The 72,089-nt window shown below is 38.3% G+C and overlaps 1 protein-coding gene across 2 annotated transcripts; it reads right to left on the bottom strand.

The window, feature by feature from the left end:
• Window positions 1–36,909: 36,909 nt before the first annotated feature.
• Window positions 36,910–66,314, bottom strand: LOC116755174 (dimethylaniline monooxygenase [N-oxide-forming] 5-like). Of its 2 annotated transcripts, XM_032634170.1 has the most exons (8): window positions 65,802–66,314; window positions 55,395–55,583; window positions 53,226–53,388; window positions 51,528–51,670; window positions 48,444–48,643; window positions 44,389–44,741; window positions 38,703–38,775; window positions 36,910–37,567 (listed from the first exon to the last, which is right to left on the bottom strand). In XM_032634170.1, exons 1-8 carry the CDS (start codon window positions 65,934–65,936, stop codon window positions 37,222–37,224), a joined length of 1,602 nt encoding a protein of 533 aa, XP_032490061.1. In that variant the 5' UTR covers window positions 65,937–66,314; the 3' UTR covers window positions 36,910–37,221. The 2 variants fall into 2 exon arrangements, with proteins under 2 accessions (XP_032490061.1, XP_032490070.1); XM_032634179.1 differs by lacking the exons at window positions 36,910–37,567; window positions 44,389–44,741 and having other exon boundaries at window positions 38,620–38,775.
• Window positions 66,315–72,089: the final 5,775 nt, after the last annotated feature.

The following is a 72,089-nucleotide window of genomic DNA, read 5'->3' as shown; positions in this document are numbered from 1 at the left end:
ACTTAATGGGGTTGATAATTTTAATCACATCCTGCAAAACGTTAAATTCAGGCGACGTTTTTCGGCTAGTCAGCGTTTCTCTATGGATGACACAGTGCGTAGACTCACATTCAGAAGCAACCTCTTTGACCCAAGTAGTGAAACCAGAAAGCAGTCCAGTCACGGCAGCCGCTCTGTCCATGCATATTCTGAGACAAAATGACCAATTCAGTTTTCCTGATATGTAATCATTCAAAGACTTGACTAGTTCTGTAGCTGTGGTGTTGGTTGGCAACAAAAGTGCACATAACTTATCCTCATGCCCATCCTCCTGAAAAATATACTGCACAAAACAAACATGGTAATCTTGTCAACATTGGTAGACTCGTCAACCTGGATTGTGTACCATGTGACTCATTTGTCCTCTCTAAAAATTGCGCCTCAATATCCTCTGCTATTTCATCAATTCATCTAGTTATGGTGCTAGCCGAAAGAGGAACATGTGCCACATTTTCTTTTGTTTTTTTAAATGTTTATTGGAGTATATTGCTTTACAATGGTGTGTTAGTTTTTCCTTTATAACAAAGTGAATCAGTTACACATATACATATGTTCCCATATCACTTCCCTCTTGCGTCTCCCTTCCTCCCACCCTCCCTATCCCACCCCTCTAGGTGATCACAAAGCACCGAGCTGATCTCCCTGTGCTATGCGGCTGCTTTCCACTAGCTATCTACCTTACGTTTGGTAGTGTATATATGTCCATGCCTCTCTCTCGCTTTGTCACAGCTCACCCTTCCCACTCCCCATATCCTCAAGTCCATTCTCTAGTAGGTCTGTGTCTTTATTCCTATCTTACCCCTAGGTTCTTCATAACATTTTTTTTCTTAAATTCCATATATATGTGTTAGCATACGGTATTTGTCTTTCTCTTTCTGACTCTTACTTCACTCTGTATGACAGAGTCTAGGTCTATCCACCTCATTACAAATAGCTCAATTTCGTTTCTTTTTATGGCTGAGTAATATTCCATTGTATATATGTGCCACATCTTCTTTATCCATTCATCTGATGGTGGACACCCAGGTTGTTTCCATCTCCTGGCTATTGTAAATAGAGCTGCAATGAACATCTTGGTACATGACTCTTTTTGAATTATGGTTTTCTCAGGGTATATGCCCAGTAGTGGGATTGCTGGGTCATATGGTAGTTCTATTTGTAGTTTCTTAAGGAACCTCCATACTGTTCTCCGTAGTGGCTCTATCAATTCACATTCCCACCAGCAGTGCAAGAGTGTTCCCTTTTCTCCACACCCTCTCCAGCATTTATTGTTTCTAGATTTTTTGATGATGGCCATTCTGACTGGTGTGAGATGATATCTCATTGTAGTTTTGATTTGCATTTCTCTAATGATTAATGATGTTGAGCTTTGTTTCATGTGTTTGTTGGCAATCTGTATATCTTCTTTGGAGAAATGTCTATTTAGGTCTTCTGCCCATTTCTGGATTGGGTTGTCTGTTTTTTTATTATTGAGCTGCATGAGCTGCTTATAAATTTTGGAGATTAATCCTTTGTCAGTTGCTTCATTTGCAAATATTTTCTCCCATTCTGAGGGTTGCCTTTTGGTCTTGTTTATGGTTTCCTTTGCTGTGCAAAAGCTTTGAAGTTTCATTAGGTCCCATTTGTTTATTTTTGTTTTTATTTCCATTTCTCTAGGAGGTGGGTCAAAAAGGATCTTGCTGTGATTTATGTCATAGAGTGTTCTGCCTATGTTTTCCTCTAAGAGTTTGATAGGTTCTGGCCTTACATTTAGGTCTTTGATCCATTTTGAGCTTATTTCTGTGTATGGTGTTAGAGAGTGATCTAATCTCATACTTATACATGTACCTGTCCAGTTTTCCCAGCACCACTTATTGAAGAGGCTGTCCTTTCTCCACTGTACATTCCTGCCTCCTTTATCAAAGATAAGGTGACCATATGTGCGTGGGTTTATCTCTGGGCTTTCTATCCTGTTCCATTGATCTATCTTTCTGTTTTTGTGCCAGTACCATACTGTCTTGATTACTGTAGCTTTGTATTATAGTCTGAAGTCAGGGAGCCTGATTCCTCCAGCTCTGTTTTTCATTCTCAAGATTGCTTTGGCTATTTGGGGTCTTTTGTGTTTCCATACAAATTGTGAAATTTTTTGTTCTAGTTCTGTGAAAAATGCCAGTGGTAGTTTGATAGGGATTGCATTGAATCTGTAGATTGCTTTGGGGAGTAGAGTGATTTTCACAATGTTGATTCTTCCAATCCAAGAACATGGTATATCTCTCCATCTATTTGTATCATCTTTAATTTCTTTCATCAGTGTCTTATAATTTTCTGCATACAGGTCTTTTGTCTCCTTAGGTCGGTTTATTCCTAGATATTTTATTCTTTTTGTTGCAATGGTAAATGAGAGTTTTCTTGATTTCACTTTCAGATATTTCATCATTAGTGTATAGGAATGCCAGAGATTTCTGTGCATTAATTTTGTATCCTGCTACTTTACCAAATTCATTGATTAGCTCTAGTAGTTTTCTGGTAGCATCTTTAGGATTCTCTATGTATAGTATCATGTCATCTGCAAACAGTGATGGCTTTACTTCTTCCTGTTCGATTTGGATTCCTTTTATTTCCTTTTCTTCTTGGATTGCTGTGGCTAAAACTTCCAAAACTATGTTGAATAAGAGTGGTGAGAATGGGCATCCTTGTCTTGTTCCTGATCTTAGTGGAAATGCTTTCAGTTTTTCACTATTGAGGATGATGTTGGCTGTGGGTTTGTCATATATGGCCTTTATTATGTTGAGGAAAGTTCCCTCTATGCCTACTTTCTGCAGGGTTTTTATCATAAATGGGTGTTGAATTTTGTCGAAAGCTTTCTCTGCAGCTATTGAGATGATCATATGGTTTTTCTCCTTCAATTTGTTAATATGGTTTATCACATTGATTTGCGTGTATTGAAGAATCCTTGCATTCCTGGAATAAACCCCACTTGATCATGGTGTATGATCCTTTTAATGTGCTGTTGGATTCTGTTTGGTAGTATTTTGTTGAGGATTTATGCATCTATGTTCATCAGTGATATTGGCCTGTAGTTTTCTTTCTTTGTGACATCCTTGTCTGGTTTTGGTATCAAGGTGATGGTGTTCTCGTAGAATGAGTTTGGGCGTGTTCCTCCCTCTGCTATATTTTGGAAGAGTTTGAGAAGGATAGGTGTTAGCTCTTCTCTAAATGTTTGATAGAATTTGCCTGTGAAGCCATCTGGTCCTGGGCTTTTGTTTGTTGGAAGATTTTTAATCACAGTTTCATTTTCAGTACTTGTGATCTGTCTGTTCATATTTTATATTTCTTCCTGATACAGTCTTGGCAGGTTGTGCCTTTCTAAGAATTTGTCCATTTCTTCCAGGTTGTCCATTTTATTGGCATAGAGTTGCTTGTAGTAATCTCTCATGATCTTTTGTATTTCTGCAGTGTCAGTTATTACTTCTTTTTCATTTCTAATTCTATTGATTTGAGTCTTCTCCCTTTTTTTCTTGATGAGTCTGGCTAATGGTTTATCAATTTTGTTTATCTCAAAGAACCAGCTTTGGGCTTCCCTGGTGGCGCAGTGGTTGAGAGTCCGTCTGCCGATGCAGGCGACACGGGTTCGTGCCCCGGTCCGGGAAGATCCCACATGCCACGGAGCGGCTGGGCCCGTGAGCCATGTCCGCTGAGCCTGCGCGTCTGGAGCCTGTGCTCCGCAACAGGAGAGGCCACAACAGTGAGAGGGCTGCGTACCGCAAAAAAAAAAAAGAACCAGCTTTTAGTTTTATTGATCTTTGCTATCGTTTCCTTCATTTCTTTTTCATTTATTTCTGATCTGATTTTTATGATTTCTTTCTTTCTGCTAACTTTGGGGTTTTTTTGTTCTTCTTTCTCTAATTGCTTTAGGTGCAAGGTTAGGTTGTTTATTCGAGATGTTTCCTGTTTTGTAAGGTAGGATTGTATTGCTATAAACTTCCCTCTTAGAACTGCTTTTGCTGCATCCCATAGGTTTTGGGTCATCATGTCTCCGTTGTCAGTTTTTTCTAGGTATTATTTTATTTCCTCTTTTATTTCTTCAGTGATCACTTCGTTATTAAGTAGTGTATTGTTTAGCCTCCATGTGTTTGTATTTTTTACAGATCTTTTCTTGTAATTGATACCTAGTGTTACAGCATTGTGGTCGGAAAAGATACTTGATACAATTTCAATTTTCTTAAATTTACCAAGGCTTGATTTTTGACCCAAGATATGATCTATCCTGGAGAATGTTCCATTTGTTTTTGCATGTAATGTCTTATAAATATCAGTTAAGTCCATCTTGTTTAATGTATCATTTAAAGCTTGTGTTTCCTTATTTATTTTCATTTTGGATGATCTGTCCATTGGTGAAAGTGGGGTGTTAAATTTCCCTACTATGAATGTGTTACTGTCGATTTCCCCTTTTATGGCTGTTAGTAGTTGCCTTATGTATTGAGGTGCTCCTATGTTGGGTGCATAAATATGTACAATTGTTATATCTTCTTCTTGGATCGATCCCTTGATCATTACATAGTGTCCTTCTTTGTCTCTTGGAATAGTCTTTATTTTAAAGTCTATTTTGTTTGATCTGAGAATTGCTACTCCAGCTTTCTTTTGGTTTACATTTGCATGAAATATCTTTTTCCATCCCCTTACTTTCAGTCTGTGTGTGTCTCTAGGTCTGAAGTGGGTCTCTTGTAGACAGCAAATATATGGGTTTTGTTTTTGTATCCATTCAGCCAATCTGTGTCTTTTGGTGGGAGCTTTTAGTCCATTTACTTTTAAGGTAATTATCAATATGTATGTTCCTATTCCCATTTTCTTAATTGTTTTGGGTTCGTTATTGTAGGTCTTTTCCGTCTCTTGTATTTCTTGCCTAGAGAAGTTCATTTAGCAGTTGTTGTAGAGCTGGTTTGGTGGTGCTGAACTCTCTCAGCTTTTGCTTGTCTGTAAAGGTTTTAATTTCTCCATCAAATCTGAATGAGATCCTTGCTGGGTAGAGTAATCTTGGTTGTAGGTTTTTCTCCTTCATCACTTTAAATATGTCCTGCCAGTCCCTTCTGGCTTGCAGAGTTTCTGCTGAGAGATCAGCTGTTAACCTTATGGGGATTCCCTTGTGTTTTATTTGTTGTTTTTTCCTTGCTGCTTTTAATATGTTTTCTTTGTATTTATCTTTTGATAGTTTGATTAATATGTGTCTTGGCGTATTTCTCCTTGGATTTATCCTGTATGGGACTCTCTGTGCTTCCTGGACTTGATTAACTATTTCCTTTCCTATATTAGGGAAGTTTTCAACTATAATCTCTTCAAATATTTTCTCAGTTCCTTTCTTTTTCTCTTCTTCTTCTGGAACCCCTATAATTTGAATGTTGGTGCATTCAGTGTTGTTCCAGAGGTCTCTGAGACTGTCCTCAGTTCTTTTCATTCTTTTTTCTTTATTCTGCTCTGCAGTAGTTATTTCCACTATTTTATCTTCCAGGTCACTTATCCGTTCTTCTGCCTCAGTTATTCTGCTATTGATCCCATCTAGAGTATTTTTCATTTCATTTATTGTGTTGTTCATCATTGTTTGTTTCATCTTTAGTTCTTGTAGTTCCTTGTTCAATGTTTCTTGCATTTTGTCTATTCTATTTCCAAGATTTTGGATCATCTTTACTATCATTATTCTGAATTCTTTTTCAGGTAGACTGCCTATTTCCTCTTCATTTGTTAGGTCTGGTGGGTTTTTATCTTGCTCCTTCATCTGCTGTGTGTTCTTCTGTCTTCTTATTTTGCTTATCTTACTGTGCTTGGGGTCTCCTTTTTGCAGGCTGCAGGTTCGTAGTTCCCGTTGTTTTTGGTGTCTGTCCCCAGTGGCTAAGGTTGGTTCAGTGGGTTGTGTAGGCTTCTTGGTGGAGGGGACTAGTGCCTGTGTTCTGGTGTATGAGGCTGGATCTTGTGTTTCTGGTGATCAGGTCCAAGTCTGGTGGTGTGTTTTTGGGTGTCTGTGGCCTTACTATGATTCTAGGCAGCCTCTCTGCTAATGGGTGGGGTTGTGTTCCTGTCTTGCTAGTTGTTTGGCATAGGATGTCCAACACTGTAGCTTGCTGGTCGGTGAGTGAAGCTGGGTGCTGGTGTTGAGATGGAGATCTCTGGGAGATTTTTACTGTTTGATATTATGTGGAGCTGGGAGGTCTCTTGTGGACCAGTGTCCTGAAGTTGGCTCTCCCATCTCAGAGGCACAGCACTGACTCCTGGCTGTAGCACCAAGAGCCTTTCATCCACCTGGCTCAGAATAGAAGGGAGAAAAAGTAGAAAGAAAGAAAGAAAGAATGAATGAATGAAAGAAAGGAGGGAGAGAGTGAGGGAGGGAGGGAGGGAGGAAATAAGGAAGGAAGAAAGGAGGGAAGGAAGGAAAAAAAGAAAGAAGATAAAGTAAAATAAAATAAAGTAAGATAAAATATAATAAAGTTATTAAAATAAAAAATAATTAAGAAAAAAAGAAAAAAAATTAAACAATAACAAGCAAACAAACAAAAAAACGGACAGATAGAACCCTAGGAGAAATGGTGGAAGCAAAGCTATACAGACAAAATCTCATACAGAAGCATACACATACACACTCACAAAAAGAGGAAAGGGGGAAAAAATCATAAATCTTGCTCTCAAAGTCCACCTCCTCAATTTGGGATGATTCCTTGTCTATTCATGTATTCCACAGATGCAGGGTACATCAAGTTGACTGTGGAGTTTTAATCTGCTGCTCCTGAGGGTGCTGAGAGAGATTTCCCTTTCTCTTCTTTGTTCTCACAGCTCCCTGGGGCTCAGCTTTGGATTTTGCCCCGCCTCTGTGTGCAGGTCGCTGGAGGGCGTCTGTTCTTCACTCAGACAGGACGGGGTTAAAGGAGCCGCTGATTCGGCAGCTCTGGCTCACTCTGGTGGGGGGGGGCGGGGCACGCAGTGTGGGGCTAGCCTAAGGCAGCAGAGTCAGGCATGACGTTGCACCAGCCTGAGGCGTGCCATGCGTTCTTCCTGGGGAGTTGTCCCTGGATCCCTGGACCCTGGCAGTGGCGGGCTGCACAGGCTCCCTGGAAGGGGGTGTGGATAGTGGCCTGTGCTTGCACACAGACTTCTTGGTGGCGGCAGCAGCAGCCTTAGCGTCCCATGTCCATCTCTGGGGTCCGCACTTTTAGCTGCGGCTCGTGCCCGTCTCTGGAGCTCCTTTAAGCAGCGCTCTTAATCCCCTCTCCTTGCGCACCAGGAAACAAAGAGGGAAGAAAAAGTCTCTTGCCTCTTCGGCAGGTCCAGACTTTTCCCCGGACTCCCTCCCGGCTAGCTGTGGTGCACTAACCCCCTGCAGGCTGTGTTCACGCTGCCAACCCTAGTCCTCTCCCTGTGCTCCCATCTAAGCCGGAGCCTCAGCTCCTAACCCCGCCCGCCCTGACGGGTGAGTAGAGAAGCCTCTCGGCCTGGTGAGTGCTGGTCGGCACTGATCCTCTGTGCGGGAATCTCTCCGCTTTGCCCTCCGCACCCCTGTTGCTGTGCTCTCCTCCGCGGATCCGAAGCTCCCCTCCGCCACCCGCAGTCTTCGCCCTCGAAAGGGCTTCCTAGTGTGTGGAAACCTTTCCTCCTTCACAGCTCCCTCCCACTGGTGCAGGTCCCGTCCCTATCCTTTTGTCTCTGTTTATTCTTTTTTGCCCTATCCAGGTACGTGGGGACTTTCTTGCCTTTTGGGAGGTCTGAGGTTTTCTGCCAGCGTTCAGTAGGTGTTCTGTAGTTGTTCCACTTGTAGACGTATTTCTGGTGTATCTGTGGGGAGGCAGGTGATCTCCGCATCTTACTCTTCCACCATCTTCCCAGAAGCCTCCCTGTGCCACCTTTTGAACTGCAGCCTATCCCAAAGGTTTACAACAAATGTCTTTAGCAGCAGGCAGGATCAACTCTTCACCAACAGTAAAGGGCTTCTTAGCTTTAGCAATGCAGTTAGCCACTAAGAATGATGTTCTTAGTGCAGACACTTTTGATGAAGTGGTGGCCTTCAATAATTGCTTCTGTTCTTCGTGTTCATGGTTTTTTTTCTTTTGAAAAACTCTAAAGGCTTGTCTTTTAATGCAGGGCGCTTGGTCTCCATGTGGTGAAGCAGTTTTGAAGGTTTCATGGTTTCGTTGGATAGCCAGTCACCACATAATTATACAAAGCGGGCTTGGAGAATGTGAATCACCTGTTGCAATGAAACCATAGTTTAAGTAGGACTCGGTATTTTCTTTTAAATGCAGCTTTCTTTTTGTTGGCAGTCTTAGAGTATTCTGCTGTCTCATCATTGGTCTTTCCCCCTTTCAAAGACGCTCTCCAGCAATGTTTGTTTTTTACTCATTTTGGCTAGGGTTAGCTGTGGCTTACCAAAACTGTGACTGAGACAAGTGTGCAGTGCAGGAAAGAGGCGCAAATGGAAGTGGTAAATAAAATAATGTGTGGGCCACATGTGGACTAAAATGTGTCGGATTCTGACTTGAAGCCTGCCACCAGATGCAGCTGTACAATTGAAGTACATCAACTCACTTGCCACTATAAAGCCTGCCTCCAGATGCAGCTTAATTGTCATTTGTCCCTCACTGATAGGGTTTTGATATGAGTGTGCAAGCAGTTGATGTATTATGGTCTCTGTGCAGTCAAACCTGTCTGCTAATGATAATCTGTATTTGCAGCCGCTCCCCAGTGCTAGCATCACCACCCCAGCTCCACCTCAGATCATCAGGCAGTAGATTCTCATAAGGAGCACACAGCCTACATCCCCCACACGTGTAGTTCACAGTAGGGTTCACACTCCTATGAGAACCTAATGCTGCCACTGATCTGACAGGAGGCAGAGCTCAGGTGGTAATGTGAGCAATAGGGAGTGGCTGTAAATACAGATGAAGCTTCATTCGCTCACCCACTGCTCACCTCCTGCTGTGCAGCCCGGTTCCTAACAGGCCACGGACCAGTATCAGTCCCTGGCCCAGGGGTTGGGGACCCCTGCTCTAAGGTACAAAAACAAGCAATGGAAGACCCTGCCCTTCGTGAATTTCAAAGATGATTGGAAATACAGAATATAAACCCATTAAAAATATTTAAAGATACTTAAAAACACCATAAAAAACAAGAGGAAAATCTCCAATGAAGAAATGACTGGGTTCTAAAAAGTTTAATCAATTACTGAAAATCAGAATACATTTTCCCATAGGAAAAATGTCATTTTCCATGGTTAATGCACTGGAAATGTAAAAACCAATTGAAGCACAAAAGAAAATCAGTTAAAATTCTGGATCAGTAGGAATGGAAGTTTTGTGGTAATGGCTCATTCACATTAAGAACAGCACTCATATCTGATGAGTCTCTGGGGGCTCTTGTCCTCCCATTCACTCTTCAGGCACAGGGTCCTTCTTGTGGCCTGCACATCAGAGACAGTTGAGACTTGTCCTAGGGTGAGGACAGGGGAGATCATGAGAAGGAGATGATTCTAGGTATGGTTCAGAGGTAGAATGACTGTAATGATGGATGTGGAGCAGAGGTGTCATACAGAGAGTTTTCTTGTGCACTTTCCCAGCCAATATCCACCTCCAGAGGTAAGCATTGTTTTTATTTCTATCACCATAAATTCCTTTGTTTTTGTTTTTTATTACTGAGATATAATTGACATGTAACATATTAGTTTCAAGTGTATAACGCTTGTATATATGAATATGCTGTTCATATATTGTGAGATGACCACCACAATAAATCTAGTTAACATTTGATGATTTTATTTGTTCTCAAACTTCATATAAATAGAATTATATAGTACGTACTCTATGCTTGGAATCACTATACAATATAGTATTTTTAAGATTTATCCAAGTAGTTACATGATCAGTAGGCTGCTCTTTTTAATTATATGAATATATAATTTGTTTATCCATTCTCCTATTGATGAACATTTGGGTTATTTCCACTTTTTTGTGTTATGAAGAAGATGTTTTATTCTTGAACAAGTCTTTTTCTGGACATCTGCTCTCATTTTTCTTTTGTGCCTAAGAGTAGAATTGCTGGGTCATAGGGTAGGTATATGTTTAACTTTAGTTGAAACTGCCAGAGGTTGTGCCATTTTATAAAATCACCAGTTATATATATAAATTCCTGTAGCTCCATAGCCTCTCAACACTTGGTACTGTTAGCCATTCTTGTAGGTGTGTGGTATTATCTCACGGTGTTTTTAACTTGAATTTCCCTGATGACTAATGATGTTGAACCTCTTTATATTTAATTTCTTGGCCATTTGTACATCTGCTTCGCAAAGTGTTTGTGAAAATGTTTTGCCTGATTTTTAAAAGCTGAGTGGTTTTATTATTAAGTTGTAAGAGTTCTTGTACAGTCTGGTTACAAATCCTTTGCAAATATATGTATTTCAAATATTTTCTCCCAGTGTGTGACTTAACTGATCACTTTCTTAATGGTGTTTTTTGATGAGCAGAAGTTTTAAATTTGGATGAAATCTACTTTATCATTTTTTCCTTTATGGTTAATACCTTTTGCTCTTATTTAAGAAATCGTTGCGTACTCCGAGCTCATATAGTCTTCTGTGTTTCCAGCTAGAAGATTTATATTTTAGATTCCACATGTAGATCTGCAATCCATTTAAAATTATTTTTTTGTGAATGGTATGAGTGTAAGAGTCAAGGTTTTTTTTTTTTCTATTTGAATGCTGTGTTCTTCCAACACCATTTATTCTAAGAGCCTTTCTTTCCCCTAGAATTGCATTGGTGGTCTTTTTTCATTGGTCAAGTAACAATATATTGTGTGAGCTTATATCTGGACTGTATTCTGTTCCACTGATCGATTTGTTTATCCTTATGCCTATACCATAGTGTATTAATTACTTACCTTGAGAGTAAAATTTGAAAATTGGTAGTATAAATCCTCCATCTTTATGCTTATTTTAAAGATGATTTTGATGAGTCTAGGTTTCTTTGCAATTACATTTAAATTTTTAAATTAGCCTATCAATTTCTACAAAAAAAAGCCTGCTGGGGATTTTGATTAGGATTGCATTGAATGTATAGACCAACTGGAAAGAAGTGACATTGTAACAGTTAAATCTTTCCTCTGTGAAATAGGGCTTTTTCTTCTTTCATTAGGTCTTCTTCGATTTCTCCTGTCTTACAATTTTCACTGTAGAACCCTATGCATTTTATTTAGTCCTGTGTACTTTATTATTTTTTAAATCCAATTGCAAATGGTATTATTTTTACATTTTCATATTTCAATTGTTTTGCTGCAAGTATAAAGAAATACAGCTGATATTTGTGTATGACTTTGTATCACATGGCCTTGCTTAATTCACCTATTACTTCTAGTAGTTTTATAGGTTCCTTGGATATTCTATGTATACAATCGTGTCATTTATGGATAAAGATTGTTCTATTTCTTTTGCAATTAAAAAATTTTTTTTTCCTCTTCTTATTGTACTGACAGGAACTCCAATACAATGTTGAATAGAAGTGGTGATAACAGATACCTTTGTCTTGTTAGGGTGAAGCATTCACTATTTCACCATCAAGTGTGATATATTTGTATGTTTTAGGTAAATAATCTTATCAAATTGAGGAAATTTCTCTCTGTTCTTAGCCAACTAATAGTTTTTATTATGAAATAGTTTTTAAATATGGGTTTTGAATTTTATAAAATGTTGTTTCTGTATCTTTTAAGATGATCACATTGTATAAAATTATATTGTATGACTTTTAAGTGTTAAGGCAGCTATGTCTTTTTGGAATAAACTCACAAGACCATGATGTGTATGGTTCTTACATAATACTGTATTTGATTGTTAGTGTTTCATTAGGAATATGTTTTTCCATCTGTATTTTTTAAGGGATATTATTCTGTAATTTTTTTTTCTTGTAATGCCCTTGATGGATTTTGGTATCAAGGTTATGCTGGCCTCTCTGAAAGATTTTGTGTACAATTGTTAATATTTTCCTCTAATAGTTTGGTAGCATTTACCAGGGTAGCCATCTGGATCTGGTGCTTTTGTTGTTGGAATGTTATAAATTATGGATTTAATTTCATTAAAAGATACAGGATTATTCAAAATTTCTGTAAGTTGTGTTTTTATTGACATAAAGTTATTTATGAATCCTCATTTTATTTTTTTAACATGTGTAGCATCTATGGTGATGTTGCCTCTGTCATTCTTGATATTAGGTATATCTGTTTTCTCTCTCACTCTTTTCCTTGAACAATTCTGTCAATTTTATTAATCTTTATAAAGAACCGTCTTTTGGCTTCATTGACTTTCTCTGTTTTTTGTTTTTTAAAAATTATTTATTTATTTATTTGGCTGCACCAGGTCTTAGTTGCAGCACACACGGGATCTAGTTCCCTGACCAAGGATCAAACCCAGGCCCCCTGCATTGGGACCACTGAGTCTTAACTGCTGGACCACCAGGGAAGTCCTGACTTTCTCTGTTTTATATCTGTTTTCTATTTCATTAATTTCTAATTTTATTTCTTTCTACCTTCTCTTTTTTGTAGCTTGTTGATGTAGATACTTAATTCATCAAATTTCCATCTAAGAGCTACTATAAGCTGCATTTCACAAATTTTGATATGCTGTATTTTCATTACTGTTACTTTTAAAACATTTTTAATTTCTATTGTAATTTTGTCTTTGATGAAGGATTATTTAGATAATAAGTTACTTAATTTCCAGATAATTTGGGATTTTCTAGATATGTAACCAAGCAGGCCCCTATGGGTCCTTCCCCTGACAGACCCCTCCCTCCATAACCTCTGCTTTAGCTCCTCTGAAGTACTTAGATGATAGTATCCAACGCACAGTTCCTGAGTTGTTCTACAGATGCTAAATCCCCCACCAAATGGAAGAAATTCAGTACTTGATGACCATGAGCACTAGCCTGCAGACTTACTGGAGCCTAAGGACTGATAATGTTAACCTCTGTGACATCAACCTGTACCTTCACCATCAACCAGAGAATTCTGCAGGAGCTCATCACATACCCTGGGATGCCCTCCCTCATCTTGCCTTTAAAAATGCCTTGCTGAAACCCATTGGGGAGTTCAGGGCTTTTTGAGCACTAGTTGTCCCATGTTCATTATATGGTGCCTTAAAATAAATGCTGCACTTTCCCTTCACCACAACCTGGTGTCAGTAGATTGGCTTTACTGCTCGCAGGTGATGTGAACCCAAGTTTTGGTTCCATGAAAGATCTTATTGCTGTTGATTTCCAGTTTAATTTTTTCTGTGGTTAAAGAACATATTTTGTATAATTGTAATCCTTTGAAATTGATTATTAGTTTTATGGTTCAAGCATATATTTTGTTGAATGTTCCATATGCATTTGAAAAGATGGTGTAACCTACAGTTCTTGAGTATAGTTTTCTATAAGTGTGAATAAGTTGCTTGGTATTGTTGCTCAAATGTTCTATATCCTTACTAATATTTTGTCTGCCTGTTCTATTGATTACTGAGGAGGTATGTTAAAATCTCTAACTCTGATTCTAGATTGGTCTTTCCCATACAGTTCTGTCAATTGGTTTACTTCATAAATTTTGACGTTATTATATTATTAGGTGCATACACATTTAGGATTATGTATTTCTTCTATGGAATTAATCTTCTAATTATTATTAATTTCCTTTTTTTCTCTGTTACTTCTTCCTTAACATATACTTTGACCATTAATAATATAGCCACATTAGTTTTCATATGGTTACTGTTTCACAGACTATCATTTCCCATGTTTTATTTCCAATTGCTTATATTTAAATCAATTATATTTAAGGTGTGTCTCTTGTAGGCAAGACATTGTTGAGTCTTTTTAAAAAAAATGTCTGACAATCTTTTTCTTTTAAAGAGTGATTAGTCAGTTAAATTTATTGTGATTACTGATATGGTTAGCTTTAAGTATACCATATTTGTTTTTTAATTTTTACCATCTGTTACTTGTTTCTTTGTTCCTCCTTTCCAGCTTTCTTTAGCTTATTCAAGCATGTTTTTAGTTCTCCATTTTCCCTCTTTTATTGTCTTTTTACATATATTTCCTATATATTTACTAATTACTCTAATGATTACAATATACATCTTTAATTTATTAGTATCTGTCTTGAATTAGCACTCAATAGCTCCACAAACAACGTAAGAAGCCTTACAACAGTATAATTATAATTTTATTTATTCTTTATGAATTTTTGTTATCATTGTCATATATGTTACCTTAACATGTTATGCACCCCATAATACATTGACAGTTATTATTGTTTTAGACAGCAATAGTGTTTTAAAAAGAATATGAAGTGAAAATTTTAAAAATACCATTTACACCATATCAAAGTATTAAACTCCTGGGAATAAACCTAACAAAAATATACAAGTCCTCTATGCAGAAAGTGGGAAAAAATATTGGAAAAAATTAAGAGACCTAAATTAATGGAGTGAGATACCATGTTTATGAGTTATGAATCAATATTACAAGTATGTCAGGTCACTGCAATTTAGTCTTCAGATTCAATGCAATGCCAATCAAAATCTCAATGTGTAGAAACTGTGTGTTGTGTCTGTGTTTGTGTGTGTCTATATGTGTGTAGCTGATTTTTAAAATCTTAGCCAAGACACCTGAAAAAGAACAAAGCTCACCAAAGAAGATACACAGATGGCAATAAGCATATGAAAAGATGTTCCACATCATATGTCATCAGGCAAATGCAAATTAAAGTGACAATGAGGTAACGCTACACACCTATGAGAATGGCCAGAAACCAAGAACACTGATGGACACCAAATGCTGACAAGGCTATGGTGCTACAGATACTCTTTCATTGCTGGTGGGAATAGCAAAATGGTACAGACACTTTGGAGGTTTCTTACAAACTATACATACTGTTACATGCATCCAACCCTCCAGCAATCGTGAGTCTTGGTATTGACCCAAAAGGAGTCGAAAAACTTATGTGCATACATAAACTTGCACTCAGATTTCCATACCCCTACCACAGCTTAACTGAGGTATAATTGACAAGTAAAATTATATATATTTAAAGTGTACACACGATGATTTGCTACATTTATACATTGTGAAATGATTATCACAATCAAGTTAATTAACAGATCCATCACCTAACACAGTTAGTTACCTTTTGTGTGTGTGTGGTGAGAATGCTTAACATTTACTTCCTTAGCAAATTTCAAGTATCCAATACAGCATTATTAACTATAGTTACCATGCTGTACATTAGATCCTCAGAACTTATTCATCTTATAACTGAAAGTTTATACCCTTTGACCAACATCTTTTCATTTCCCCCTACCTTCTAGCCCCTGGTAACCACCATTCTACTATTTACATGAGCTCAGGTTTTTTTTTTCCAGATTCCACATAAAATAATTCCACATCATACTGTATGTGATAGCATACAGTATTTGTTTTTCCCTTCTGATTTATTTCACCTTGCATAATGGCTTCTAGGTTCATCTATGTTGTCACAAATGACAGGATTTCCTTTTTATGGTTGAGTAATATTCTATTGTATGTATGTATAATGCAGTTTCTTTATCCATGCATCTGTTGGCAGACATTTAGGCTATTTTCATATCTTGACTATCGTGAATAATGCTGTAATGAATATGGAAGTGCACATATCTCTTCCAGATACTGATTTTGCTTCCATCAGATACATACTCAGAAGTGGGATCTCTGGATCTTATCACAGTTCTATTTTTAATTTCTTGAGGAACCTTCATACTGTTTTCCACAATAGCAGTACACATTTACATTCCCACCAACAATGTACAAGAGTTTCCCCTTTTCAACATCGTTGCCAACATTTGTTATTTCTTACATATATTTCTTTTGATAATAGCCATTCTAACAGGTGTGAGGTGATATCTCATTGTGGTTTTGATTTGCATTTCCCTGATGATTATTGATGTTGAGCACCTTTTTATGTACCTGTTGGCCATTTGTATATTTTCTTTGGAAAGATGTCTATTCGGGTCCTTTGCCCATTTTTAAAATCAGATTATTTGTTTTCTTGCTAGTGAGCTGCCTGAGTTTCTCATATATTTTAGATATTAACCCCTTATCAGATATATGATGCAAATATTTTCTCCCATTCTATAGGTTGTCTTTTCATTTTCTTGATTGTTTCCTTTTCTATACAGAAGCTTTTGGGTTGGATGTAGTCCCTCTTGTTTATTTTTGCTTTTGTTGCTTGTGCTTTTGAATCATCTAAAAAACATCATTGCCAATACCAATGTCAAGGAGTTTTCCCTATGTTTTCTCTTCTAAGAGTTTTATGGTTTCAGGTCTTACATTTCAGTCTTGAATCCATTTCAAGTTAGTTCTGTGAGTGGTATAAGATAGGGGCCTAATTTCATTCTTTTGCAATGTGGATATCTAGTTTTCCCAACACCATTTGTTGAAGATACTATCCTTTTCCCATTTTATGTTCTTGGCACCCACGTCAAAGATTAGTTAACTGTATATGTATGGGTTTATTTCTAGCTCTCGACCCTCTTCCTTTGGTCTATGTGTCTGTTTTTAGGCTAATATCATACTGTTTTGATTACTATAGGTTTTTAATGTAGTTTGAAATCAGGATGTGTAATGCCTCCAGCTCTGTTCTTTTTTCTCAAAGTTGTTTTGGGTCTTTGGAGTCTTTTGTGGACACAGACATTTACAGCAGTTTTATTTGTAATTTCCAGAACTTGGAAGCTACTTGGATGTCTTTCAGTAGGCGAATGGTACATCTGGACAGCAAAGTATTATTCAGTGTTAAGAAGAAATCAGCTACCAAGCCATGAAAAGGTATGGAGGAAACTCAAATGCAGCTTACTAAGTGATAGAAACTAAAATGAAAAGGCTACTGTGATGGTTAATTTTATGTGTCAACTTGACTGGAGTAAGGTATGCCCAGATAGTTGAGTGTGTCTGTGAGGGTGTTGCTAGATGAGATTTAGCATTTGAATTGGCAGACTGAGTAAAGAAGATCACCTTCACCAATGTGGGTGGGCATTATCCAATCCATTGAGGTCCTGAATAGAACAAAAAGGTGAAGGAAGGGCAAATTTGGTCTCTACTTGAGCTGGGACATCCATCTTCTCTTGCCCTCACACATGGTTGCTCCTGGTTCTTGGGCTTTTGGACTGGACTATGACTTAAGCCATTGGCTTCCCTTGTTCTCAGGCTTTCAAATTTTGCATTGGAACTATGCCACTGGCCTTCCTGTGCTCCAGCTTGCAGATGGCAGGTCATGGGATTTCTCAGGTTCTGTAATCAGTGAACTAATCCCTCATAATAATTCTCTTAATATATCTATATATCCTATTAGTTCTATTTCTCTGGGGAACCCTGACTAATACAGCGACATATATATGATTCCAGCTATATAACATTCTGGGAAATGCAAAACTATGAAGATAGTAAAATGATCAGTGGTTGCCAGGAGTTTGAGGGGAGGGAGGGATGAATAGGTGAAACACAGAGGATTTTTAGGGCAGTGAAAATACTCTGTATCATACTTTAATGGTGGATTCATGTCATTATATTTGTTCAAGCCCATAGAATATACAACACCAAGAGTGAGCCCTAATGTAAACTATGGACTTTGGGTGATAATGATGTTACAGTGTAGGTTCTTTGATTGTAACAGATGTACCACTCTGGTGGGGAATGTTGATGATTTGGTAGGCTATGCATGTGTAGGGGCTGGAGTACATGGGAAATCTCTGTACCTCTCAATTTAGCTGTGAAGCTAAAACTGCTCTAAAAAAATAAAGTCTAAAAAAATGGAATCTTAAAAAACATTTTTTTCAATAATTCTCTTCATTAAAAAAAACAAGATGGAAGACTAACTGTACTAAGCTACAATTGTGTTGTGTTGGTATAAGAATAATCAAATGGGGACTTTCCTGGTGGTCTAGCAGTTACGACTCTGTGCTCCCAATGCAGGGGGCCTGGGTTAGATCCCTTGTCAGGGAACTAGATCCCACATGCCTCAACGAAGATTCTGTGTGCTGCAACTAAGACTGTGTGCAGCCAAGTAAATAAATAAAAATTTTTTAAGTAATAAAAAAAATAGTCAAATGGATTAATAGGACATCATAGAGAATCCAGAAACTGGAATCTACACAGAAGCTACTAGAACTTACAAGTGATTAGCACGGCCACAGTATAAAAAAGGTCAACATACAAAAATCAACTTCCATTTCTGTATACTTGTAATAAACAATTGGAATCCAAAAGTTAAAAGCAGTACCAATAGCTCATCATAAATGAAACACTAGGTATAATTATAATAGGATATGCAGGATCTTTATTTTTAAAATCAAAAAATGTTGATGAAAGAAATCAGAGAAGACTTAAATGAATGGTGAGATATACCCTTTTCATTGATGGAAAAATTCAATATAGTTAAGATGTCAATTCTCCCTAAGTTGATATAAAGATTTAATGCAATCCCAATTAAAATCCCAGCAGAATTTTTTGCAAATATAGAAAAGATGATTCTAAAATTCATATGGAAATGTGAAGAAGCTAAAGTAGAGAAAACAATTTTGAAGGGCAAGAACCAGTTCGAAGACTCACATTACACATTAAGACATTAAGATATAAAGTGACAGTAAAGAAGACGGTGGTATTGGTGAAAGGATAGACACATAGATCAGTGGAACAGACTCCAGAAATAGACCTTCATAAATTCAGTCTATTGATTTTTAATGAAGGTACAGAGGCAATTCAATGGAGAAAGGACAGTCTTTTGCACAAATACTCCTGGAAAAATTAGACATCCATACGCAAAAAAAAAAAAAAAAGTGAAACTTGACCTACATCTCACACTGTATAGAAAATGAATTCAAAATGGATAATAAACCGAAGTGTGAGATGTAAAACTATAAAACTCTTAGAAGAAAATATAGGAGAAAATCTTCATGACCTTGTGTAAGGCAAAGATTTCTTGGATACAAAACCAAAAGCATAATCCATAGAACAAATTGATAAATCAGACTTTGTTAAAACTTCAAACTTTTCTCCTCAAAAGACATTAAGAGAATGAAAAGACAAGCCATGGACTGGGAGAAAAGTTTACTAATCATACATCTGACAAAGTTTACTAATCATACATGACATACATCATGTTTACCTAGAATATATAAAGAACTCTTAAAACATGAAAAAAATACAATTTAAAAAAAGGGGGCAAAAGATCTGAACAGACACTTCACTTCAGGAGACATATGGATGGCAAAAAACACATGACGAACCCATTAGTCATTATGGAAATGAAAATGAAAACCAAATGGGAAACTCTTGGACACCTATTATAATGGTTAAAATTAAAAGTAATGACAATACCCAGTGCTGGTAAGGATCTAAAGCAACTGGAACTCTCCTACATAGATTGTGAGAATGCAAATGTAATGATCATTCAGGAAAATATTTTGATAGTTTCTAATAAAGTTAAACACATTCCTACAATGTGACCCAGCAATTCTACTTTCTATGTATTTAGCCTAGAGAAATGAAAACACATGTCCACACAAAAACTTGTACACAAATGTTCATAGCAGTACTATTCATAACTGTCAAAAACTGAAGACAACCCAAAATGGTCCTTCAACAGATGGATAAACAACTGTGGTGTATTCATACAATGGAGTGCTACTCCTCAGTAAAAAGGAGTAAACTATTACTACACAAACAACATGGATGAATCTGAAATGCATTATGCTAAGGGAAAGAAGCCAGTCTCAAAAAGGTACATACCATATATTTTCATTTATGTGACATTCTGGAAAATATAAAACTAAAGTGATGGTGAAGAGATCAATGGTTTCTAGGAGTTAGGGGTGGGTTGAGAGACTGATTAAGGAGTATTAAAATTGTTCTTTACCCTGCTTGTGGTGGTAGTTATAGGAATCTGTGCATTATTAAAACTCATAAAACAGTAAACCAAAAAAAAGAGTGAATTTGCTGTATGTAAACTTTAAAATAATTAATAGATAAATAAGTTGAGATATATTAGAAGTTGGACTCATCGTCTTGGGGAAAACTGGAAGTATGCATAGCCTACAATTTTATGGCTGGTAGTGCCAAAAATAAGATGGTTGGTATTTATCCTCTCTGACCCCATATATGCCAGTATCTTTTAATGGTTTTCCACGGTTCTGTTATGCATAACCGACTCATTCTCACTCTGAAAACACATTTATTTTACCTTTTAAACCATATACTAAAGGTCACAGTAACATGCAGTAACATTTTTACAGTTGGAAATTTTAAAAATCTAGAAGAATCAACAGAATAACTATTTGTACTAAAAACAGAGTTCAAAGAAGGGGCAGAATATAAGATCAACACATGCAAATTGATGTTTTTCCCATATACCAATTTAAAAAAGTAATAGAATAAAAGATCCCATTAACAATAGCAGGAAAAGCTAAACAGTTCCTAAGAATAAACAAAACAGTAGTATATAAGACCTATTTGAAGAAAACAATAAAAACTGACTAAAAGACATAAAATATGAATTGGATAAATATCTTGTTCCCAGATAGGGAATCTTAGTATTGTACAAATTATTATTTGCCAGTCTCCCAACATTAATTGGCAATCCAATCAAAATTTCAGTTGAATTTTTTATAGACCTTGATAAGTTGATTGTCAATTTTATATTGAATACTGAAAAAGAAAATGCGTCAAAAAATTAAAAGGAAGACAAAAATTGAAAAGAAAAATTTAAAAACAAACATTATATTGATTGAAACAGTGTGGTATTGTGTAAAATGATAGCCTCATTTATATAAAATAATTCAGTGTGCAATTAAGATGCTGTTTCAAATCATTATAAGAAAGGATGAATTATCAATAAATGATGTCTATTATCTATTTGGGGAAAAAGTTAAAGTTATGTTCTGCCTTTGTACTGCATCAAATTCCAGAGATGGATATAAAAAACAAAACTAGAGAACTACTAGGAGAAAATATAAGAAAATATTTGTATAATCTGTGAGAAAAGGAAGACATTTATAAGTAAGAGACAAATACAAGAACAGTGAAGGAAAAGTTTTACACATGTAAATTCAAAACTTCTGAATATAAATAATACTAAAAAAGGAATTCAACAAAAGATTAAAATTCAAAATATGTGAAGAGCTTCACACAACTATTTTAAAAATACAAGACAATAGAAAAATAAGAAAGGATATGAACAGGCCATTCAAAAAAGAAGGACCTAAAAATGGCCAATTAGTTTATAAAATGATCTTTAGTCAGACATGTAACCAAAGAAATTTTAGGTAATGTGATATCTGTTTTTCTCATCAGATTGGAAACAAAATGAAACAAAAAGATTGGTCATATTCAGAATTGGAAAAGTGATGGAAGTGGGCATGCTCATCTACTGTGGGTGGAAGATGAATTAATTAAGCTTTCATGTGGAACAAGTTTATCAAAACTGTGAGTTCCTTTTACTACCAATTCCCTTTCAGGATTTCCTACAGAAATAGTTACACATGTGTATAAACAAAGATGTTTATTGTAGCATTGTTTGGGGTATAGCTTAGGTGCTGGAGCCGGACTATGTGGACTCTACCACTAACTACTATTCTGACCTCAGGCAACTTAATATTTTTGTGACTCAATTTTCTCATCTGTAAAATGAGGAATAGAATATTACCTACTCTGTGTCATTGTTGTAAGGAACAGAGAAAATAATATACATGTAAAGTGCTCAGCACATGGCCTGGCACAATGAGTTCAAGTTATCAGGTGGCATTAATAGTGAAAAATTTGAAATAACTTCATAAATGTTCATCAAGATGGGGAAGGACTCTATTACAGGACACCATACTATAGACCTATATATGTGTATATATATATATATGTATATACATATATGTATATATATATGTATATTTTTTAAAATTTATTTTCAATGAGGTGAATTTATTGTACTGACATGGAAAGATTAGCAAAGAGTTTAACCAGCACAGCCCCTGTTTGGTTTCTGTAGCTCTCTTGGCAAAGGGTAGGGACAATCTAAGCAAGCACAGTTAAAGCTTTAGCTCACATTGAGTACATCACATCCACTTGCATTCCACTGACCAAAGCAAATCATATGGACCCGGCCTATTGGGAGGCACTGAAGTCATATTAGTTAAGGGCATGGATGTACAATCATCTTACAGGGGACAAAGTGAATAGTTGGGAACAGTAATACCATCTACCAAAACTGGCTATCCACAGCCCCATGACCCCACCATTGAGTAGACATCCCACACTCTATGTGTGAGTGTGTGTTTTCTATTTAGCTTCAGAATCCGTATCTATGACCACACATATGAGAAAAACACTATGGAACATTTGCCTGTGGATTCCCCGAGCAAATGAGGTTACAATGGGACCTCAACAATGAGAGATAATTCCTGATTTCTTGTGTCTCCACTGGAAAGATGTAGATACTTAGGTGATCACCAGGCTCATTCCCAACTTAACTGTTTTGTTCCTTCATAATATCCTGGACTTTCAAATTTGTGTTTTGTTCCTTGTAAAAAACTATTTCATTTAATTTTAACACCACCATTATAGGGTAGCTATTTTATCCTCATTATAAATTATTGTGTATCATAGGCCTTCCAGAAGCACTCTCTTATTGTTAAAACTCTGATTATGAGTATTAATTGTGCATGACAATTCTGAGTAGTTTGGGAGGATGGAGTTGGGAGACCTTCCTTGTATCAATGTTATAACAGTGTCTCAGGAATACATATCTATAACAGGTGTGCTCATTTTTCAAACCTAAGACCCAGCTTTGTGGGGTTAGGGTATGAGATGGCTTTGGGCTCTTGTCAACCACAGCAGAAGGGGGTTCTTGGGATTGTAGCCTCTGGTAACAAGATCACATTGTCTAAATTTATCTCAATGTAGGCTGAGTCATGAGAAATATTTGGCTTCATGATTTTATTATTGAGATGTCCTGTTACTTCTGTGGAAATATGTCATGAAGGTTAAATTCCAGAATTGGAAAACTCAAAAGGCTTTGGGGATTAGCTAGGTGGACTGCATAAACACTATACTACTGCTGGGTGGAGAACAGAAAGAGTGAAATTACATGTGACTAATTTGATGGTAAGGCATGACAGTCAAAAAGCATTTAATTAAGAAGGAAAACAAACACAGTCCTGTCAACAAAAGACCTATGGGCAAATTTTGGTTCATGGGTCAAGTTTACAATCTCTGAAATTATGCCCTTACCTTTGCCAGTAAGGGCTAGTAGCAAATAGTAAAACACATGAGGAAGTCCAATGCCATGATCTTTAATCAGAAGACTCTTCAAAGGAGAGAATTTGCACCCAAAGAAATAGAGAAAAAGAATTCTCTGAAGAGAGTTTAAAATAAATTTATTTAAAGTCCTCAGGACTTCCCTGGTGGTGCAGTGGTTACGACTCCGCACTCCCAATGCAGGGGGCCCAGGTTCAATCCCTGGTCAGGCAGCTGGATCCCACATACATGCCACAACTAAGAGTTTGCAGGCTGCAAATAAGGAGAATGCCTGCTGCAACTAAGACCCAGTGCAACCAAATAAAGAAATATTTAAAAAAAATAAAAATAAAATTCTCAAGGAAGGGAAGATCCTAGTTTGAATACACCCCAGCTCCACACCAGTCTCATCCCAACTCAGTTTTCATAAGTCCACATCTGTAGGTTCCGGCAGATAGTGGAGACCTCAGGATCAGTTTGAGGGCTGACTGAAAGAGCAGGTATGGGTCTTCCTCACCTTCTGGCTAAATCAATGTTTCTCAAACTTTACTATGCATCAGAATTACTTGGAGGGCTTACTAAAACATACATGACTGGTGACCGGAACTTCTGATTCAGTAAGTCTGGGATGGGGTCTGAGAATTTCTATCAAGTTCCAGATGATGCTGGTGTTTCTGGATCAAGAACCAAATTTTGAAAAAACACTGGGGCAGGCAACAGTCTGGAGACCAGTATTGGAGATCCCTAATAAAAGGCAGTGTGAGGAAAGAGTTAGCTGACTCTTGGAACCATAATAGTGCTTCCCATATCTCCAAAAATAAAGAATTAAAACCAACCAGAATATGGGGAACAAATCTCCTATACAGAAAAATTCCACATTTATGTATATATTGCCTTGTAAAGGAGGTGGAGCATAACTCCAGGCCTGAGATTGCTTATCCTTCAGAAGGCCACCTTGCATCTTTGGCTGATGGCTGGTGTCTGGGAATTTGGATTTGGGGAGGGTTCTTACCACCCTAACTGATAAGAGTTTGCTGTGCCTACCCTGTGTTACCGTGTGGTTTATACTGAACACCTGCTCTCCTTCTGGGAGTCTGGAATTTGATATGTGCTGACAGAGGGTGCCTGTGTGACTAGCCCTCATTACAGACCTTGGGCACAGAGTGGAAAGATGTGAAAGTCTTCTGACTACTTCTACTTTCTTAGAGAAAAAAGAAGCAAGGTTTAGTGGTCATGAATTTAAGATGTCAAATGAGCACAGTGATATTTTTCTCTTGCCATATTTAAGTGTTTTAGTGTAGGCACATAACCAAAGGTAATGTTTAGCCTAGCAAGTACGGAGGAAAGGGCGAAGGAATTGAGAGTGCATGGTAGGGTATGATTATAATGTTGGCCCATGGCTTATAGACCAGGTGGGCTAGGAACTGAAGAGAGAGCAGGTTGATGGAGGGCATGAAGTGGAGTCAAAAAACTGTGGAGGGGCTTCCCTGGTGGCACAGTGGTTGAGAGTCCACCTGCTGATGCAGGGGACACGGGTTCGTGCCCCGGTCTGGGAAGATCCAACATGCCGCAGAGTGGCTTGGTCTGTGAGCCATGGCCGCTGAGCCTGCGCCTCCGGAGCCTGTGCGCCGCAATGGGAGAGGCCACAACAGTGAGAGGCCCGCATACCGCAAAAAAGAAAAAAAATAACAAAAAAACTGTGGAGTTAGAGTAATGGAGTGAATGTGCTGAAAAGATAAGAGACGGTTTTGGAGAGTGGGTTGCTTGAAATCGAGATTTTGGTGGTAATGACATAGGTAGATTATAAAATCATTGGAATGAGAAGGTTACTGAAGTGAGAGGCCAAGTGATAAAGGCCTACCTCAACACTCATACTTATTCTCCCGTCCTCCTTAATAACAAGAGCCTTGATTTTACCTGGACACACTGCCTCTCTGTATAAAGACACATTTCCTAGGCTCCCTGGTAGCTAGATATATGTGACTAAATACTTCCAATGAGATATAAGTGGAAATGTTATATGGGACTTCTCGTAATTTTCCTTAAAAGGGTTGTGGCCTTCTTCTATATTTCTTTTTCCTTCTGTGTAGAATGTCCATATATTGGCTGGAGCTCCAGCAGCCATCTTGGACCATAAGGTAGAAGCCGTATGCTGATAGTGGAGCAGAAAGAGATGCTGTGGAACTGTTACACCACTTCAGGACTATCTTCCTCTAGAGTTTTTCATATGAGAGGGAAATAAACTTAAACCTTTTTTAATCCATTGTTACTTTGGGTTTTTCTATTATATGCAGTGGAATCTAATCCTAACTAATACATTGGATTGGTGAAAGTATTACCTACACAGATGTGAACTACAGAATAATGCTGCACATCCATGTTCATGGCAGCATTATTCACAATAGCCAAAACATGGAAACAACCTAAGTGTCTATCAGTGGAGAAATAGATAAAGAATATGTGGTGTATATACCAAATGGTATATTATTCAGCAAAGAAATGAAGGAAATCCTGCCTTTGCAGCAACATGGATGGACCTTGAAGTCATTATGCTAAGTGAAATAAGTAAGACAGAGAAAGAGAAATATTGTATGATCTCACTTCTATGTGGAATCTAAAAAACAGAACAAAGTACCTGAATTCATAGATGCACAGAACAGATTGGTGGTCGGCAGAGGCGGGGGGTGGGCAAAATGGGTGAAGGGGGTCAAAAGGTAAATACTTCCAGTTATAAGATAAACAAGTCCTGGGGATATAATGTACAGCATGGTGACTACAGTTAACAATACTGTACTGTATATTTGAAAGTTGCTAAGAGAGTAGATCTTTAAAGTTCTCTCATCATAAGAAAAAAATTTGTTAACTATTTGTGGCCATAGATGTAAACTAGATTTACTGTGGTGATCATTTCATAATATATATAGAAATCATTATATTGTACACCTGAAACTAATATAATGTTATATGTCAATTACGTATCAATAAAAAATTGAGATTTACAAAACTGCTGGAAAAATTAACTACAGGAGTAGTTATATATAGAGAGAGGGGGAAAACTTGGTGCTAAAATCTTCACTGAATGAAGAGGAGTAAACGGGAGGTCCGTAAATAATTTCAAACAGGAGAGGTAGTGGGTGCTTTAAAGAAGCTGGGGAATTTGAGAAAGCAGGGAGAAACAGCAGTGAGGACCAAGGCAGCAAGGAGGATCGAGGAAGACACGCACCCCACCTTTGTTCCCGCGCTAAGATATTGCCTTTTAAAATCCTGTGTTTGATTGAGGAAATAAGATATGGATAGGACATGTCACTTGTGTTTCAAACCAAACAATATTAGAGATGACATACTAACTCAGAGCAATGATCTATCCCAGATTATTTTCTGGAAGAACATGCTTGCCCCACAGACATTTCAAAATGTTAAGCACCCCATAATCTTCTTAATCACTTTTTAATAAAATAGTGAAGTATTATTCACTATTTTATTTACTCCTTTAAAAACTCATCCATACTTTTATCTCCCATGTTTAACTTATTCATGTAATTAATCATTAATTTACTGAGGTCTTACTGTGTTTCAGGTACTATATTAGGCACTAGGAACATACAAATTACAAAGTATCTTCATCAAAAGAGTTTACTGTTTCAAGGAGGAACTAGGTGAGAGAAACAATTGATATTCTATAGTGTGACAATGATTGTCACCAAATATAATTGAGCAATATACCAGGTGCAGTGTGAAGCATAAAGATAGGTCACCTATTTCATCCTGGAGATTTCTGAAATAGGTAACAGATTATGTGAATCTTGAAGGTGAAATAGGTTGGGCAAGTGGAAAATGTAACAAGAGGAGGGTACAGCATGAGAATGTGTGTAGAAGCATGGAAAAACAGCACTTTGGGAAATTCCAAGTAGACAGCCTGGAGGATGTTTGTATAGTATTATACATTATATTACTACTGACAAAAGTAACCATGCACAGATCCAGTATTGAGTAAAATTATCTCATTTATGAATGTACTTGTTATTAATATACAAGTTTTTTTTTTTTTTTGCTAGTGGAGACTATTGGCTTAATGTGCTCAGCTATAAGAAAGAACTTACCTAAGTATTTCAAGAAAATGTGTCTTTTGACCTCATATTACTATTTTCTCCTCTCTACAACTGTAGTCTATACTTACTCAACAAAGGAACAAAATTGCTATAGTACGTAATAGTATGCTTTATTAGAAGAACGTAATTTGTAGAGTAATCAAGGGAAAAGATAGCAATTTAAATGAATGGTACTATCCAATATTCTTCCTCCTCTGAGAAAATTCCACCAGACTATGACTCTGGGTCAAATCCTGAACCAAAAGAATACATTTCTTTTTTAAAAAAATAATTTTAAAATTTTAGAATAGTTTTAGATTTAAGAAAAACTTGGGAAGTTAGTACAGAGTTCCTGTGTATCCCACACACAATTTATTTTATTGGTAACATCTTACGTTACAGTGCTACATTTGTCACAACCAATAAACCAATCAGTACCTTGTTATTAACCATAATCCATACTTTATTAATATTTCTTCCATTTTTACTTAATGTCTTTCTATGTTCCAAGATCCCATCCAAAATACATTACATTTAGACATCAGGTCTCCTTAGGCTCCTCTGTATTATGACAATTTCTCAGACCTTCCTTTTTTTTTGATGAGCTTCAGTTTTGAGATGGTCAGGTATTTTGTGAGATATTCCTGAATCTAGGTTTGTCAGATTTTTTTCCTCATGGTTAGACTGGGTCATGGTTTTAGGGAGGAAGACCACAGAAGCAAAGTACCCTTCTCATCACATCATATCAAGAGTACATACTATCCACATGACTTTACTATTGATGTTAATTTTGATCACCCAGCTGAGGTAGTGTTTGTCAGATTTCTCCACTGTAAAGTTATTTTTCTCCCTTTACTGCTCTTTGGAAGGAAGTCACTCTATGCAGCCTACACTTAAGGAATGGGGAGTTATGCTCCAACTCCTGGAGGGCAGAGTATTCAGGTAAATTGTTTGAAATTCTTCCATATGGGATTTTTCTCTATTCTACCCCACTTATTATTCAATCACTTATTTATACCATTATGGACTGATGGGTATTTTTTATACTTTATATTATAATCCAATGCTAGGTTATTTATATTGCTGTTCAAATTGTTCCAGCTTTGGCCATTGGGACCACTTTCTGTTGGTTCCTGTGTCCCTGTGACATACCCCACCATCAGTTTGCTTTTTGAGCCCTTCCTTACTTTCTGGCACTACAAGAAAGCATTTTTCTGTATAATAAAATTGGGGAAATGATACAACCTTTTAATATAATTACAAAAGCAAGATATGGTAAATTGATGAATATTAATACATATTCACCAGTAGCTAGGGCTTTGTATCTTGAATTCTTTTGATTTCACTTTCCTATTCACATCCTACTTTTAGCTTGGATTAGAATTTAACCAATGATTTTTTTTTTTTGGTAACCTTTCATATTATAAGTAAAATGAGAGCATCAGTGAATTTAGAATTACATGCTTTTTATTTAAAGAGGAAACTGGGGTACTTATTGCTGATAACTAGGAATTACATTATCAAAGGACTAATTCAACGACTTAAATGCTGAAAGAGGCAAATTTGTTTGTTAAAAGAAGGAAATGAAAAAGAAGCAGCTTTCAATTTACCTTTGAATTGGAAGAGTCTGCAGATTAAAAGATACTAGGTCCATTTCAATAGAGGATAAATCCCCAGTATCGCAAGGATTATGGAAGAAAAAAGACCTTCTCAAAAAGCATTTCCACAGGTGAAATTAGGTGAAATAGCAGGGAATTGTACACATAGTTACATGATTAGGAGGAAGTTGTATTTCTCACATTTCTGGTTCTCTTATTTATTGTACATTGGGAAAGATAATGATTTCTAATGTTGTTCTTCCAGTTGTTCAAATTTATTTTTTGGTTAAGCAATAGGTAGCAATCCCAAATGTATTACACCACAGCTTATTTATGAACACAGTTGGCTGGTACATCCAGTTCCTTTCTTCATGAAATTAGGTGTGCCAGACATCTAACATTTAGTTAACTACTCTGACAGACAAGAAGAGAGCAAAACTTCTAGGGATGGGAAAACAGAATCAACAGCAGCACTTGGACATAAACTGGAGGCCCTGGTTTTCATTTCATTTGCTTTGTTTTTCATAACTACAGTGTGTGACATAAGAAGAACTATTATAAGCAGGATACCCCTATATGTAGTTGTTATCAATCCTAATTTATTACATAACTGACTTCTTTGAATACTTATTACTTAGACTCTCTGTGTGGGAGGGTGAGGAGGGGAGAAAGTAGGAGTTGGGAGGAGAAAATCCAATCGCATTTGTAGGCCACACCAGCAGTTGATGACTACTTATCACAGTTCTAAGATAAAGTCTTGTAGCCTAATATGGGAACTAAGAGATCAAAAAAGACTGGACAGCTCATTTAAAATCCCAAGTTTTCCAGCTAAGTTGAACATGTTGGCAGCTGGTAGATTTTAGAATGATCCATGAGCCTAGAAATTTGAAGGTAGTTTCTTCATTGAGAAAATAGAGATGTTTTGCTTAGAGGAAAAGAGTGAAAATGACAAGGTATCAGACACCCTAGTGAACAGCTAATGAAACAAAGTGTTTAAGTATCTGTATATCTTATCCTAGATATATACAACTGTTATAAATCCATTATTTCCCTTATCTCTCAGGAAAAATACATTTAGTTACAATATTAAAAACAAATAAAAGATTAAACTTCCAGTAAAAAACCAAATACTGTCAGAAGCACAGTTACATGGAGTCACCCATTTCTTATGTAGATATTGGCTTATGCTCCCCACCATATTATTTGATAAATGACAGCAAACATTTATTAAGCACCTACCACAAGGGCAGAGTCAAGATGACAGACTAGGAGGACGCAGAATTCGCGTCTCTGCACAACTAAGGCACCTACCAGGTACTGGTGGGGGACCATGGACACCTAAGGGGATGGGAGGAACCCCCAGCCACCGGGTAGGATGTGGGGCATGTGGCGTGTGAGGGGGGAGGAGAAGTGGAGGCGGGACGGGACTGGCACTCCTGAGGGGCGGCTGTGGGAAGGGAAGGGATCCCACTCCTGCAGGGGAAAATTGGTCATTGGGAGGGCAGAGGAGCAAAAGGAAGCGTGCCCAGGTTTCCCCTGCCCACTTGGGCTCCCGGGAGCCTGCTGAGATCCCAGGCCTGATCCTCTGCACACTGAGGCCCCCTCCAGCCATGCGGGTCCTGAGGGAGTGGGAGGGAGGGAAAGGGGAGGAAAAGTAAAGGCCAGACCTACAGAACCGGCACCCCTAAGGGGTGGCTGGGGGAGGGGAGGAGTCCTACACCCAGTGGGACCCACCCACGGTTAGGGGTCAAGTGGGGATGGGGGAGAGCCTGGGGGAGACCCAGGGAGGGGGGTTGTGGAGGAATGGAAGGGAACCTGGCCAGTGTTTTCCCTGTGCACTTGGGCACCGGGGAGCTCCCTGGCCTAATTCTCTTCCCTCGGAGCCTCCCTGCTGCCGCACAGAGCCCGAGCCCCGCCCCTACACCCCACACAGGGCCCTACCTCTACACTTGGAGAGCCCCTCTGAGAGCCCCTCCAACCACGCTGGGCCTAAACCCCATCCACACACCCTCACCCACGGCTGTACCTCCGAACTCCAGAACTCCACATTCCAAGGGCCCTCCTTTGGAGGTGCTACCTCTCCCATTTCATGGGCACGTCCTAAGCAGGGCTCTGCCCCACGCTTGAACGTAACCCTGACTAGGCCCTGCCCCATGCTCAAAAGTCACCCCCACCACTGCCTAAGTTACACCCCTGCCTAAACTCTGACCCCCATAGCCAAGGCTTTTTTTTTCTTTTTCCTCTGTTAGATTGGAGTTCTGTTTTACCTTGTTGTTGATTCATTTATATTTTTATTTTTTCTAATAAATCTTTTATTTTTCTTATTTTATTTTATTCTTTATACTTTGTTATTGTTCTGCTCCTTTTGGCTTGTTCCCCCCCTTTATTTTCTTTCTTTTTTCTGTTGTGGTTTTGTTTTACCTTGTTGCAGTTGTTTCAATTATATTTTTATTTTTCCTAATACATTTTTTATCTTTCTAATTTTATTTTGTTTTTTATTCATTGTTACTCTACTGTTCCTTCTTTTCTCTCTCTTTTTTTTTTTTTTAACCATGCCACATGTTTTGCGGGATCTTGGTTCCCAGGCCGGAGGTTGGGCCTGAGCTCCTGTGGTGGGAGCTCTGAATCCAAACCACTGAACTAACAAGGATCCTCAGACCCCAGGGAATATTAATCAGAGTGAGACCTTCCAAAGGTCCTCATCTTGGCACCAAGACCCAGCTCTATCCAACTGCCTGCAAACTCCAATGCTGGATGCTGCAGGCCAAACAACCAGTAAGACTGGAATACACCCCACCCATAAAAAAAAAATACAACAAAAGATATGTTGCAGACAAAGTAGCAAGGTAAAAACCTACAAGACCAAATAAATGAAGATGAAATAGGCAACCTACCTGAAAAAGAGTTCAGAGCAATGATAGTTAAGATGATCCAAAATCTCAGAAACATAATGGAGAAAATACAAGAAACATTTAACAAGGATCTAGAAGAACTATAGAGCAAATAAACAGTGATGAACAATACAATAACTGAAATTAAAAATACTCTAGAAGGAATCAATAGCAGAATAACTGAGGCAGAAGAACGGATAAGTGAGCTGGAAGATAAAATGGTGGAAATAACAGCAGGGAGCAGAAAAAAGAATGAAAAGAACTGACAACAGTCTCAGAGACCTCTGGGACCATATTAAACACACCAACATTTGAATTAGAGGGGTCCCAGAAGAAGAAGAGAAAAATAATGTGAGAAAATATTTGAATAGATTATAGTCAAAAACTTCCATAACACGGGAAAGGAAATAGTCAATCAAGTCCAGGAAGTGCAGAGAGTCCCGTACAGGATGAACCCAAAAAGAAACACGCGGACACACATATTAATCAAACTATTAAAAATTAAATACAAAGAAAAAATATTAAAAGCAACATGGGAAAATCAACAAATAACATACAAAGGAATCCCCATAAGATTAACAGATGATCTTTCAGCAGAAACTCTGCAAGCCAAAAGGGAGTGGTAGGACATATTTAAAGTGATGAAAGAGAAAAACTGACAACCAAGATTAGTCTACCTGGCAAGGATCTCATTCAGATTTGACAGAGAAATCAAAAGCTTTACAGACAAGCAAAAGCTAAGGGAATTCAGCACCATCAAACCACCTTTACAACAAAATGCTAAAGGAACTTCTCTAAGCGGAGACACTGGAGAAGAAAAAGACCCATAAAAACAAACCCAAATCAATTAAGAAAATGGTAATAGGAACATACGTATTGATAATAACCCTGGATGTAAATGGATTAAGTGCTCCAACCAAAAGACAGACTGGCTGAATGGATACAAAAACAAGACCCTTATATATGCTGTCTACAAGAAACCCACTTCAGATCTAGGGACACATATAGACTGAAAGTGAGGGGATGGAAAAATATATTGCATGCCAATGGAAATCAAAAGAAAGCTGGAGTAGCAATACTTATATAAGATAAAATAGTTTTAAAATAAAGACTGTTACAAGAGATAAGGAAGGACACTACATCATGATCAAGGGATCAATCCAAGAAGAAAATGTAACAACTATAAATATTTATGCACCCAACATAGGAGTACCTCAATACATAAGGCAAATATTAACAGCCATAAAGGGAAATCAACAGTAACACAATAGTAGTGGGGGATTTTAACACCCACTTACACCAATAGGCAGATCATCCAGAGAGAAAATAAATAAGGAAACACAAGTTTTAAAAGACACAATAAACCAAAGAGACCTAATTGATATTTTTAGGACATTCCACCTGAAAGTGGAAAAATACACTTTCTTCTGAGGTGCACATGGAATGATCTCCAGAATAGATCACTAATCAAGCCTTGGAAAATTTAAGAAAATTGAGATCATATCAAGCATGTTTTCTGACCACAATGCTATGAGATTAGAAATCAATTACAGGAAAAAGAACAGTAAAACACAAATACATGGAGGCTAAACAGTGTGCTGCTAAATAACCGAGAGATCAATGAAGAAATCAAAGAAGAAATAAAAAAATACTTAGAAACAAATGACAACAAAAACACAATGATCCAAAACCTATGGGACACAGCTTAAGCAGTTGTAAGAGGGAAGTTCATAGCAATTCAAGCTCACCTCAAGAAACAAGAAAAATCTCAAATAAACAATCTAACCTTACACCTAAAGCAACTAGAAAAAGAACAAAGAAAACCCAAAATTAGCAGAAGGAAAGAAATCATAAGATCAGAGCAAAAATAAATGAAATAGAAACAAAGAAAACAATAGCAAAGATCAATAAAACTAAAAACTGGTTCTTTGAGAAGATAAACAAAACTGTTAAACCTTTAGCCAGACTTATCAAGAAAAAAAGGGAGAGGACTCAAATCAATAAAATTAGAAATGAAAAGGGAGAGATTACAACTGACACCACAGAAATATAAAAGATTATAAGAGACTACTACAAGCAACTCTATGCCAATAAAATGGACAACCTGGAAGAAATGGACATATTCCTGGAAAAGTACAACTTCCCAAGATTGAACCAGGAAGAATAAGAAAACATAAACAGACAAAATACAGGTTATGAAATTGAAACTGTAATTAAAAATATTCCAACAAACAAAAGTCTAGGAACAGATGGCTTCACAGGCGAATTCTCTAAAACACTTAGAGAAGAGTTAACACCTATCCTTTTCAAACTCTTCCAAAAAATTGTGGAGGGAGGAACACTCCCAAATTATTCTATGAGGGCCGCCATCACCCTGATACCAAAACCAAACAAACATATCACAAAAAAAAGAAAATTAGAGACCAATATCACTGATGAACATAGATGCAAAAATCCTCAACAAAATATTAACAAACAGAATCCAACAGCACATTAAAAGAATCATACACCATGATCAAGTGGGATTTATCCCAGGGATGTAAGGATTCTTCAATATACACAAAACAATCAATGTGATACACCATATTAACAAATTAAGGAATAAAAACCATATGATTATCTCAATAAATGCAGAAAAAGCTTTTGGCAGAATTCAACACCCATTTATGATAAAAACTCCAGAAAGTGGGCATGGAGGGAACCTACCTCAACATAATAAAGGCCATATATGACAAACCCACAGAAGACATCATTCTCAATGGTGAAAAACTGAAAGCATTTCCTCTAAGATCAGGAACTAGACAAGGAAGTCCACTCTTGCCACTATTATTCAACATAGTATTGGGAGTCCTAGCCACAGCAATCAGAGAAGAAAAAGAAATAAAAGGCATACAAATTGGAAAAGAAGTAAAACTGTGACTGTTTGCTGATGACATGATACTATATATAGAAAATTCTAAGGATGTCACCTGAAAACTACTAGAGCTAATCAATGAATTTGGTAAGGTTGCAGGATACAAAATTAATGCACAGAAATCTCTTACACTCCTATACACTAACAACAAAAGATCAGAAAGAGAAATTGAGGAAACAATCCGATTTACCATCGCAGCAAAAAAAATAAAATACCAGGAATAAACCTACCTCAGGAGGCAAAAGTCCTGTACTCAGAAAACTATAAAACACTGATGAAAGAAATCAAAGATAACATAAACAGATGGAGAGGTATACCATGCTCCTGGATTGGAAGAATCAGTATTGTGAAAATGACTATACTACCCAAAGCAATCTACAGATTCAATGCAATCCTTATCAAATTACCAGTGGCATTTTTCATAGAACTAGAACAAAAAATTCCACAATTTTGTATGGAAACACAAAATAACCCAAATAGCCAAAGCAATCTTGAGAAAGAAAAACGGACCTGGAGGAATCAGGCTCCCTGACTTCAGACTATACTACAAAGCTACAGTAATCAAGATAGTATGGTACTGGCACCAAAACAGAAATATAGATCAATAGAACAGGATAGAAAGCCCAGAGATAGACCCATGCACATAGGGTCACCTTGTCTTTGATAAAGGAGACAAGAATATACAATGGAGAAAACACAGCCTCTTCAATAAGGGGTGCTGGGAAAACTGGACAGCTACATGTAAAAGAATGAAATTAGAACACACCCTAACTCCAGATACAGAAATAAACTGAAAATGAATTAAAGACCTAAATGTAAGGCCAGACACTATAAAACGCATAGAGGAAAACATAGGGGGAACACTCTGACATAAATCACAGCAAGATCCTTTTTGACCCACCTCCTAGAATAAGGGAAATAAAAACAAAAATAAACAAATGGGACCTAATGAAACTTAAAAGCTTTTGCACAGCAAAGAAAACCGTAAACAAGATGAAAAGACAACCTCAGAATGGGAGAAAATATTTGCAAACGAAGCAACTGACAAAGGATTAATCTCCCAAATATACAATCAGCTCATGCAGCTCAATATCATAAAAACAAACAACCGAATCCAAAAATGGGCAGAAGACCCAGATAGATATTTCTCCAAAGAAGACATACAGATAGCTAACAAATACATGAAAATATGCTCAATGTTACTAATCATTAGAGAAATGCAAATCAAAACCAAAATGAGGTATCACCTCACACTGATCAGAATGGCCATCAGCAAAAAATCTATTAACAATAAATGCTGGAGAGGGTGTGGAGAAAAGGGAACCCTCTTGCACTGTTGGTGGGAATGTAAATTGATAGATCCACTATTGAGAACAGTATGGAGGTTCCTTAAAAAAACTACAGATAGAGCTACCATATGACCCAGCAATCCCACTACTGGGCATATACCCTGAGAAAACCGTAATTCAAAAAGAGTCATGTACCACAATGTTCATTGCAGCACTATTTGCAATAGCCAGGACATGGAACCAACCTAAGTGTCCATTAACAGATGAATGGATAAAGAAGATGTGGCACATGTATATATATTGGAATATTACTCAGCCATAAAAGGGAATGAAATTGAGTTATTTGTACTGAGGTGCATGGACCTAGAATCTGTCATACAGAGTGAAGTAAGTCAGAAAGAGAAAAACAAATACTGTATGCTAATGCATATATATGCGATTTAAAAAAGCGGTACAGATGAACCTAGGGGCAGGGCAGGAATAAAGATGCAGACTTAGAGAATGGACTTGAGGACACAGCAGGGAAGAGGAAGCTGGGATGAAGTGAGAGAGTAGCATTGACGTATATACACTACCAAATGTAAAATGGATGGCTAGTGGGAAGCTGCTGCATAGCACAGGGAGATCAGCTCAATGCTTTGTGATGACCTAGAGGGATGGGATAGGGAGGGTGGGAGGGAAGCTGAAGAGGGAGGGGATATGGGGATATATGTATACATATAGCTGACTCACTTTGTCGTACAGCAGAAATTAACACAATATTGTAAAGCATTTATACTCCAATAAACATGTCAAAAAAAAAAAAGAAAGCACCTACCACATGTCAGGAACTCTACTAAGGACAAACAAAGATGACTAACAGAGTACCTGAGCTCACAGTCCAGGAATTACTGGAAGGAAAAAGTGATGGGTCATAAGAGTAGGGAAGGTAAGTCAGTACAAATGAAAAGCTGAGATTTCACTGTAGGGAAAAGAGGAAAAAAGGATTAATGCTTTGGAAAGAGAAATAAAAGTAGCTTTCTGGGCAATGTGAAGCTGAGAGTTGTTCAGTCTTGTCAGGTTCTGAAAGCATCTCCAGATCCAGCTTTCAAAGAAAACTGGGACAGTGACAATGGAACAGCTAAAAATAGGTCATAATTATAGCAAAGAAAGCCACAGCCAGCATAAACCTGGCCACTGTTATTGTTGAAGTTGTGGAATTGTTGCTTTCAATTACTCTTGTCATTAGCGGCTTCCTGATACGATCTTCTGTGGTGAGGATAGCTTTTCGAGCTCCATCCCACTTTCCAGGGCCCTGTAGCCGATACTGGATTGGAGTACAGGGTCCCCAAAATAGCTGTAATGCCAATTTGGGGTCAGTGAAGGCCAGGGACAGCAGATTGGGCCTGACGCCCACCAGATCAGCAAGCTCATCCATGGTATCTATATAGTCTCCCTGAATGGTATGGCGTTGACTGTCCACATACCTGAAGCAGAGAAGACAGAAGCCATGCTTATTAACAATTCAGTCACTCCATCAATTAATCAATGCTTCCTATCTGCTCTTGGCTCAATATTGAGCTAGGAGCTGTAGAAAATAGTGAAGAAAGACACTGTCTCTATCCTTAAGGGCCTTATAGTCCACTGGACTAGATAAGATAGATACACATGAAACAGAGAAGAATGTAAGACTTTTGGTAAATCATGTGGTATTAGACTCCTAAATAGAAATGTAGAAGAGGGTAGTTAAAATCGAGCTATGATAAGTCCTTGAAGGATGTGGAAGAAATAGATAAGCTGAGAACAAAGAGGAAAGAATTACAAGTCAATATATATAATGTAGATTATATATTGTAGAAGTTTGGCAGTGAAAGGAAGGAGGAAAATAGGAAAGCACCTAGAAAGGGTATCAGGGTTAAATAAAAAAGTTCTTTCTCCTCCTTGCAGAAGGGAGAGTTATGCTGGTATAATCAATTGAAGAAAACCATGTCTTTGGGCATGGGATGATTGTGCCTCTGACTTTTCCACAAAAATTTAGGAACATCATCAACATCAACTTTGTTCAAATAAAGATCACCAAGTGAATAAGCACAAGTTCTGAAATTCAGATTGCTAAATGTGTCCACCCAAGCACTAAAATACTGGCTGGTGGTACCACCTTCCCAGATCCTATAGATTACTCATACCAAAAGCCACTGTGACCTGAGTATGTTGTCACATGACAGCCAGCAAAGTGGCCTCTGCAGATTTGTAATTTAACCATATCTACCTTTCATAAATTCACCACTGCCTTTCCTTTCTCTGGCAGCTCTAATAGCCCTTCAAGTAATCCTTGCCAAAATAATATGCCTGGTTTTCTCTCCATGTGCTTTTTCCTACCTGACTTTTCTTTTAGGCCCTAAACACAGAATTTTCTTAAGCTTTTCTCTCCTTTCCCATCCATATTCAAACCACTTGGTGGTATTTCTCTATTCTATTGTCACAAACTATTATTTCCTTTTCCTTCAAAATATACTCTAAATCCTTAAACAGACACGAGGACAATAAATACAGTACAACATTGCTCTTATTAAGAAAGAAGTGGGAAAAAATAACCACCTATCTTCCTAGGAGAATTCTTACCTTTTGGCCATATCCTCTCGAGCCTTAGCTATTTCTTTTATCATTTCATTTTGTGAGGGCAATGTCTTTATCCCTAAAGAGAAAAATCAAAATTTTAAGTGTAAAATTAAAATTACCTCAGTATGAACACTAATCCTATTAACAATTACCATGCTATGGAGAATTCAAAGGAATACAGGCTAGTTGTACCAAGGAGGTTACACCTTCGCTTGATCACCTTACCCTACCACCACCAGAATATAATCATATTAACCTCAGTAGTTTACTCTTTTCTACTTTGTCTTTGGAAGATATTTCTCCTAATCTGCTTTCCAACCAAAAGCTGCCTCCTCCCTAACATAGTCTTTCAATTGGGAAATGAAATATGGACATGAGGAAATGATAAATGGCCTTAAAAGTATACGGAAAATGAGGTACAAAGTAAAAGGGTGGGGGGAATATGGGAAACACACCTGTACTTGTACTCTTAATAACAAAGAGGCTTTATACCACAGGGAGAAGGAAGTAAAAGTAAACTCTCAGTCCTGTTGTATGCCTACAGTTCCATGGAAGATAAGCCTTACCTTCTAAAATTTTTATTTACTGAGAGTGAGGGGTAAGGTCAAGGGCAACTCATAATACCCAATCTTAACAGATAAATTTAAGCACCAATGAACAGTTCCAGTAGCAGGAATTTAACACCAAGGACATGGCTAGACAAAGGTAGAATAGTATTTAAGTTGACATAGACAACTCTCAATTTAAATGATTTGCTTTATGCCTGGATTTACAGGCACTATGCTATGTAGAAAACTTTAGCCACACCCAACTCTAAAGTGTTACTCCACAAAATTCTGGAATGTGTAATTTTAGAATGGGAATATATCTTCCCTAATACAATCCTTCTCTACAAATACTCTCAAGTGGTTATCTCATTCCTCCTTAAATATCTCTGGTGATGGGGATCTCATCACCTGAGGAGATGATTTAATTGTTTGGCTGCTCTACTTGCTGGAACATTATTCTTTTCATTGACCCCAGAACCTGGCTCCATGCAACTGGCACCAGTGGACTTAGCTCTGCCTTCTAGGGCCAAGGAGTCTAGTATTAACAAATGACAGCGTTTGAACCATTTGAGAACAACCGTCATAACTTCTTTAAGTCTTTTCATTATCAGCCTTAAAGCCTTAACAGTTCCCCATATAACAGGTTTCACATTTTCTGCCACATTGGTTACCCTTCTCTGGGCACACTCTAGTAACTATCCTGGTGTGTCCCTCTTAAAACATGAGACAAATTCAACACTCAAGAAATAACCTTTTGTGTTTTGCCATGTGTTCTTTTCATTTTAGCCTTGGGAATTATTACGTATGTTCATAAGTCAATGAGGAATCACTGAAATGCTTCATTTGAAGTTAATCACAGGTCTTAAGATGCTCATGAAACACAGTTTGAGAGTTGATTTCCAAATTATTTCTTGTAGAACCACCGTAATTTTTACTTCTCTTAAGTAGAAACATTATGGAGGAGGAGGTCATTTCTTGCCTGTGACACAGCCAATTCATCCAAAAAACAAAACAAAACAAAAACCCAACCAAAGAAAAAATCACTATAAATTAGATAGGTAAATAGATAGGAATATATAAAGATGTGTACTGTATCCGGTGGTGCAGTTCTTAATTCATTGATACTGTTGTTGCAGTGTTTCCTCATTCAGGCACATGTCATTTTTACCATATGTATTTCCCTCCTTCCTATCTTGCTCCTCCTCTTATATTACCAGTTTACATCAATGGCCACAGCCCTGAGCAGATTCTTTTTCTCGCTTTCATCTCCAACATACATTCCATCCAAATCTTTTCAAATTCACCAATGAAATTTCATTCAAATTTGTCTCCTTGTATTCCTTTACCTTAGTTTAAAGCCCTCATTACGCCTTTCTTGGACTTTTGTCACAGGCTCGCAACTGACCTATTTCCCATTTCATTTCCCTCTAACACATCTTCTGAATTGCAAATCTGATTTGACTCTGCCTCTGCCAGTTAATCCTTCAATTGTTTTCTATTGCCTACATTGAATGTGAACTTCTTGCATGGCACCTAAGGATTTTTCTTGGTTTTGCCTCTATAAATATCTCCAGCTTCATTTTCTTTAATTCCTATAATACTTTATTCTCCAGAATTCTGAACTCCTTATAGTTCTCAGGACTTGGTTTATTTTGTCATTTTCTCTAACTTTGCATAAATATTACTAATTGTTCTCTTCTCTGGTCAAGATGGTCAAGATGGTCTTGTCCTTTTAGTAAACTCTTCTTTTTTACAGTGTATTTGCAGTTGTAGGGAGAATTGGGTACTTATTCCTTCCTGCTCCCATAGCCAGCTCCTCTACATTGTTATTGGACACTTGTTTAGGATATAGTAAATACCTGCTGAATGAATGAACACATTAAATGTCTGTTTACTTGTCTCCCTTGCTTGACTCTGAGTTCCGTAAAGATAGGAATTTTCTGTTTGGTCATATTTGCATCTCCAGCACCTAGCGGAGGGTCTGGCATACACTAAGAGGCCAGTAAATGTTAGCTGACGAATGTTGTTGAAGAACAGTGTGGAACTGAAGTTCAGAGATTTCCTAAGTGTTCCAAGACAAGGTTCAAACGGGGTGAGCCTGAATTGTAACTCTGTGGAACTAAGTCTTTCAGTCGGCTCTCAGGCCTAAGTCAGATTGTATTTATGTAGTCCTGACTAGTCCCTGCACTTTAAATGTAAAGACTATGTTACAAGAGAAAGGAGGTGTGGCTGCCATTCTGCTCTTTCAGTCCAGTCCAGCCTTTTACCATGACTGGAAATTGAGAAGGTAGTTCATAAGCTGAGATCCTCAGATAAGAACTTTCTACTATAGAGTTTAGAAAACGTCCAAAACTAAACTTGCAGTCACTGAATAGAGATGTATTAGCTACCTCCCATGTGCTAGGCACTGGTCTAGACTTGGAAGACAAAGGCAAATAAACATGATTCTTTTATTTAAAGAGCTTTCAATATACTACAGAGAGGGAGGAAATAAACAGGCTTTTTCCACACAAATAACGAGTAAAGGGGAGGCATACCAGGCAGAGAGAGCAACAGAAGCAAAGACATAAGGTACAAGAGTACCTGCTGTGTTTGCTGCATAGTGGGTAAGTCATTCAGTGCATCTAGAAAATTGTAGGATGGATGGTAAAGAGCTGCAAAAGATGGGCCTGAGAAAGCAGCCTGTATCCAATTTGTGGAGGAATGTGAATGCCATGCTATGACATAATGCTTCCTTGTGATCCAGAGAACTGGTATCATTTCATATGGTTTTCAAGGGAAGAAAGTTACTAAATGAAAGTGGAACACTTGCAAGGGCTCTTGAGAGGGCTACAAATGAGACAAAAGAATACTAGATTTCTGTCAAGGTAAGCAAGTGGGTTCAGTGTTCTATAAAAGCGTGGAATATTTTCTTGACAAGAGAATAGTAATTCTAGAGAACAAAGGAAGAAGGGAAATGTGGCTTGGTGGTAAAGGACAGGCCAGGGAAGAGGACAGGCAGAGTTGGGCAGGTTTGAAAGAATGGGAGAAACTAGCTGATTCTAAGGTCTTAAAATTGGCACAGTGAAAGCAGAATTCAGAGATGAGAAAGCAAGGATTTGGTAAGCAGAGAGTAGAACAAAAACCTCAGGGTTCCTTTTGGAAACTTGATAAAGTTATAGGGATTCTCTGATGATTCCTTCCTTCCAAGTGTTAGAAGAAAGCTAGAGGGATTAGCACTAAGATTTGCTAGCAGAGGAAACTGGGCTTTTTGTGCATTTCCCCTAAGATCCCCTAATCCCATAGCCATAATGCAGAATCTTCCAAATACTCATTTTCCCTAATCCTCTCAATGGTTCACTTGGTCCTGGAAAAGAGTCTCAGTTGTTCAAAGTATACAAGATGCTGTGGCCTATTTTAATGCAACTTTTTCCTCTTACATAATTGACCCAGTTAAAAGATTCACTTTATATGACTGGAATTAAGCCAACTTAACGGGTTACTTGCATTGGATTGCTGGTCCAGTGCTCAAGGAGTACATGATCTACTGGATAGAATTAAAAGGAATTAAGAAATGAAAGAACTTTGGGACTTCTCTGGCAGTCCAGTGGTTAAGACTCCATGCTTCCACTGCAGGGGGCATGGGTTCGATCCCTAGTTGGGGAACTATGACTCCCACATGCCCCAGGGCACAGCCAAAAAATTAAAAAAAAAAAAAGAAATGAAAGAACTTTGGGGAAATTTGGAAAAAATTTTTATCTATCAACTCTAACATCATTGCTTCTTTTTTCTCTGCTACCATGAGGATCTTCACGAGGGAAGAAGAATCTGTAATTTCAATAAGAACTCTTTTAAAACATATTTATTTATTTACTTGGCTGTGCCAGGTCTTAGATGTGGCACGCAGGATCCTCTTTGCAGCATGCTGGATCTTTAGTTGCGGCATGTGGGATCTAGTTCCCTGACCAGGGATCAAACCCAGGCCCCCTGCATTGGGGATGTGGAGTCTTAGCCACTGGACCACCAGGGAATTCCCTCAACAAGAACTTTGAATAGTTTTAATTAAACATTAGTAATGGTACAAAGAACTTCTTTGTTAGAAGGAACCTTAAAAGTCATTTGATTTCTCCCTATTCTGAGGCTTGAATCTACTTCCTATTGGCCTGACCAAAGTTTATTTTTAATGTTAAGCTAATATTGTGCAAACCCTCAAAATTTCACTCCTTGGTTCTGGTTCAACGCTTTGAAGTGTTACTAAGCAAATATATAAAACCTTCTGCCATGGGGCATCTCTTCAGGGTATCTGAAGGGAACTTTCATATCTCCCCTAAATCTTATCCTCTCCAGGCCAAACCTCTCCAGCTCCTTTAGTTGTACTTCAAATGGCACATTTTCAAACCCCTTAACCACTCTTGTCTCTCCCCTTTTAATGTACTCCAGTTTCACTTTTTAAATGTCTGTGGGTGTGGTCTCACCAGTTCAGGGAAGAACAGTTGTAAATTCCAGGACATTATAGTTTTTAATGATGCCAGATATAGTTAAGTCTTTTGGAAGCCACATCATTCTGCTGATTCATATTGAGCCTGCTATCCCAAACCCCAAAGTTTTTTCTCGTGTTTTCCTAGCCAAAACTTTCTGAAAGAGGGAACATAAAGGGCAGAAAGTAAGACTTTGAGTGGCTGAATCTTCTTCATTCTGGACTAGTCTTTAACCAGCTCTTAATTTTTGTCTGAAATGAAATCACAGCACTTCTATATTTGACTTTCTCTAAGTATAATGAAAGAAGATTAAATTCTTTTGCTTCACAAATATGTATCAGTTGTCTAAAATCTAGATGAGTGGATTTTAATCTGGAGTGCATATTGGAATCACCTGGGGAACATTTTCTCAGCAATCTTATGTCAGTCCCACACAGACTTATTAAATAAACACCATCAGGAAAAACATGTCTCTTTTGGGGAAACTTCCTAGGAGATTCTGCTATATGTCCATGATTGTAAGTTACTACTTTATATTCCCTCAAAAATTAATTTTTGAGCACTAATTTTGTGCCAGGCACTGTTACAATCATACATACTGTCTCAGCTATTTATAAGCAAGAACATAAACATAATTAAACAAACCACTAAGTAATTCGGTAGTCATCTTGCATGGTCACTTACCTTTAAATACTTGAGTGACCCAGCGTCCTTGGAGCTCTGAAATGGGCATAATGGCACCCAAGGGCTGGATCAAGCCTATGATTGCAAGAGTTGGCTTTTCTAGGTTAGGAGGGAAGACCTTTTTATACAGGGATATCTTGTTTTTGACTACTTTGACAGAATCTTCAACAAAAGGAAAGGCAAAGCTATAGCCTGTAGCAAAGATCACAGCATCAATGTCATCCTCTCTGGAGCCATCCTCAAATATGGCCGCTGTCTCTGTGAATTCCTTCACGTTTGTTTTCACCTTCACCAAGCCCGAAATTATACAGTTTGGCAGATCATCATTTATGGTTGGTTGCTGACTCAGAGCTCTGTGAAAGATGATAAAGAAGGAAAAATGAGAGAGATCATGAGAGAGAGAGATCATTGCCATGTAAATAAAATTCTATTTTGATTGAGGTGGTTAATCAATTTGCCAATAGTGTCCCTTTATTCATGAAGTTTGGGAAAGGTCTAATGTATACCAGCTTGATAAAGGTAAGGATCTCAGAGTACAAGTTGGACCCTGGGGCTTCCCTGGTGGCGCAGTGGTTGAGAGTCCGCCTGCCGATGCAGGGCACACGGGTTTGTGGCCCAGTCTGGGAAGATCCCACATGCCGCGGAGCGGCTGGGCCCGTGAGCCATGGCCGCTGGGCCTGCGTGTCCAGAGCCTGTGCTCTGCAACGGGAGAGGCCACAACAGTGAGAGGCCCGCGTACCGGAAAAAAAGAAAAGAAGTTTGACCCTGGATGGCATTGAAAGAAAAGCTGTTGGAGAAGTGAGGGAAGGATTGTTTTATTTGAAGAGTACGTGCATGGTTTCTCAAGGACTAATAATGCTCTCAGTGATATGATAAGTCCACAGTCTAGTAGCTTCTATCCATATATCAAGAAATCTGCGGAACTGGACTATCAGCATTCTGTTGAGTCTCTTCCTCTTCAAAGGCCCAAGAGCCAGGCTTGGACCATCATTTTCCAAAAGGTATAATAAATTGCATGTGTATAGTGACTTACAGTTATAAACTGTTTTTACATACATTAACGTATTTGAGTCTCACGCAAACCCAACGAAGGAGGCAGGACAGTTTTCATTATCCAGGTCCTATAGAGGAGGAAACTGAGGCCTAAAGAAGTTAAGTGGCTTGCTTAAGGTCACACAGCCTAGGATTTTAGGATTTATATCAAATGCTTTTTTATGAATTCCCTTGAGATACTCTAGGCATGGTAAGTAGTGTTTCCTCGAAATAACATAGGATAAGGTGCAGAATCTTGGACCTTTCTAAAAGCAGTGCGAATCCTTGGATCCTGTGTTAACAACTCTGGGAATCCTCAGCCCATGATGTTCAGACAGAGCTGGCCTCTCCTTAGGAACAAATATGTTTAAACAGTATTACTGGTTTGCTGCATTTAGTAATTCTTTGATGCAAACCTTTAGGTACAGATTCTGTCCTCATTCCAACCTCATCATTTCATCTTTCTCTCCAGACTTACTCCTGTTCACTAACAGTACCACCATCCACATTTTGTGGCCCAAGCCACATAACTGTGAGTCTTACATCTAGTCACCAAGGCCACACTTTCTCCTCTTAACACCCCCAGAATAGTTTTACTTATGCTGTTTCACCTGGGCCATTACAGCTGTCTCTAGGGCTTCCTGCTCCATCCCCTTTCAATCTATCTTCTACATCATTTTTGGAGTGATTGTTCCACAATGTATTTATTATTATGTCACTCACCTGCTTAGAATCTTTCAGTGGCTCTGGGCTGTCTTCATTCTAAACTTTTTATTTAGCAGAGCATACAAACATTTTCATATATCTGCCCAGTGAACCAGGAGCTGTACTCAGTCACTCTTCCATCTTTGCCTGTAGTCCAGCGAAACCAAACTATGTGCAGTTCTCAGAGCATAATGTATTTTTTGCTATTCCAAGACCTTGTATTTATAATTAGAATGCTACTTCCTTACCCTATTTGTTTGACTCTCTTCTATTATTCCATATAACCTCAATATATTTTGTGATCACCAAAGTTATGGATGCTACAGTTTCCATAATTGGGTGAAATAAATTCCTGAAATGTTGTTGGCAGGCACAGTCTCAAAATATCACCCCCACTGATTAATTTCAAAGGAAAAATATCTTTACAGTAAAGAAACCTAGTAGATACCACCTAATCCAAGTGATCGAATTTTACATCATTAATATGCAATAAGCTGCTATCATACAGCTCTTGATGTGATCCACCAAGAAGGCACAACATAACATATGAGTATTCGCACCAAAATTGTTTAACCTAAATATAATAGAGGAAGAACTACTATGAAAGTCCAAATTTAGAGACTTTCTGCAAAACAAATGGCTTCAATTCTTTAAAAAAAATCCATGTCAAAAAAAGAGATTTATTTCAGACTGAGAGATTAAAGAAATATGACAACTAAATGCAATGGTGTAATACCTGACAGGATCTTGGATTTAAAAATAAAAAAGCTACAGGTAATTCCCTGGCAGCCCAATGGTTAGGATTCTGCACTTTAAGCCACATGGCATGGCTAAAAATTTTAAAAAGCTACAATATTATTGAAACAGTTTGGGAAATTTGAATATGCAATATATTAGGTAATGGTATTTTTATCAATGTTAACTTTACTAAGTGTGATAATTATGTTTATGTAGAAGAATGCCCTTTTTCTTAGGCAATATATGCTAAAGAATGTAGGGTAAAATGTCTTACTGACTGCAGCTTACTCTCGAATGGTTCAGAAAAAAAAATGTATGAATATATGTATGCATATATAGATGCCATATATGTATGGATCTATCTATCTCCAGAGAGAGGGAGAGAGAGAAAGCAAATATAGTAAACTGCGAATAATAGGCAAATCTAAGTGAAGGATATATGGGTGCTTATCGTACTTACTATTCTATAGCAAGTAAACCTAAACATTGGACTCCCTGTTGGCGCAGTGGTTAAGAATCCACCTGCCAATACAGGGGACACAGGTCCGGGAAGATCCCATATGCTGCAGAGCAACTAAGCACGTGCACCACAACTACTGAGCCTGCGCTCTGGAGCCCGTGAGCCACAACTGCTGAACCTGCATGCCACAACTACTGAAGCCTGAGCACCTAGAACCCATGCTCTGCAGCAAGAGAAGCCACCGCGATAAGCCCAAGTACCATACCAAAGAGTAGCACCTGTTCACCACAGGTAGAGAAAGCCCACGTGCAGCAACAAAGACCCAATGCAGCCAAAAATAAATAAATAAATTTATGAAAAATAAAAGTCAGAAGGGAAAACAGCATTTAAAATCAGCCTTTGGAAATGCTATCACAGTCTACCTTGTAGGCTGTGTGAGGACTTCTATCCTTCATACTCTCATAGGACTCCATGCATTTCTTTATCATATTCTATTGTCTGTCTTCTTCTTAGAGTATTAAAGGAAACATCCATTCCTCCAGTTTGTCATTTATTACTTGTGTGATCTTGGGCAAATTAGGTTCTCTAAGTGTCAATTTTTATATTTGCAAAATGGAGATCAAAATAGTACCAACCTATAGGGCTGTTGTGAGGATTAAATGAGATAATGCGCGTAACTCATTTAGCACTGTGCTTGTCTTATATTAAGTCCTCAAAAAGGTAGGGTGTTATTATTACTATTAGTATTACTATTAGGTCTTTAGTCTCGGTATTCTCATGCCAGTATAATGCTTGGCTCATAACAAATGCTCAGTTTGTTGGATAAATGAATGAATGATGCCCTGCCCTCTATTACCATTTTGTTGTTGCTATTGGGCATCACGTAAAAAGAACTGGTACCTCGGGGAATGATAAAATGGTTAATGCCAAGGAGAATTACAGCCTGAAAATTACAGACCAGTAGATCTTGGACTTCTGTGGGGGAAACGTAGAAATCTAATCTCAGATTCTGTGGACTTGCTTAATGTAAGCATAGAGGTAACCCTACTATTAGCCTATGTGAACAGTCCTTATTCTTTGCCTTGGCTGTTACTGCCCACCTCCCAGCCTGGGAACATACCTGTGTTTAGGCTTCAGGCCAAACATTTCATGATCAAACCTTTGGTTCATCTTTTTTTCCAAAAATGTATTTGCTATTGATTGACCACAAATCTTCTTCATAAAATATTGAAATCGAGAAGTCAACAACACATCAAAAGGATATCCATAGTCTCCGACACGATTGAAGATCCAAGCCCCTCTTCTTGTGCTGAGGAAAACCTGAGGCATGGGGAAAAAAATGTTTGTTTTTGCCATTCTCCGACTCATTTCTCTGAAGGAATGGGAACCCAGTTTCTTCAAGATGAGTTCAGACTCATTAGTCTGGCTTTTTATTCCCTGGTAATATATTTATTTTTAAATTTCCTGCCATTTTCTTGTCAAACACTAAGCTTACAATTATATTGGTGTAGTCACTGACCAAGACTATGTCTTGCTCTGAACTACCAGTGCATTTCTGTTTAATGTCATTACGCCTCCCTGAAAAGCTTAATTCTCCAAAGCCTATTCATTTTTCAGATCCAGATCAAGTCTCCCTCCTCCATGAAGATACCACTGACTGTTCTGGCTGATAATTTTCTCTCCATCTTCTGAACTTCTCTAGCACTTGTCACCTGTCCAACTCATTTAAAATCGTGGAACAGTAAAGCTGAAAGCAACTGGACATCATTAATCCAAAACTTTCAGTCTTTATTTTGCCTTTCACATTGTTTACATTATTACAAAAAACGTATTTATATTGATATTTAACATTATGTATTTTTATCTTTCTAAATGTGTTTTCTCCAAGGCGTGAGGTAGAGCATATACATCCTTTAGTCCCCAACCTATCATCAGCATCACGTCCTTTTATTGAGAATTGTAACCTATAAGTCACTGTACTAGGTCCTTTATCTATATTTTTATTGAATTAATACAACAACCTCTTGAGGTAGGTATTGTTATGTCCTTTTTATGGGTGAGAAGAATGGAGAGGATAAATAACTTGCCTGAGATCATATAGCACTAAGTGGTAGAGCTGAATTTCCGACCTAAGTCTGACACCAAAGCCTGTGCTTAAGTAATGTTTCATTGATTATTTAAGGGAAATACTGAAGATTGCAAGTAGCACAAAGGGAGCTGGTCCGTTTTTCTGTTATCTGCTGGCTAAAGTCCACATTCAGAGCTGATAAAAGTTTGGTATTCAACTACCTGGCAAAAGCATCACTTTCTCTATATTATAAAACTCTCTGGAGATAGTTTTCCAGGTTGTAAGCTATATAAGTACATTGTTTTATGGTGTTTTGTCTAACATTTCATGTTAAACGGTGACCTGTCTATAGAGGGCTAATTATGTACTTCATACATATATTCTCACTGATGGTGACCATAACCGCTATCATAAATAAGCACTTTTACATGTCACAATTGAAAGAGCCTGTGTGGTCTTAGAAATCAAATGGTTTTATATGCAGTCTATATAACTTTTTAAATATAGGTTATGAGTAATGTAAATGCTCAGAGTTTCAGTTAAAAAGTTCTCTATGTGTAAAGTAGTGACAAAAATACATAGGTCACAAATCTTTCTCAGACACAACCACCTTACCTCCACCTGCTCTTGCTGCCTTGTACTTTGGCAATTTACAATTCCTCAATGCTTGTAAGGCCCAGCTCCTCTATAACTGACCATTTAACAAGCCAATGGTGTTAAAGAAAGCTCATGCCTTCGGTCCCCACCACATACCTGGTACATTCTTTTATCATAGCACCCATACCTTTTATTGTTTACATACCTATTTCCTAATAAGTGCTTGCTGAATTAATTCATGGAGTAATGTATGAAATCAGTTTTGTGGGGATAGACCTGGGAAGTGTTATTGAATGGAGTTTGTGGGTAAAGTTCATTTAACAAAGTTGTGGCATTAAACTTCTATTTTTAAAAATAATTTAAAAACAATTTGTGGAGAAGCACAGCTTAATTAAAGTTACTGAAGAACAACCAGGCATTTACCTATTGCCAACAAAATTATGATTCAATAAAGACATGCATAACAAAATATATTAATGATGTCTGTTTCTAGGAATTTATAATGAAGATACTTTTTTCCCAGTTCAAAAGTTATGATACAGGGCTTCCCTGGTGGCCCAGTGTTTAAGAATCTGCCTGCCAGTGTAGGGGACACGGGTTCGAGCCCTAGTCCAGGAATATCCCACATGCCACGGAGCAACCAAGCCCGTGGGCCAAAACTACTGAGCCCACGTGCCACAACTACTGAAGCCCATGCGGCTAGAGCCCGTGCTCCGCAACAAGAGAAGACACCGAAATGAGAAGCCTGCACACTGCAACGAAGAGTAGCCCCCGCTCACTGCAACTAGAGAGAAAGCCCGTGCGCAGCAACAAAGACCCAACACAGCCAAAATAAATAAATAAATAAATACTAAAATAAATAAATTTATTTTTTTTAAAAAGTTATGATACAAAAAACAAACTAGGAAGCCAAAAAACGTCAAGAACATAGAAATTCCTTTAGAGTAAATGTTATTCTGTGTTACCTAATTGTATGCAAAGGCTGGGGAGAGCTGCTTGCATGTGCTACAATGTGGATGCTTTTCATACTGATATCCATGTTGTCTTTAGGAGGATTAGGCTGCTTCTTTTTTCCATTTGGGGAGTGAAGAAGAATGAAGAGGAAAATTCCCCAAACATCCTATGAGTTAAAAGCTTTCCATGACTGAGTACATTTTCCTTCAGATAAGAGCATAGCACTTCTGCTGGCCAACAGGTGATCCACACTCTGAATGCTGCATTCTAACAAGCTCTCCCAGCAATCACCTGGTCTTCTTCAGAGCCAGAGGCACACTCTGAAGAGACAGCTGAGTGAGATTATGAGCACAGTTTGTGATCATGACCAAATTCCTTAGTGTGAGGCCAAGTGAATAATGGGAATCTAACTTGTAACCTTGGCTCCATCACATCATCAATCAAAATGTTGCCAACTGAGGCAGTGAAACCAAGCCCTGCATTTGCCATTGGCACTGATGGGCTGTGTGCAGGTATCCATACACTCTGCTGGGTCCACCTGCAGCTTCCTTGGTGAAGCAAAGTAAATAATTTACTAATTCAAACCTGCTTGGCTGTGTGGCTAACTTCCACAGCCAGATCGCTTCCAGAATTCCCAATGCCAATTATAATGACTCTCTTTCCAGTGAAACTCTCTGGATTCTTATAATCTCGACTATGGAAGTACTGTCCTTTGAACTTCTCAATTCCTGCAAGAGAAGGGAAAATTATTACTGGGTGATGGTTTATCTGATATCATTTGTTAAATCATTCATTTTTTTTGCAGTGTGTAGAGTTTATGCATATATTCTCTGTATGTTCTCCTTTTACTCAGGTGCATTCTTGCCTTTCTGAATATTTTTGCCTGTTTTCTTTTCCCATCACCTCAGAGTGGAACCTTGTGATTTCCTTATTATAAGTAGTCTGCTGAACTCAGGATCTGTTAGTGTTTTAGACCTGTGGACTCACAAATCCAAACTGCTTCAGAAAACCTCCATTCTTTTTTGTCTTTTCACCCTCTTTATTTTTTTTTAATTGAAGTGTAATTGACTTATAATATTATATCAGTTTCTGATGTACAACATAGTAACTTGATAATTATATAGATTATGCAACATACAAAGTTATTATGATATTACAGTCTTTTGATTATATTCCTTGTGCTGCATATTACAGCCCTGTGACTGATTTATTTTGTAACTGGTAGCTTCTGTCTCTTAATCCCCTTCACCTATTTTGCCCATCCCTCACCCCCTCTTTTCATCATCTGTAAATACCTACTTCCATTCTAATTGGAGTATATATGTTCTTATATACACTAAACTATACACAGAGTGCTTTTTTCCTCTCAGAATGAAAATCCAGGCCAAAGACTGTAATTAAACTCGTTCTTTAAACTTTCTTTTCTTCCTTAGAAACTCAATATTTCTGTTTATTTCCTCGATTGCTAAAAAAGCCCTCATTCAGGTTAAAGAAGATGTGGTAAATATATACAATGGAATATTACTCAGCCATAAAAAAGAATGAAATAATGTCATTTGCAGCAACATGGATGGAACTAGAGATTGTCATACTGAGTGAAGTAAGTCAGAGAAAGACAAATATCATATGATATTGCTTATATGTGGAATCTAAAAAAAATGGTACAAATGAACTTATTTAAAAAACAGAAATAGACTCACAGATGTAGAAAACAAACTTATGGTTACCAGGGGGGAAAGGTGTGGGGGAGGGATTAACTGGTAGACTGGGATTGACATATATACACTACTATATATAAAATAGGTAACTGATAAATACCTACTGTATAGCACAGGGAACTCTTCTCAGTACTCTGTAATGACCTATATGAGAAGAGAATCTAAAAACGAGTGGATATATTTATATGAATAACTGACTCACTTTGCTGTACAGCAGAAACTAACACAACATTATAAATCAACTATACTCCAATAAAAATTAAAAAAGAAAAATTCCCTCATTCAATCTAATACAGATCAACTTTTATCCTTAAAAAACTAAAATTATTGTAAAACTAAATATAGAGCCTTGTAATTTTCCTGTAGTCCCCCCAATTACTGGTATCTCTACCTCCTAAATAGCGTTAATACAAGTTACCCCATCACCTTTCAGAAGAATATGCAGAATCAGGATAAGCTTTATTTCATCCCAAGATAGGAATCACTCAGACCACATTCCTCCCATTTTTTAGGGATCAGGTCACAGGCATAGTTCCAGTGTCTTCCTTCCTTGTAGGCTACTTACCAGGGAAGCTTTCCAAGGGTAAGTGAGCATTGGTGTGATGGCCAGTGCAAACCATAACTCCATCGAAGACATTCACCTCCTTTTTCCCTTCAGATACCGTGACCACCTCCCATTGGCCTGAAGTGGAGAAATCAGGCTGCTTCTTCACACTGCACACGGTGGTCTGAAAAGAAAAGGGGTAGCCACAGGGCACTATAACCACAGCCTAAATAGTGGACATCTTCCCTGACAGGACTCTCCTTGCAGAGGGTAAACAAAGGGCTGCTACCACATAACAGACCTCATGCAGGGGTATTTGACTTTCATACTCCACAAATCAGAACTTTTTTGTTTGGGGCTGTGGTCAGAGTGAGAAAACTTCCATGAGGCAAGCTAAATAAAACAGAGTTGGCAGACTAATGTTGCACTTTCCTCTGCTTCTAGAAAAGTGCAAATTACTAGTTCTCGTGGACCATACCAAGGGCAATGTGATACTTGAATAAAGTTTGGGCTTCTCTTGTGCTTCTGAGACACTCCATGCACGAAATGCCTATTCCTCCCCATACCCCGAGACATCCTGAGACCCTCTGATGCCTTCTTACCTCAAGTCCCGTTCTCACTGTCTGGCCTTAAACTTGTGACTGAGCTAGAGGGCTCCCTTTCCTAACAGAGTAGAGAAACATCTCAGTGGCTCATATTTTCTGTAAATGAACCTCTCTGACTCCCATAAATGCCCATTTTACAAGTAACTATAAAGAAAGAAGGTGTGAGGTGGGATAGTCAGTGGCACAATTTTTAGCTTTAAAAAATAATAATAAATATGGGTTACTCTACCCAGGTTAAGGAAACATTAAGAATGTGTTCTATGTGCTTCTGGGTTTATGACCATAATGTCTTGGTTGACTAATATAGATCCCACTCTTGTATACCCAAGCCATCCTATACTATTTATTGTTCTTCTCGGTCATGTTCTTACTTTTACACAGTTCTTCTATACTATTTATGGTTCTTCTATACTATTACTTATCTTCTATAAGTATCATGTTCTTACTTTTATCCAGTGCTTCTGCCTGTATCATCCTTTTATTCTTTCTTCATTTGGAGATACTCACCCTTCAACATTTAGCTTGGGATTATCTCCTCTAAGAAAACCTTCCTGGTGCCTGATGCCTGATGCCCTGATGGGTTAAGCAACCCTCCTCTGAGCTGCAATGTATAGATTTCTGTGGCATTTATCACTAACTCTTCATTTTTAATAATTATATTTACAATGAAATTTCTCTTCATTTTTCTATCTCTATAACTAGACTGTGAATTCACTAATTTTTTTTGTTTTTGTGTCTTCACTGTTTAGTATGGTAAAAAATCTCCTCAATAAGTGTTTAAAGAAGTGAAGGACCACTAGGCTGTAAATGATTGACTTTGGAAGTCGTCACTGGATATTGCCATTTTAATTTTGTTGTTAAAGAGAAAGAGTCATGATTTAGTAGAATGCTCAGAAGGTAGAAGATTTGGGCTTTTTGCCAGCTGTCAGAAGTATTGATTCTTTTATGGTCGTGGTTTAGAATGATAGGAGTATCACAGAAGACTTTACAGCAGGAAGGAACCAGTGAAGTGATCTAGTACAGTCATCTTGTTTTACAAATAAACTGAAGACACATCAGCGTTGAGGAACTTACTTGTCTGAAGTCACAAGTTGGTTAGTGGTAGAGCAAAGACTAGAACTCAAGGTTTTGCTTCCCAATTCAGTGTTCCTCCCTCTACGCCAGAGTTAACTTATTTGCTTCCTCATAACTTTTCAATACCTACTTCACTGGGTTGTTGTGGTCACATAAATAATGCACTGGAAAATACTTCAGAAAGTATAAAAGGGCTAAGCAGCAAGTTGTAGAAACAGAAGGTTTTAAAGTTCCCATACCTGTCAGTTCCCCTCATTGTTTTATTGTAATCAAATGATATAGAATGAAGGCAATGAAATGAAGGGGGCTTCCTGGATCTGCAGTCAAAATACATAGAAGAGGGACCTTTCCATGAATATTTTCAGACATAGAGAAGACATAGAGTAGAATCTGTCTGGATAGGATAGATACATGAGCATATCAAACCAATCTAAGCACGGGTAAATAAGACCAGTTATTCATTTACTTGACAAACAACTCAGAACACAGAGATACCCACGAAATTCCCTACCTTAAATCGAATGTACTTTAGAAGGTCAAATTCTTTGGCATACATCCTGAAATACTCCAGGACCTGGGAGTTGTGCATGTAGTTAGGATAGTGATCTGGGACGGGATAGTCACTGAAGCACATCATCTCCTTAGAAGTGTTGATGACCACTGACTTGTAAATACTGGCCCTTCCTTCTTCAGGTTCTTCCTGCAGTAAATAAAAAGCATTCATAGCAACTTGAGAATTACGGTCATGGTTTATAAACAGCCAACAAACATTTGAAAATGTTTTCTGAAAGAAATGCCAATTTAAAAAGTCCCGGGCTTCCCTGGTGGCGCAATGGTTGAGAGTCCGCCTGCCGATGCAGGGGACACAGGTTCGTGCCCCGGTCCGGGAAGATCCCACATGCCGCGGAGCAGCTGGGCCCATGAGCCATGGCCACTGGGCCTCCATGTCCGGAGCCTGTGCTCCGCAACGGGAGAGACCACAACAGTGAGAGGCCCGCGTACAGCGAAAGAAAAAAGAAAAAAATCCCCTCTCCACAGCCCTTCACATCTCCCAGTATTTGTGCCCTCGTGCAGTCTCTTCCCCTTGAATCTAAGTTGTCTTTATGACTTGCTTTTGACCAACAGCATGCAGTTGGGATGATACTGAATGGCTTCCAAGACTAAGTGATAAGTAGTCTTGCAGTTTCTGCTTGAGTCTCTTAGATTCTAGCTTGCTGTGGTGGAAGTCAGCAGCCACGTAAGAAGTCTAGCTACCCTGAGACCACCATCCTGTGAGGAAGCCTGAGCTAGCCACATGAAGAGCATGTTTGGGATAGAGAGATGTGCAGCCAGCCCCCAGAAGGTCTAGTTATCCCAGCTGACGTTCTAAATATGTGAGCAGGGAGGTCATAGCACACATCCAGTCTCAGCTGTCACCTTATTGCTATGACATAAGACTCCAAGTGAGAACTGCCCATCTGAGTAATAGTCTTTTAAATAGTATATATATTTCAAAGCCTTGGGAAGTTTCAAGGGTTTCATGCACTTGCCACATTGTCCTCCAGGAAACACTGTACTAACTTACATCCTGTCCACTATGTGTTCCCATTTTACCTCGTTTTTACTAAATACAAAGACAATTACTCAGTGTTAGCAAAAATGAGGTGAAATGAGATCTTAGTACAGTGTTTTCTGGACAGCAATGTGACAAGTATATGAAACCCTTGCAACTTAGCCGTTTAAAGAAAGATTCAGCATTGTAGACAAAGATTTATGTTAAAGGATGTGAATGACAGCATTATTTATAACATAAAAATGAAATAAGCTAAATGCTGCAATATTGTGATTTATAAGAAATATATATCTGGTTATCCTGATGGTCAAAATATATTCTCATATATGGTCTTTTTCCACAGTTCCTGGCTCAGAGCTCCCAATACTCTCCTAATTTCCTAACTGTTGAGAGTGATACCAAGTGTCTTTTGTTATGTTAATATGGTGACCTTTAGAAAGCAACTAAGGTTGTGGGCTGGTTACCAATGGAGCAAACACTGTGATTAGAGGGTTGTAACTTTCAGTTGCCTATCCCCTGACCTCTGGGGAGGCAACAGGGGCTGGAAGTTGAATCAATAGTCAATGCCCAATGATTTCATCAATCATGCCTATGTCATAAAGTCTCCATAAAAACCCAAAAGAGTGGGGTTCAGGGAGCTCCCAGGATGGTGAACCGAAGAGACTAGGGGAGAGTGGTGTGCCTGGAGAGGGCATGGAAGCTCAGTGTCCTTTTCCCTATGTATCTCTTTCATTTGCCTGTTCCTAAATTATATTCTTTTATAACAAACCAGTTGCCTAGTGAGTAAATGGGTTTCCTGTATTCTGTAGCTGCTCTAGCAAATTAATCAAACCCAATGGGGGAGGGGTTCATGGGAATTTCTGATTTATACTCAGTTGGTCAGAAGTATAGGTAACAACCTGGACTTGAGAATGGCAACTGAAGTCCAAATCCCAGCAGGGGGTCATTGGAACCTCCAATCTGTAGGTGGTTGTTCAGAAGCCCAGGTAATAACCAGGGCTTATGACTGGTGTCTGAAGTGGGTTCGAGGGGGCAGTCCTGTAGGACTGAGCCCTCAATTCGTGGAATCTGATGTTATATCTGGGTAGGTAAGCATCAGAACTGAGTTGAATTCTTGAACATCCTGCTAGTGTTTGAGAATTGTTTGCTGGTATCTGCGCACCACCCCCTGACCACGCACATACACACACATTGGCATTGGTCTCAGAACAATTTAATGCCCCACAAAATACACTGTAATTTGAGAACCACTGTTCCAGATCCTTGCTACCTAAAGTATGATCTGTGGACTAGCTGTAGGGACATCACTTGGGAGACTGGTAGAAATGCAGACTCTCAGGCCCCTTCCCGACCTACTGAATCAGAATCTGCCTTTTAGCAAAACCCTCAAGTGATTCAGATGCATCTGAAAACAGAGAAGACTTTTCAACTCTACCAGAATTTTTAAAAATTGTTTTGATTATGGAAAATTACCTTAACCAATTTGGACCCCCTCTTCTCTTTGTATTCCAGAAAAAGATGTATGGATGTTACTGAACATTAAATGGCCACAAAGGAGAGTGTTCATTGGTTTTGCCCACATTAGAGATGATTTTCCTCCCATTTTTAGAGAAGAATTTTTCAATTTCAGAATCCTGAATAGATCATTCCCATTTCTCTGCCCCATACTTCAAGATCTCATTCCCTTTGGCTGCTAATAATGTTTCCACAGGTCTCTTCTAATCTATCCTACCTATTTCAACCAAAATGTTCTTTCTAGGGTATGGTTGTATCTCTGCCCTAATTAAAATTTTAGATGCTGCCCCATTTTCTCTAGTTTATATTTTTCAGCTTAGGATTCAAAGACCTCCATAATGTCTTGGAGTCTATTCTTTATCTCCCCGACTAGATTGTAGGCCCCTTGACTTGTATTCATGATCTTTCCCACAGCATATAAAATTATAAATAACACTTAGTAGATATTTAATAGATGTACATTGAATTATACTGAGAAAGGTACACATAGAAAAAGGAAATAATTTTCACAAAATGCAAAACAAACTAATGAAATACATCAAAATTTATTGCAAAAACAGTCGAATAAGATATTTTTATCTTAGTCACAAAAATTTGCTGTAAGGAAAATTGCAAAATAATATAAAATCAAATGCATAGATATATTCATTTTATAGTATTTAAAATATCTATTAATTAGAAACCACTTAAAATGCCCCCCTCCCCCAATAGGAAAAGGGTTTAGTAAATTATGGTATCTCAACATGATGCAGAATTTACCTTCCACACCACTCCTTACGTATCCTGCTAAATTCAAAGCAGATCCTGTCAACCCACTGCTTAATGGGCTCTACTGATTCCATTTGGAAAAGCAAATTTCTTATTTTGAAACTCAGCATATTTCACAATCTATCCCAGTCTATCTTTTTATCTTCATTGAGTGCTCTCCTCAGTTAATTTCAAGCTTCTGAGTCATTAAATTGTTGTTGAAACATTCCAGACTCTTTCACAACTTTAAACTTTTGTAACAGTATAGTACTGCTTCTTCATTTGGAAAATTCCTATCTATAATTCAAGAGTCACATCAAATGTCATTTCTTTGATGAAGTATTTCTTGTTCTCTCCACTGAGTCAAATGCCGCATTCAACCTCCAAGCTGCCAAAACTCTCTGCTCAGATTGCCATCAAGGCAAATTAGAACACACAATATTCTGCATTTGTTTCTATGACTGTGAGGTACCCGAAAGTAGGATTTGTGTCTAATTTTTTGCATCTCTGTCATCAAAACAGTACCTCATATATACTGGATGCTTAATAAATGCTTTGAAATGAATTAATGAGTGAGTTATAGAGATTGAATTTGGAGATACTTAAAACTATGATTTTGAAATCTGTAGAGGAACACTGAAAATGGTCTATGATATAACTTTAAGTGGAAAAAGTAATATTATAAAATTAAGGTCAATTCTAATCACCAAATATATAATATTATGTATGCCTAGGGCAATTGTATACCTATGTCTATCCATGTCTATATAATTATACATTGTATAATCTCTCCCCTGTTATATGAGTATATTTTATTTATTTTAAATCAATAAAACTTCAAAGTAGGAAAAACAAATTGATTTATTAAGGAGGTAGAAGTTTTTCTTTTATTTTTGTAGAAGTGTTGTTTATACTACACCTTGATGATAAAAAACTTCAACAAACTAGGAATAGAGGGAAACATCTTCAATTTAATAATGAACATCTGCAAAATACCTGCAGCTAACAGCATACTTAATAGTGAGAAAATGGACAATTTCCCTCCCATAAAATTGAGAACAAGGTAAAGAATCCTCTTACAACTTCTATTCAACACTGCACTAGAAATCCTAACTCATGTAATAAGATAAGAAATGGAAATAAAAGTATACAGATTGGGAAGGAATAAATAAAATGATTTTTCTTCACAGATGATATGACTGTGTAGAAAATCTCAAAGATTTAAAAATAAAAATTCCTGGAACTAATAAGCAATTATAGCAGGGTTGAAAGATACAAGGTTAATATACAAAAGTCACTTACTTTCCTATATACCAGAAATGAAAAATTGGACTTTGAAATTAAAAAACCAGTACCATTTATAATAACACTCCCCCCAAATGAAGTGCTTAGGTAAAAATCTAACAAAATATGTATGAAACTTATATGCAGATACCATAAAACACAGAAGAAGAAAAACATAAATAAATAAATGGAAAGATATGCTGTGCTCATAGATTGGAAGACAGTATTGTTAAGATGTCAGTTTTCCCAACTTGATCTGTAGATTCAACACAATCCCAATCAACATCCCAGCTAGCTATTTTGTAGATATTGACAAACTGATTCTAAAATTTATGTGGAAAGAAAAAAGGCCTAGAATAGCCAACTTTGTCCTTACGTGTGGACTGTGACTAGTGACTTTCTTGCAAAGAGTATAGTATGACAAGGGAGAAAAAAAGGAGCAACTTTAAAGTGGCAAACCCTGATAAACACCATCTCAAGCCAGGTCATCAAGGTTAACATCAATCGGTGTGATAAGTTTGATAGTGTGTACCATTGATACGATGTGATGAGAACAGCACCCTACCTCTAAGGCCTTCCTCCCCAAAATTCATAACCCCAGTCTAACCATGATGAAAACATCAGACAAATCCCAGTTGAGGGACATTTTATAAAATACCTAACCAGTAATCCTCAAAACTGTCAGGGTCATCAAAAACAAGGAAAGTCTGAGAAATTGTCACATCCAAGAGGAGCCTAAGGAGACATGACAACTACATGCATTGTGGTGCTCTGGATGGGAACACCTGGAACAGGAAATGGCCGTTAGGAAAAAACCTAAGTAAATCTGAATAAAGCATGGACTTCAACTAGTAATAATGTATCAATACTGGTTCATTAATTAGGACAAATGTATCATACTAATGTAAGATGTTAATAATATCTGGGCATGGGGTATATGGGAACTCTGTACTATCTTCCTAATGATTCTGTAAATCTAACACAGTTCTAAAATTCAAAGTTTATTTAAACATGTTGTTTGTACATAGAACGTTTTTTTTAAAAAAAAATTAAATTAATGAGTGGTAGGGTCCTTTTGGAACCAAGATGTTTGAGGGGACAGGGGTAGACACATTCCTAACTATCAAATTTTACTTCATTCATTCATTCAGTAGATATTTCTAAAGTCTCTCTGTAATAAAAACACTATATTAATGCTAAAAAATACAAGTCTGTCCCTGTTTTCCAAGGGTTCAAAGTTTAGTACAAGGAGTAGAGTCATGCTTTCCACCCCAGGTGTGTTGGGTTCACTGAGCTAAATGAATCACAGATCTTACCCCTGTGACAATAATCATATATTTGTATTCTTTTTCAAGCAACTAAGACAACAAAGTGTTATTGTGTGTCAACAAAAACCTTCAAGCCCTTCTAAACACCTGATTGGATCCTACGTAGGGTTCATCACTGTCAACTCACCGCTTTACAAAAGAGAGTGAGGGCAGAGCAGTACTGGGTCAGTGAGTGTTAAAAGAAGCTTCTGCTCCTGCATTTTAGTATTTCCTACCATCGGCGAATAATCTGCCCTCTAGAGATGTATCTTGATTCTATTTCCTGCCTAAGCACATGACTCGCATTGAGTAGGAAGTTCATATGAGAAAAGAGAGAACAAGGGACGTAGGGTAGTGTAATTGGAACTGAAGGGACTGGAGGCAATAGTAAGGGCAGAAGAAAGGAGAAAAATGACTCCCCTTCAGTGGGAGGAGTGAGAACAGTTCCTTTGACAGACTCTCAGAATCCTGTGGGACAGAAGCTGTCTTAGGACTGTTGTACTCACACTGGACTCATCTGGGGAACGCTAAAATACTAATGCCTGGTCCTTACTCCCAGAGACCCTGTTTTTTTTTTTTCCCCCCCCCGGTATGCGGGCCTCTCACTGTTGTGGCCTCTCCCGCTGCGGAGCACAGGCTCCGGACGCGCAGGCTCAACGGCCATGGCTCATGGGCCCAGCCGCTCCGCGGCATGTGGGATCTTCCCAGACCGGGGCACGAACCCGTGTCCCCTGCATCGGCCGGCGGACTCTCAACCACTGCGCCACCAGGGAAGCCCAGGGACCCTGTTTTAATTGCTCCTTCTCTAATGTGTAGACAAGGTTGAGATCTGCTGGTAAGAGGTCGTGTGGTGGCCCCGGAAAGCTCAGGGCACCAGAGTTTATCCCATCCACCTCAGAAGTCTTTTCTCCACACATCCTTAGCTAAACTGCAGAATGCCTGAGGGCAGTGGCAGGAGGTTATATAACTCTGTGTCTCCACACCATCTAACAAAGTCTGAGCTTCAGAAATGTTTGTTCAATGAACTGTTATCGATTTTGTTTTCAACACGCAATGTGATCCTCATTTATCACCTGGGAAAGCTGGGGTAGAAGCTGAAGGGCAAAGGTTTCCATGTTGGCTGCGCATTAGAAATAACTAGTGGAGACCTTTATTGACACCCCAGGCCAATAAAACCAGAATCTGGATGGACTGATATCAGTATTTGTTAAAGTTTGTTAAAGTTCCCCAGGTGATTGTTCAGTGTTGCAGCTAAAGCTGATAGCCACTGCTCTACAGTTGCCCTCTTTTAAGTATTTTTGTATCCATTCAGTTGTCTTTTTCGGGGGAGGTGGTTGATATTTAAGAATTAAGAACGCCTATTCAACTAAGGGTGTTTATTACTTAATTTCATATTTTAAATTAAAATGTTATAAATATGCCCATTTTATATTATATTATATCCATATGGTACCTTTGTATCACATATACACTTTAGAACCTCACTACGTGAACTCTAGTTATCAGATCACCAGCATCAACATCACCTGGGGCTTTACCTGAAATATAGAATCTTGGCACCACCCCAGATTAATGAATCGGAATGTACACTTCAGCAAAAGCTCCAGGGATTCATGTGCACATTAAAGTTGGAGAAGCACTGCTTTGGTATGCTTTAAGGATTTTTAAAATTCAGATTGACTAAAGAATATTAAAAATTATTTCCCCTCAGCATTTCATAAGGGATTTATCATTTAAAGCTATTTCGTTCATAAAGTAATATTGCAGTATGAAAATTAAAGTGATATGTCTCACATTTCTACCGACTTTTCACCATTAGTCTGGTCTAGCTTTAATGAGGAGATCAAGAAGAAAGAAATTTATATTGAGTCCCTGAGACCTGTTACAAGAAAGAGAAAATGGAAGCTCTGAGTTGCCAGTGGCTTACTGGACACCCAGTAGCAATGGTGGAATTCCAAAGTGCTTGGGACGATCCTATATATGAAACCCCCAATGAATTACAGAAAATTTAGGGGGGGTAGGATGGGGGAGAGGAAGGCTCCAAATAACAAGCAAGGGGGTCACAGAAAAGCAGATCTGAGGCAATTCTTGAGGAAACCAGCATCAGCATGTAAAACATGTTTAATCTGCAATTAATGGATGTTTATAATACCTCAGGCTCCACAACTGTGTAACTGTGGAATATGTGAGAATGAAGGTCTCTATTTCCACAAGCATTCTAAGCAGCCACCCAAGATATTTTGCTTCTCTAGGATTCATTTATAAAACATAAATATATTTGGTGCCTAATATATGCCAGGCATCCCCCGTGGCTCTAGAAATATAGTGGTGTTTGTGTGTGCATTTATAATATATGTAAAATATATGTATGTTGTATATAATGTAATAGACACAGATGTGGTCTGTCTTAACAGTAGTCAGAGCATTATGATGAAATATAGCTTATTTATTTTCAAGAAAGCAGTTTATAAGGTGCTGAAATTTTGCCAAGAGTATAATCAGAAAACACTCCAAATTGGGTCTTTAACAGAGAAGAAGTTTAAACCACTTTGGAAATAAAACCTGATAATCAGGTAGGATGGTGGACCCTTCACTAATTTCATGCCTGGTCAGTAGTTGCCAGACCTGGCTAGGATGCTTACCAGACACCAAATGTGTGGGCCACACTCTAGGCCTACTGAATAATAACTGATGTTTAGCAATTATTGTGCCACTGTTATTAGTGATGACATAAGTATTCATTCACTTAATCCCCACAATAACTCTATGAAGTGGGTGCCAGTATTATCTCCTTCTTAAAGATGACAACACAGAGGTACAGAGAGGGTTAATGGTTTTCCCCAAGGTCACAGTAGGATTTGAACCCAGATGTGCTCTTAACGTCTACACCATGCTGTGGCTGGATTTCAAAAGTAAAATTTCCTATTGATTACAAAATATTTATTAACAGTCTTTTCAGCCATGCCCAAGACTGACTATGACCGAGGCATGCATGGTGTGCTAAGGAGTATCCACCCAGATCCGAATAGGGACGATTGTCAAATAGAGTTAGTCCCCAAGACGGAGCCCAGATGCAAAACAACTGTACTGCTGTTCTACTAAGGAATGCTATGAACAAATGGAACCACTTCTAAGTAGCTGGCCAGCACCGTGTTCGTTTTGCAAAATATGAAACAAATCTGGACATCTTAATACACTTAAAACACTGGATTAAAAAGTGAGTTGAGAAGCAAACCCAATGGATATTGCTTTGGAGATCAGTTAAGGAGGGTGATATTCTTTAACGTATAATAAGCTTAACTATCATTTAAGTAAGAAGATACCTTAACTGTTAGTAACAAGTTGCAGGGCTCGGTGTGCATATTAAAGCAGCTCAACTTTAAAACTGAGTCTGTGCAAGGACAAGAAAACCCAGTTGCAGGTGCCCTCTGCCCTTCTCTGAAGACGGGACTACTGCTTTGATTTCTCAAGTGAAGGAAAAGTGCAAAGCAAGGAAGGCAGCCAGATTTTATATCCTATTCAAGCACTAGAATCATTAGAGAATTGTTTAAAGAAGGAAGGAAGCAACGAAGGAAGGAAGGTAAGAAAGAAAAGAAAAAAAACAGTAAGGTTAGAAGAGATTGAAAAGGGGGATTCCTGGAAGGAGTTGTTAGCAGTATTCTAGATCACTTACCGATGAACGCAGACCAAGAGCAACCACTTTACATGTCTGCCATTCTGCTACACCCCCCCATCAAGATTGTTACCCTTTCCTGGATAGCGGCAAAACTCATTACAGACAGTGCCCAACTTGTGATTTTTTTGACTTTACAATGGTTCAAAAGCAATACACATTCCATAGAAACCACACTTCGAATTTTGAATTTTGATCTTTTCCTGGGTTAGCGATATTTTGTAACATACTCTGGTGATGCTGGGCAGTGGCAGCTTCCAGTCAGCTGGAAGGATCAGGAGGGTAAACAACTGATAGACTTACAACCATTCTGCGCCCAAACAACCATTCTGTTTTTCATGTTCAATACAGCATTCAATAAATTACATGAGCTATTCGACACTTTATTATAAAATAGGCTTTGTGTCAGATGATTTTGCCTGACTGTAGGCTAATGTAAGTGTTCTGAGCACGTTTAAGGTAGCCTAGGCTCAGCTATGGTGTTAGGTAGATTAGGTGTATTAAACACATTTGTAACAGGATATTTTCAATTTACGATGGGCTTATCAAGATGTAACCTCATTGTAAATCAAGGAAGATCTAAATGAAAATGATCTCTGTGCCATTTTCACAGACATCAGTGAAGGAAAAAATGAGTGATACCTGCGTCCCATTTTGCTGCCAGCATAGGGAAAGAGGGCCTGCAAAGAACCTGAGGTGATGGCTGCTGAGAGGAGGTCAGCAGGTTGAAGTCTGGCAGGTCTAATCACTGTGAAGCCCATTATACTTCCTGACACGAGGTAAAATATCTTATGCACCTAGTTACGGCGAGAGTTCCAAGTATTAAGGAACCAGATTTACCTGAAACCTCCACAGCCCTCCGATGTCATCAGTCCCTTCAAAGCAGACGGGCTCCAAGCCTTCTTCCAGGCAGCACTTGATAGACGTGAGCCCACTCGCTCCTCCCCCAATCACAGCGATTCTTTTCTTGGTCATGGTCTCCAGAGATCGTCACCGGGCTGTGTCAGTGTAACCTGTCCTAAAGAAAGGATGACAAAAGACAGAAAGCACACATCAGTTAATACCTTTCTAAGAAGAGCTTGAACGTGGCATTTAGATAAATTCTGCAGCAGCAGGTGCCTTTGGGGAACCCAGATTCCAGTGTCCTCGTGGACCACCGGGAACTACTACACCTTGGATGGGTGAGCCCTGTGCCTGGAAGACCCAGAGCTGAGAGCTCTGCTGCGGTGCCCGACCTCGCTGCCTTTGCCCCAACACTGGCAGATCCTTCAGCTGCGATCTGGAGGGCACTGCACTTTCAGCTCTTTGCAAAGAAATGTAAAGCAACAAAGTACAAACAGCAGCAATAGCCAATGTGGAGGGGCTGTTCAGCTCCACCTCCTTTCAGCCAACACACCACCCACTCCGCAGCACCCATTACCCCACAGAGGGGAGAAAATGTGGGCCAAACCTGCTCTGGGCACAAAAAATTAACCCTATGCCCTCTCTGTTTTTCACCTGCAGTTGCCCGCACTCTCAGCTACTCTCAGGGGAGACCCTAGGGGCCGGAATCTCCATCACCCGCCCTTCCCATTCACTTTTAACTTGCTGGTGTTGTCTTACAGTGACAGACTCCTACTGGTGAAGGGAAACTGTCACCAACAACCCCGAAGCAAGTCTTGCTCCAAAAGCTTAAGCGGAGGACATCTGTCTTTCAGAAGATCTGTCAGAACACATCCCGGCCCCTCGTCCACATCTCCAAGCCAAACCCCAACCCCACAAATCGGATCTTTGGTTCCGTGCTACGGGAAGAAATTTACTTTAAAATACCCATGCACTGAGCTGGGCGCTGGGGTACAGTGGGGAGTGAGGGGATTAAGTTTCCTGCTTAGAGGAGCTTATAGTTTAGTAGAGAAGACTGATACACGAACAGATAATTTCAAAAAAATAAAAATATTGTAAAAAAGAACTTCCCTCACACAGCTATCTGTGTGATTACAAACACACAGCTACCCGTGTGATTACACTTTTAAAATGTAACAAAAATTTCAAATTATTCGGAAAAGACCAATGTAATGGATATAGGATTTCATACACTGGGTCAGAATCGGGGCTTATTCAACCCAGGAGTCTATTTTGACAGGTGTAAGGGGTTCTGGGAGAGCTGGGTTGTGACAGATGCCATGCATTTTTGTGCACCTCATACTACTCCCTGAGTCAACCTTGCTGAAGATGATTTGATGCCAATAATTCCAGCACTGGGTTTTGACTTACTAACATCACCCCAAAAGTATCCTTTCCAGACCAATCACTATTTCTCAAGGGTTTACCTTATATGGTACAAAAGATACAATGGGAATGGACACATGTAATCCTCTCAGCAATCCCAAGAAGAACGTACTATCAACTACTTCTTTTGCAAGTAAGTGGAAAGGCAGGAAGTTACACCTGGCAGTCTGGCTTCAATCACTATATGTACTGCTCCTTTATGAGGAGATTTTAACATCTTTTTTAGCCACAAGTCCTTTGTCCATTTCTCAGCTATTGCATCCCCTCTCTTTGCCTAACTCCTGCCTTTACAGTTCACACTTTAGTTGAACTGCTTTTAGCTTTTGCCTTATTTCAACTACTTTAAAATATATTTAAAAATAGATCATTTGTTTGGGAAATCATTTGGCTCCATCAGGAAGTCTCCTGTTCAAAATATGGTCTGAATTATATGAACACACACACACACACACGTAAACACACACACAGTGGGGAACACATGACATCAACATAGCCTAATGAGAGAATAAAGGGAAATTAGCTTAAGGATGGAGTTATATATATTTCCCAGTAATTAAAGTGTTTTTGTGTTTTGATGTGGTTCTGTCTTTTTGATATGGTTCTTATTATCAAAATGTCATTAATCTCTCAATAGTCATCTTAAGACAAGCTAATCAAAAAGTTTGTATTTTTCTTTAAAAAAAAGAGCTACTATTTACTTTTGTTCTGGATTCTCTTCTCACTTTTCTCCAGAAATCCCTTATTTAACTAGTGTCCTCACCATCAAATACCATGAAATAGAATGTCTTTTGTCACCAAATATCTTTTCTTCTGTCTAATGCTACTTTCTCGTAGAAAGAAAAAGCAGGGTTTTTTTTTCCAGTTGACTAAATGCCTCTCCCTTAAGATTTCAAAAATATTAACCTCTTGTCTTATCTCTCCCCAAGATTTATGGCAGCAGAAGGGCCACTGAATACTAAAGAACAAGAAGTTCTCATATAATCATCCTGTTTCTATTAGACCATGGTTTATTGGCTGTTGGAGGAGTTAGTGACTTCCTTTGAGTTAATGAGCTGCTGGACCACAAAAAGCCAATTTGAGTCTGAGCGAGATGATTGCAAGTCACCCAGAGATCCCAGAATCTGAGCTGGATGTAGCACCTGGATGGAATTTGGAGTTGTCTCCCTTGGGGTGGGGATGAGCATATCAGGAGAAGGATGAACACAGAATTCTTGTGGCTAGAGGGGTGTCAGACAATGCTAACTCTTCATTAAAATCTGTTTTCCTCCTATTACAGCATTATAGGACTGTAGCTGGGATGGGGCTGCCCAAATAGCAACAGTATTTCCCAGTTTCCCTTGCAGCTGCACGTGGCCATATGATTAAGTTCTCACTAAGTTCTGTCTAACCCATTTAAAAGGCAATGGTTTTCCCTGGACTTCTGCCCACTCTTGTTTCCTGTAGCCTAGAATAATGATAACAGAGAGATGTTTGGGAACTATGTATTGAAGTAGGTCCACTATCAGATTGGGGCCCTAAATGACTGGATCTTCTAATCTGGATCTATTAATCTTGGACTGTTACATGAGAGATAAGTCAATTGCTATTTTGTTTGTGCTATTGAGTTTTTAATTTTGCTTTTTACAGCAGTTAAGACAACCCTAATTAATATTAGTATCAATATTCTTTGGACCTGTAACTTTTTAGACTGATAACTTTCATAAAAGTTTTCAGTTATAAATGTGAACTTATAGTATAATAGTACTTTTAAAAATAAAATTCTGAAAAGTGTTTTAATGCAACCATTTTACCTATTGGAAGTTTAACTTATAAATGAATTACTTGTAAACTGGATAATTCTGAATGTACTAGAGATGCCTAGTTATAGGAAAACTGATGAATACTTTTATAAACTGAATATTAATGTCTCCCTACTGAATCGGTTTTAGAATTTCAGAACAATACAAGAAGTACTTTTAAAACTTAGTATTTTAAAATGTAATTTTAATGCTCTACTACTTTTTTTTTAATAAACTTATTTATTTTATTTATTTATTTTTGGCTGTGTTGGGTCTTTGTCTCTGCACATGGGCTTTCTCTAGCTGCCATGAGTTGGGGTTACTCCTTGTTGCGGTGCGCAGGGTTCTCATTGCGGTGGCTTCCCTTGTAGTGGAGCACTGGCTCTAGGCACGTTGGCTTCAGGAATTGCAGCACATGGGCTCAGTAGATGTGGCTTGCGGGCTCTAGAGCACAGGCTCAGTGGTTGTAGCACACAGGGCTTAGTTGCTCCGCGGCCTGTGGGATCTTCCGAGACCAGGGATCAAACCCGTGTCCCCTGTATTGACAGGCAGCTTCTCATCCACTGTGCCACCAGGGAAGCCCTGCTCCACTACTTTAATTGTGTTTTGTAATTAATTACTTTTAAACTTGGCAAATATGTTTTATGTTGTTTTAAAATTACTTGTAAAGTGTTTTAAACCTTGACTCAAATTTTCTCTCTGTTTAGGCTAACTGCAAATTTGCAAGTGAGTATATACAGGCTCAACTTTGACTAAAGTTCTTCTACGGACAAAAGGCAGGCAGAGGACATGGGGGGTGGGGGGAGGACCATAGGGTCCTGCTCCATTTCAGCTGTGCTTCCTGTGCATCCAGTGCTGCATGCCATGCTCTAACACACAAACACAAGTAATGGAAGAGCCTGCCCCTCGTGATTTTCAAAGATGATTGGAAATACAGAATATAAACCCATTAAAAAGATTTAGAGATACTTAAAAATACCATAAAAACAAGAGGAAAATCTCCAATGAAGAAATGACTGGGTTCTAAAAAGTTAATCAATTTTAACAATTGTTGAAAATCAGAATACATTTTCCCATAGAACCAATGTCATTTTTTATGGTTAAGGCACTGGAAATATTGTAAAAACCAAATGAAGCTCAAAAGAAAATCAGTTAAAATTCTGGATCATTCGAATGGAAGTTTTGTGGTAATGGCTCATTCACATTGAGAAGAACAGCACTCATATCTGATGAGTCTCTGGGGGCTCTTGTCCTCCCATTCAGTCTTCAGGCACAGGGTCCTTCTTGTGGCCTGCACATCAGAGACAGTTGAGACTTGTCCTAGGGTGAGGACAGGGGAGATCATGAGAAGGAGATGATTCTAGGTATGGTTCAGAGCTAGAATGACTGTAATGATGGATGTGGAGCAGAGGCGTCATACAGAGAGTTTTCTTGTGCACTTTCCCAGCCAATATCCACCTCCAGAGGTAAACATTGTTTCCTTTTGTTTTTGTTTGTTTTTTATTACTGAGGTATAATTGACATGTAACATATTAGTTTCAGGTGTACAATACTTGTGCATCTGAATATTTGTATATTGTGAAATGAAAACCAAAATAAGTCTAGTTAACATCTGATGCTTTTATTTGTTCTCAAACTTCATATAAATACAATTATATAGTATATACTCTCTGTGCTTGGAATCGTTACACAATGTAGTGATTTTAAGATTTATCCAGGTAGTTGCGTGTATCAGTAGGTTGCTCTTTTTATTTGTATGAATATATAATTTGTTTATCCATTCTCCTATTGATGAATATTTGGGTTATTTCCACTTTTTGGTGTAATGAAGGTGTTTTATTCTTGAACAAGTCTTTTTTTGTGGACGTCTGCTCTCATTTTTCTTGTGTGCCTAAGAGTGCAATTGCTTGGTCATAGGGTAGGTTTATGTTTAACTTTAGTTGCAACTGCCAAAAAGTTTTCAAAAGAGGTGCCATTTTATACACTCACCTGCAATATATAAAAGCTCCAGTAGCTTCATAGCCTCTCAGCACTTGGTACTGTTCGTCATTCTTGTGGGTGTGTGGTATTATCTCATGGTGTGTTTTTTTTTTTTTCGGTACGCAGGCCTCTCACTGCTATGGCCTCTCCCGCTGCGGAGCACAGGCTCTGGACGCGCAGGCTCAGCGGCCATGGCTCACGGGCCCAGCTGCTCCGCGGCATGTGGGATCTTACCGGACCAGGGCACGAACCCGTGTACCCTGCATCGGCAGGCGGACTCTCAACCACTGCGCCACCAGGGAAGCCCCTCTCATGGTGTTTTTGATTTGAATTTTCCTGATGACTAATGATGCTAAACGTCTTTCCATTTAATTTCTTGGCCATTTGTATATTTTCTTTGCAAAGTGTTTGTGAAAATGTTTTGCCCGTTTTTGAAAGCTGAGTGGTCTTATTATTGAGTTTTAAGAGTTCTTTGTACTATCTGGTTACAAATTCGTTGCAGATGTATTTCAAAATGTATATTTATTTATTTTTGGCTGTGTTTGGTCTTCGTTGCTGTGCGCGGGCTTTTTCTAGTTGCAGCGAGCAGGGGCTTCTCTTCATTGCAGTGTGTGGGCTTCTTATTGCGGTGGCTTCTCTTGTTGAGGAGCACAGGCTCTAGGCATGTAGCCTCAGTAGTTGTGGCACATAGGCTCAGTGATTGTGGCTTGCGGCCTCTAGAGCACAGGCTCAGTAGTTGTGGCGCACGGGCTTAGCTGCTCTGCAGCATGTGGGATCTTCCCAGACCAGGGCAGGAACCTGTGTCCTCTGCATTGGCAGGCGGATTCTTAACCACTGCACAACCATGGAAGTCCCTCACTTTCTTAATTGTGTTTTTTGATGAGCAGAAGTTTTAAATTTGGATGAAATCTATTTTATCTTTTCTTCCTTTATGGTTAGTACTTTTTGCTCTTTTATAAGAAATCTTTGCCACGCCATGCTCATATAGTCTCCTGTGTTTCCAGCTAGAAGATTTATAACTTAGATTTCACATTTAGATCTGCAATCCATTTTTTTAAAATTTATTTTCTTTATTTTTTGGCTGCATCTGGTCTTAGCTGTG

The sequence above is a fragment of the Phocoena sinus genome, chromosome 1 (genome assembly GCF_008692025.1).
Source record: "Phocoena sinus isolate mPhoSin1 chromosome 1, mPhoSin1.pri, whole genome shotgun sequence".
NCBI lineage: Eukaryota > Metazoa > Chordata > Mammalia > Artiodactyla > Phocoenidae > Phocoena > Phocoena sinus.
Note: the sequence above shows the minus strand (reverse complement) of the source record. Positions and strands in the feature narration are given on the sequence as shown.

Coding starts and splice junctions, on each gene's coding strand:
- LOC116755174 (XM_032634170.1), bottom strand. CDS start 65,936: ATGACCAAGAAAAGAATCGCTGTGATTGGGGGAGGAGCGAGTGGGCTC. Junction 53,389..55,394: donor TAAAGTACATTCGATTTAAG/GTAGGGAATTTC, acceptor TTTTCTTTTCAG/ACCACCGTGTGCAGTGTGAA. Junction 48,644..51,527: donor TTAGCCACACAGCCAAGCAG/GTTTGAATTAGT, acceptor CCCATGCCTCAG/GTTTTCCTCAGCACAAGAAG.